This window comes from Arachis duranensis, chromosome 1 (assembly GCF_000817695.3).
Source record: "Arachis duranensis cultivar V14167 chromosome 1, aradu.V14167.gnm2.J7QH, whole genome shotgun sequence".
NCBI lineage: Eukaryota > Viridiplantae > Streptophyta > Magnoliopsida > Fabales > Fabaceae > Arachis > Arachis duranensis.
In genome coordinates, this window is record NC_029772.3 from 100,019,401 (window position 1) to 100,081,872 (window position 62,472).

Below are 62,472 nucleotides of genomic sequence, written 5' to 3' on the forward strand. Positions count from 1 at the left end.
ACATATTTATGCTTTGATCAGACAATGGAAACATTCTCTCTCTCTCTCTCTCTATAAAGATCAATTGCACAATCTGTTGCATCAGTTACTCTGTTGATTTGTTGCTATTTATTTGAAAGCCTATTGGCTGAGCAGTGTTATAAGTGAAATACTGAAACATATGCTGATTGCTGAAATACTGCCTTTTTTTTCTTTTTCTTTTTTGCTTAAATCCTTTATTTTTCCTCCCGTAACACCCCTTTCCGTACTTGATGTCATGTTATTAAAATGCTTTGTTCATGTACGTATTTAACTTTAATCAGTATTTTGTTTTATTAATAGTTCTATACTTCTATACTCTCCTATTACTATTGTACTTATTGTTACATCGTCAACTTTGGCAGTTACTTTGGTGTTCTGATGGCATATGGTGGCCTACAAGATGTGAGCACATTTCACCTATTGTCTCAACCAGCCATCTGCATGTGAAGTTTGATTTACATTTTTTTCCCCCAAATCATTTTATTTCTTATGCAGTTTCTGAGGGAGCAAGAACCTGGATATGTAACAGCTCTGCTTCGCACAAGGATTTTGCCACTGTATGCAATAGCTGCCTTGGTGCCATACCTGGTTGCAAGTGCAAACTGGGTACTAGGAGAACTAGGCTCCTGTCTACCTGAAGTAAGACAGCATATCAATTATGCTATCTAAACCTGAGAAAATTCGTTTTCAAATACTGCTCCAAAATGCATTTTGGTGAATGTTGAGGACACATTTAGCCTATCTTGTTTCTAACTTTCTGTTTCATCTTAGGAGATGAGCGCTGCTGTATATTCTCAATTGCTTATGGCATTGGTCATGCCAGATAAGCAGGATATGTCTTGCTACCCTGTCCGGATTTCTTCTGCTGGGGCAATTACGACACTACTTGATGTGAGCTCTTAATTTCTACATCTACCAGGGATGTCCAATCTTTTTTTTTTTTTTTCTGATTTACCACTCAGCTTCTGTTTTTCCTTTTTCCAGAATGAATACATGCCCCCTGATTTTCTACCCATAGTTCAAGTAATCATTGGCAACATTGGAAATGATGAGAGTGAGAGCTCCATCTTATTACAACTTCTCAGTTCTGTCATGGAAGCTGGAGATGAGGAATTAGCTATCCATATCCCACATATTGTCTCATCATTAGTTGGTCCCATCTCAAAGTGGTTAACACCTAATCCGGAGCCTTGGCCTCAAGTATGCGCTGATCTCTCTTGTTTATTTGCTGTTTAGCAATGATTGCTACCAGTTGTTTTGCTAACAACTCTAATAGATAATACCATTGAATTTGGTTTGATGAATAAATATAACTTTGCCGTCAGTAATGTGTGATAAATAAATATAACTTTGCATTCAGTTGCTTTGTTTGATGGAGCAAATAACATGCATGTCTAGTTAGTTATTTTGGACCATGCTGGATTTTTCATTGGCCCATAGTATTGCACCAACGCAATACTAATTTTGATCTGACTATGTATCTGCAATAGGTGGTTGAGCGTGCAATTGCTGCTCTAGCAGTTATTGGTCAGACTTGGGAGGACTGCAGACGTGAAGAATCTGAGTCAATTGATTCTCTTGAGATGTGGGATGCTGGACAAGCCTCTATTGGTAGAAGTTTTGCTGCACTGTTGCAGCAGGCTTGGCTTACTCCGCTGTCCACACTGGTTAGTTTGAGTGCCTTTTTTAATTGTGCTTATGTTCCACAGGCAGGCTTCCTTCTTTTATTTTTTTTGTTTTTTTTGTTTTAATTCATCAATGATTTGATAGATATGCAGATATAATCTGTGTTTACTCGATTCATTTTTTCTAATTTTGTTTATACCATTATACTTCTTTGATTATCTTTATGTGCATATAAACTATTGTGCTTCTTATTGTCCTTTCGGTGGTTTGGCTATCAGATAACGATTGTCTTCAATAATTCAATCTTGCAAATTAAAAATATTCCCACATTATACTTTTTATGCGAGAATTATTTTAAAATAATTATCTTGAACTGAGGATCAACAGGATCAGCATTCTCCCCCTTCATCATGCATAGAAGATTCCTCAACTATGCTAAAGTCTGTCATGCTGTCTATTAATGGAAATGACATGATTGAAGAGCTTAAAGTGTCAGAGCTGCTGTTGGTTTGGGCTGAAATGATTGCAGAGTGGCATGCATGGGAAGAATCAGAGGATTTGTCCATTTTTGATGTGATTAAGGAAGCTGTGTATTTAGCTCGTAAGTATAGGCTGAAAAACTTCATTGTGAAAGATATGCCATCTCCTCCAGCACCCCCTGTGCCTGAACGTTCAATCATAGAAGGCATTGGCACTTTCATCAGCGAGGCCATTAAGCAATATCCATCTGCAACATTGAGAGCTTGTTCATGTGTGCATATATTACTACATTGTCCAACCTACTCACTTGAAACTGAAGGTGTAAAGCAGTCATTGGCTATTTCTTTTAGTCGAGCAGCCTTCTCTCGCTTTAGAGAAGTTAAGGGCAATCCTGGCTCACTTTGGAAGCCTCTATTGCTTGCTATATCTTCATGCTATTTGTGTTATCCCGATATTGTTGAAGGTGTTCTGGAGAAGAGTGAAGAGGGAGGCCTCAAAATTTGGGCATCTTCTTTGTGTCATCTATCCAATAGCTCCTTTGAGGCAGGTCTGACAGCCGAGTCCGAGATGAAGTTGATTGGTAAGTAGCTTGCCTTCAGCTATAACGAAACTTCAGAATATTGTATTTTTCTTTTCCTTGAAGAATGGGCTTCACAACTATTGATTGTCTTCGTTATACACTTACAAAGTTTTTTCCTTGATCATACCAACTTTACCCTCCTCTAAAACTATCTCTTTGAATCAATTTAGCCGTCTTTTCTTTTGTTTTCTGTTTTTGTTTTTTGGTTTGGGGTTGTTGTTCGTGCTGAAGGCAGACATTGAAGGCCATACTTATTAATACTTCATTCTGTACAGAATCTTGCTAATAATTTTAAGTATAAATTGTTTGAAGGTTGCTGTTTCTCACATCATCATTATGTCTTTATAAATAGAACATTGGAATAGTTGAAACTGGAATCTATTTTTCCACAGTTGCTAACAATTTCTTTTATTTTATTTATTTGTTTGTTTTTACTTTTTACATGCATTTTAGTGATGACGCTGGCCCAATTGATTGAGCAACTACTGAGAAAAGGGAAGTCAGGTGTTGATTCAATTCAAAGCTGCTTTACTTTTCTGTTGGAAGTATTTATACGACTGAAAGAGGTGCGTGACGGGAAAGAAGATGACCCAGAGGAAGAAGTGGCTGAAAATGATGAGGAAAACAATGAGGATGAGGCCAGTGATGATGATGACTCTGAAGATTATGATGAGGTATATTTTTGCAATTTCTTGACTTATATTGTTTTTCAGCGTTGTTCTAAATCAACTTCTATCTTTGTTGTAGCAGTGATTGGCTTTCATTACTCAATTTGTCTTTTACTTTCTTGGTTCACATTAGGACTCTGATGTTGAGGAATACGAAGAAACAGAAGAAGAATTTCTTGATAGGTATGCTAAAGCTGCTGAGGCATTAGAAAATGGTTCAACTATTGAAGAGGGGGATGATGAAGATCAAGAAGTGGAGATGGAATTAGGTAAGCCATTTATGTGTATGCATGATATGAATATTTGCATATATACTGTTTGATCTTTTGTACTTGAATCATTTATGCAAAGATATCAGTATATGCAGCACTGCAGTTAATCTGCAAGTGGTCACACCCCCAGCAAAATTAAATTAAAATGAAAGAAAATTTGGATTTCTTAGTTCCAGTTATTACTTTTTTAATTTTATGGTTGCTTATCCACAAGTTCATCATAGATGAAAAATTTGCACCTTTTTTAATCCATCTGCTGTCATGGTGGGAATACAGGTCCATTAGGTGATGTTGATGAGCACGACATTGTGTTATCCTTGATAGACAAATATCGGCATATACTCATAGATGGACAAAGTTTGCCCTCGAATGTGATCGTGAATTTTCTGAATGCCTTCCCTGAATTTAGTTTGTATTTCCAGCAATATAGATAACTGAGATAAGTATGGTTTGTATCATGTGTTGCTGTTGTGTGTAAATGAATTTCTTCTTAAGAAAAGTCAGGGTTTTGAACTGTGTTGTATAAAATACGTTACAATTTTATTTATATTATTATTCGTATAATTATTCCTTTAACTGGGGAAAAGGGCAGCGGGCTATTTACCATGTCCAGATTTGAGAGTCGAAGCATCCAGCAATTGGAAAACGTATATTATTGAAGAAAATTTCCTCTTTTGTGTAGCCCCTATTGTGTTATAATTGATCTGTTCTTTGTTAATGCTTAATTGCTTATCATCGCTTTAGCGACTTAAACTCTTAAGGGTTATCCCCAGCTTCTGCACGTAAAATTTTACATTTGTTACAAGTTTATCCCTTTAATTCTAACTAGACAAGTCAGTAACCCAAAATCTACTATGGAGGAAAAGATAAGGAAATTGCATTTTCTCTGGATGTGAGGATGCCTGATAAATCACCTAACTGATAAATCACCTAACGTATGTATAATTGTATATGCGTTAACAAACAGAAAAAAGGATAGGCCAGAAGATACTACTCTCATTTTCAAATTATTTGTTTCTTTTACCCTTATTTTAGTTGCAAGTTAAAAGTCTTTTTTATTATAAAAACTTATTTTCAGAACCTTAATATTATCTAATGAGTAACCAAATTAAGATAACATTATGATTTTTATTATTTATTGTAATTTTTCTCAAAATCTGTTATTTATAGACCCATTTATATTCTAAGCATAACACTATAAAATTTAGATTCTAGCCACTACCTATTTTTATTTATATAACAAATTATACCCATATTTAATATAATGATATAATATGTTTATTTTGAATTAAATATATATTAAAAATTAAAATATATAAAATATATTTAAAAAAACTTAGCAGAATAAAAAATTAAGAATGGAACTTATTACAAATTAAAGAAATAAAAAGAAACAAGCAAAAACATGAATAAAGACACAAACTAAATTACTCAAACACAATATCCTACATACTATCATGTACTCTAAAGTCTAAAATACATTTAAAATGAAAACGATAAATTAACAAATTAAAATAAAATTATACTAATAATTTTTCGTCTGTTTATTTTTTATTATTTTACAATCTAAATACAATTAAACTAATAATTTTTTTCGTAACTTATATTATATTTACATAGCCTTATAAAACTTTATTTGTTTTTTTTATTTTAATTTATGTGTTTTTAAATTTTTTTGTATATTTATTTATTATTTTTATATATTATTATAATATAATTCAATTATTTCAATTGAACCTCTAAATTAATAAATCAATAATTAAATTAGTTCAATGACTTATTTAACTTTCAAAATTTTGATATTATACAATGAATAATTAAATTAAAATAATATTATAATAGAAAATATAGATCCATTTATATACTGAAAATAACATTATAAAGACCTAAAGACCAAAACACCCCTAAGAACCCATCCTTCTCAGTTCTCTCCTCGTTCTCTCGCTCATGTTGCCCTTCCTACCCACCGCTTTATATAATTCTTTTTTGATATTTCAGTCGAAAAAATATAAATACAAACATTTCTTACTTCTCTTTTTGAAGCTCCAATTTTTCTCCATAAAGCAGACGAAAGCGAATCTCATTCTTTCTCTTCATTATCGAATTCTTTTCTTTTTATTCATTCTTCTGCTGTATTGGGTTTTCTTTGAATTACGATGTCAATGGCGAGGCCTAATCAGGAGGCAATTGAGACATTTATGAGCATCACTGGCAATTGATCTAATCAGCGTTCGTTCATAAACAGCACCAAAAAGATTCACAACCAGCGATTTCAATGTACTTGGCTTCTTTTTTTCTTTTCTTTTTTACTTTTATTCAATTTTCATGGCCAAGAATTATGCACTGCTGATTTTCATGTTGTCAGTCTTTTCAATGATAAGTCATCTAACATTCAAGAAACGCCATTGTTGTCGATGTTCTTGAAGGTTTTTGGTGGTCTTCTTTCAAATTCCATAATAACTGAAATCTTTTTCTCCTTCTAAAATATTGGATGTCTCAGAATCACTGGTTCTTGTTTAATTTTGTATTCTTTTTCCCCCCATTTTTCTGAGGATCTGATGAAATTGTTCAAACTAGGGAAGTTACATTTGTTTCGGGTTTAAGAGCTTTAACTTTTGTGGTTTTTTTTTTCTCCTTTGCAAGATGTGTACAAAAAGAAAGTGGCTGAGAAACTGAGTTTGCATTCAGAAGTAAATCTGTTGAAGATGCTGGTTTTTAGGGCAGCGCTTCAAAACATTTGCAATCACCAAATGTGTTCGGTAAATTGCCAAAGGTTTCTGTTCACTCTTTTTCACTACATTTTTGCATCAATCTGTCCATAACATATTCCGATTGATTGGCTTATTCATTATTGTTTTCAATATAAAAGAAAGCCCTGCAATAAGTCAAGTCATAAATGAATAAATATGATAGGAAGAAACACAATTATTCTTGAATTATTTGTTCTCACTTACCAGAAGCTACAAAAGTCTCAGATGCATAGAACCCTGTTCCATTGATTCCACTAGCTTGTTCACATACTTTAAACCAACTCCAATCTGAAATTTTGTAACGAACTATTATAAACCTTTGATTTGACCAATTTTATTATGTTTGTGGCTAAGTTTCTGCGGTGAGTAGTATGTTACTTACAACTAAAGAGCGTATATTTTCTTTGGAACAAATCCAATAGATTAGCCTTAGGAAGGCTTTGAACAGTTTCAATTAATCCTGTTATCCAAAACATATGTCAGTTTAAACACCAAACTTGTTTGATTCAATATATTCAATTTGTATGCATATCTATTGACTTGATGTACTTTAAGTTTTGGTAAAAATTCTTCCTCTTTTTTGTTAGATCTATCTACTACACAATAATAAAAAGTTGTTTAGATTGTTGACCTTGATGCCATATTTCTTGCAGTTGTGGCATGAGAAAATCCAAAACAAAACAAAATGGTGTGTTACCAAGTGGATATGCACGGAGAATTGGGTCCTAAATACAGAAAAATTGGCTGAATCACGGAAGGTAGTTACCATTATTTAATTGTTCTTGTCTTAATCCTGAATCCTTTTCTTTACAAAATTGAAGAGGGACTCGCATTTGTTTAATATTTGAATCTTTATTTTCTTATCATGAATGCTGTGTTTTTGCTGCTCCATAAATGACACATTGGTTATCAAATCATTGTGGTGGTGAAAAGATCTAGAAGGCTCAACATAAAAATTGTCTAAGTAGTAACCAAGTTGAGTGTCTCTTGTTGAAGCAATCATCGGCCAAACTTCTTACCAGTGAAGCAATCAAGTCCTTGAGGTATGCATTTAAGGTTAGTTTGAATTCGATCTCCATTGCGATACCTTCACTTTGATCAATTCGGATTTCATTTATGTTGTCTACTACTATTACTAGTTTCTTTATGATACTCTTGAGCACGTATCACTCTTGTTTAGAATTGACTGTAGCACATTCTGATTTCATTTATGTTGTCTACTACTACTACTAGTTTCTCTATGATACTCTTGAGCACGTATCACTCTTGTTTAGAATTGACTGCAGCACAACATGAATTTAGGTTTCCTCTTGCTTAGAGTTGCAACACTACTACTACTACTATTACTTGTAGCACAACTTAAAACTACTACTTGTAGCACAATTTGAATTTAGGTTTTCTCTTACTTAGAGTTGACAAGTTGACAATGAAACTACTACTTGTAACACTACTTGAATTTAGATTTCCTCTTGCTTAGAGTTGGCAACACCACAACCACCACTACCACTACACAACTTGAGACTACTACTTGTAGTACCACTTGAAACTACAACTTGGAGCACAACTTGAATTTAGGTTTCCTCTTCCTTAGAGTTGACAATAACACAACTACTACTTCGTCTTTCTTATAGTTGACAACAACACAACTACTACTACTACTTGTAGCACAACTTGAATTTAGGTTTTCTCTTACTTAGAGTTGCAACACAACTACTACTACTACTACTACTTGTAGCACAACTTGAATTTAGGTTTCCTCTTGTTTAGAGTTGACAACACAACTACTACTACTACTACTTGTAGCACAACTAGTTTATGTTTCCTCTTGTTTAGAGTTGACAACAACATAACTACTACTACTACTACTACTTGTAGCACAACTTGAATTTATGTTTTCTCTACCACACAACTTGGGACTACTACTTGTAGCACAACTTGAAACTACTACTTGTAGCACAACTTGAATTTAGGTTTCTTCTTGCTTAGAGTTGACAACAACATAACTACCACTACTATTACTACTTTGTCTTGCTTAGAGTTGACAACAACACAAGTATACAACTACTACTACTACTTGTAGCACAATTTGAATTTAGGTTTTCTCATGCTTAGAGTTGACAACAACACAACTGCTACTAATACTCAACTTGAGGTTTTCTCATGCTTAGAGTTGACAACAACACAACTACTACTAATACTCAACTTGAGACTACTACTTGTAGCACAACTTGAAACTACTACTTGTAGCACAACTTGAATTTAGGTTTTCTCTTGCTTAGAGTTGACAATAACACAACTATTATTAGAACTACTACTTCGTCTTGCTTATAGCTGACAACAACTACTACTATTTGTAGCACAACTTGAATTTAGGTTTTCTATTACTTAGAGTTGCAACACTACTACTAGTACTACTTGTAGCACAACTTGAAACTACTACTTGTAGCACAATTTGAATTTAGGTTTCCTCTTGCTTAGAGTTGACAAGTTGACAATGAAACTACTACTTGTAACACTACTTGAATTTAGATTTCCTCTTACTTAGAGTTGACAACACCACAACCACTACTACAACTTGAATTTAGGTTTTCTCTTCCTTAGAGTTGAATTTAGGTTTCTTCTTGCTTAGAGTTGACAAAAACACTACTACTACTACTACTAGTACTACACAACTTGAGACTACTACTTGTAGTACCAATTGAAACTACAACTTGGAGCACAACTGGAATTTAGGTTTCCTCTTCCTTAGAGTTGACAATAACACAGCTACTACTTCGTCTTTCTTATAGTTGACAACAACACAACTACAACTACTACTACTAATACTATTATTACTACTTGTAGCACAACTTAGAATTTAGGTTTTCTCTTGCTTAGAGTTGCAACACTACTACTAACACTACTGCTGCTACTACTACTACTACTTGTAGCACAATTTGAATTTAGGTTTCCTCTTTTTTAAAGTTGACAACAACACAACAACAACTACTACTACTACTACTACTACTACTACTATTACTTGTAGCACAACTTGAAACAGCTACTTGTAGCACAATTTGAATATAGGTTTCCTTTTGTTTGGAGTTGACAACAACAAAACTATTACTACTACTACTACTTGTAGCACAACTCAACTTGAATTTAGGTTTCCTCTTGTTTAGTGTTGACAACAACACTGCGATTAATACTACTATTACTTATAGCACAACTTGAAACTACTACTTGCACAACTTAACTTGAATTTAGGTTTCCTCTTGTTTAGAGTTGACAACAACACTGCTATTAATACTACTATTACTACTTGTAGCACAACTTGAAACTACTACTTGTAGCACAACTTGAATTTAGGTTTTCTCTTGTTTAAAGTTGACAACAACACAACTACTACTACTACTATTTGTAGCACAACTTGAATATAGGTTTCTTCTTGTTTAGAGTTGACATCAACAAAACTATTACTGCTACTACTACTTGTAGTACAACTCAACTTGAATTTAGGTTTCCTCTTATTTAGAGTTGACAACAACGCTGCTATTAATATTACTACTACTTGTAGCACAACTTGAATTTAGGTTTCCTCTTGTTTAGAGTTGACAACAACACTGCTATTAATACTACTACTACTGCTATTAATACTACTACTACTTGTAGCACAACTTGAATTTAGGTTTCCTCTTGCTTAGAGTTGACAATAACACAACTATTATTAGAACTACTACTTCGTCTTGCTTATAGCTGACAACAACTACTATTTGTAGCACAACTTGAATTTAGGTTTTCTATTACTTAGAGTTGCAACACTACTACTAGTACTACTTGTAGCACAACTTGAAACTACTACTTGTAGCACAATTTGAATTTAAGTTTCCTCTTGTTTAGAGTTGACAAGTTGACAATGAAACTACTACTTGTAACACTACTTGAATTTAGATTTCCTCTTATTTAGAGTTGACAACACCACAACCACTACTACAACATGAATTTAGGTTTTCTCTTCCTTAGTGTTGAATTTAGGTTTCTTCTTGTTTAGAGTTGACAAAAACACTACTACTACTACTACTACACAACTTGAAACTACTACTTGTAGTACCACTTGAAACTACAACTTGGAGCACAACTGGAATTTAGGTTTCCTCTTTCTTAGAGTTGACAATAACACAACACAACTACAACTACTACTACTACTACTACTACTACTACTACTACTACTACTACTACTACTACTACTACTACTACTACTACTACTACTACTACTACTACTACTACTACTACTACTACTACTACTACTACTACTACTACTTGTAGCACAACTTAGAATTTAGGTTTTCTCTTGCTTAGAGTTGCAACACTACTACTAACACTACTGCTGCTACTACTACTACTACTTGTAGCACAAGTTGAATTTAGGTTTCCTCTTGTTTAAAGTTGACAACAACACAACAACTACTACTACTACCATTACTACTACTACTACTACTATATTACTTATAGCACAACTTGAAACTGCTACTTGTAGCACAATTCAAATATAGGTTTCCTCTTGTTTGGAGTTGACAACAACAAAACTATTACTACTACTACTACTTGTAGCACAACTCAACTTGAATTTATGTTTCCTCTTGTTTAGTGTTGACAACAACACTGCTATTAATACTACTACTACTTGTAACACAACTTGAAACTACTACTAACACAACTCAACTTGAATTTAGGTTTCCTCTTGTTTAGAGTTCACAACAACACTGCTATTAATACTACTACTACTACTTGTAGTACAACTTGAAACTACTACTTGTAGCACAACTTGAATTTAGGTTTTCTCTTATTTAAAGTTGACAACAACACAACTACTACTACTACTACTTGTAGCACAACTTGAATATAGGTTTCTTCTTGTTTAGAGTTGACATCAACAAAACTATTACTGCTACTACTACTTGTAGCATAACTCAACTTGAATTTAGGTTTCCTCTTGTTTAGAGTTGACAACAACGCTGCTATTAATACTACTACTACTTGTAGCACAACTTGAATTTAGGTTTCCTTTTATTTAGAGTTGACAACACAACTATTACTACTTTTACTTGTAGCACAACTTGAATTTAGGTTTTCACTACTACAAAACTTGAGACTACTACTTGTAGCACAACTAGTTTATGTTTCCTCTTACTTAGAGTTGACAACAACATAACTACTACTACTATTGCTACTTTGTCTTGCTTAGAGTTGACAACAACACAACTACTACTACTTGTAGCACAATTTGAATTTAGTTTTTCTCTTGCTTAGAGTTGACAACAACACAACTACTACTAATACTCAACTTAAAACTACTACTTGTAGCACAACTTGAATTTAGGTTTCCTTTTGCTTAGAGTTGACAATAACACAACTATTATTAGAACTACTAAGTCGTCTTGCTTATAGTTGACAACAACTACTACTACTTGTAGCACAACTTGAATTTAGGTTTTCTCTTGCTTAGAGTTACAACACTACTATGCACAACTTGAAACTAATACTTGTAGCACAACTTGAATTTAGGTTTCCTCTTGCTTAGAGTTGACAACAATTCAACTACTACTACTACTTGTAGCTCAACTAGAATTTCGGTTTCCTCTTGCTTAGAGTTGACAACAATACAACAACTACTACTATTACTACTTTGTCTTGCTTAGAGTTGACAATAATACAATAACTACTACTACATGTAGCACAACTTGAATTTAGGTTTTCTCTTGCTTAGATTTGACAACAACACAACTACTACTAATACTTAACTTGAGACTACTACTTGTAGCCCAACTTGAAACTACTACTTGTAGCACAACATGAATTCAGGTTTTCTCTTGCTTAGAGTTGACAATAACACAACTACTACTACAACTACTACTTCGTCTTGCTTATAGTTGACAACGACACAACCACTACTACTACTTGTAGCACAACTTGAATTTAGGTTTTCTCTTGCTTAGAGTTACAACACTACTAGTACTACTGTTTGTAGCACAACTTGAAACTACTACTTGTAGCACAATTTGAATTTAGGTTTTCTCTTGCTTAGAGCTGACAATTCAACTACTACTACTACTACTACTTGTAGCACTTGAATTTAAATTTTCTTTTGCTTAGAGTTGACAACAACATAACTATTACTAGTACACAACTTGAGTCTACTACTTGTAGCAAACTTGAACCTACTACTTGTAGCACAGCTTGAATTTTAAGTTTTCTCTTGCTTAGAGTTGACAATTACATAACTATTCCTCTTTCTTAGAGTTGACAATAGCACAACTGCTACTCTACTACTACTAGATCCTCTTGTTTAGAGTTGACAACAACACAACCTGAACAATTGTAGCACAACTTGAATTTAGGTTTTCTCTTGCTTAGAGTTGATTGCAGCAGAACAATTTGAATTCAGGTTTTCTCTTAGATTTGAATGCAGCACAACCTGAACAACTGTAGCACAATTTGAATTTAGATTTTCTCTTGCATAGAGTTGACTGCAGGGCAACTTGAATTTTGGTTTCTGTATTGGTTCCATCTTTTGAAACAAGGTGCTACTACTACTAGATTCTCTTGCTTAGAGTTAAATGCAGCACAACACAACTTGAACAACTATAGCATACTTGAATTTAGGTTTCTTCTTGCTTAGAATTGATTGCAACACAACTGAGTTCAGGTTTCAGTGTTGGTTCCTTCTTTTGAAACAAGGTACTATTACTACCACTCCTTGAACAACTCTAGCACAACTTGAATTTAGGTTTCCTCTTGTTTAGAGTTGATTGCAACACAACTTGAATTCAATTTTTAGTGTTGGTTCCTTCATTTGAAACTAATGTACTATTATTACTACTACTTGAACAACTATAACACACCTTGAATTCAGGTTTCTCTTACTTAGGGTTGATTGCAGCACAACTTGAATAACTACAGCATAACTTGAATTCAGGTTTTCTCTTGCTTAGAGTTGACTGCAACTATGCATACTAGAAAGAGAGAATGAGAATTTTCGTGCAGTGTTGTTTCCTTATTCTTGGAGCTTCGTTTGAGATTTCTTTGTTATGATTTTTTATATTTATCTTTCTGTAATTGAGAAAAAGGCTAAAGTGAGAGAATGAAAAAGTCAAAATAATTGTGTATTTAGTTTTTGTTGAATTAGGATTAGTTCTTCTTAGCCAAGTTGGGATAACACTTGGTGGTTGTTGAACCATATTAGAGTCTTCCATAGTCAAGTTGGGATAGTACTTGGTGGATACTAGGTTTAGGTTAGAAATTTAATGGGGGATACTAGATGAATTAGGTTGTAATTCATTGGTATTGGTGCATGTAATTAGTTTGATTATAGTTGAAATTTTACCATGGTTGTGGTGGAGACTGGACGTAGATTTTATTGCACTTAGAAACCAAACCAGGATACATGTTTGTGTGGTTCTTTTTCTCTATTATGTTTTGCTCTACTTTTGAGTCAACTCGCTTTCTCAAGTTCTAAGATCTTGACAATGGTTACAGGTTAAAAATTCACTATTATTATCACTAATTACAACATGATAATTATAAAGAGTAAACCTAATTCGTTAATCTCTACAAATTAAGGAATGTCGATTAAGCTTAATTAACCTAATTCATAAATGTTAACTAACTTACTAATTGAATTTAGTAAAAAGTTAGTGTTAACAAAAACAAGGTTAATTAATAGTTCTAATTATTAATCAATTTAGACATTAGTAACTCAAGATTACCATAGTTTTCAATTCAATCCAAGAATAAAAAAAATATATTTTATAACTAGTTCAAGCATTTTGTCAAATACTTAGAGTGCACAAGGATAAAACATTATAAATCGCAACAATTGGTAAAAACTACAACTATCTAATTCAAGAACACAACAATAACATCTCAAATAAGTAAGAATAACATAAAATATCAAATTCATTAATAAAAAAACATAAATCCAACAAGAGGTTATAAACTAAATGACAAGATAAAGAAAAATAACAAGAGAATCTAAGCAAAAGGCGAGGATGTATTTGGTTAGGTGGATTAAGAATTTAAACTTTGATTAACCTAAATCTCTATCTAACCTACAACAACTTTTTAAATCCTAATGTATAAATCTAATTACCCATAGTGTTTTATCCATATTTCACTTTTCACACACATCTATGCATCTTTAACTAATTCACATCATATATGCACCTATTTCTAAAAAGAGTAAACTAATAAAAATACATCTAAATAATTTTGTCCCTACCAAAAATGCACCCAAATTTTATTATCGAAAAAAATACTCTCAAATAATTTAAAAATACGACAAAAATGTCCAAAAAAATATTATCTTTTTGTAAGTGGCAAACGACTTTTGTATTTGACAAATTGCGTATGCATTTAATCCAAAATTTTATAGGAATATTTAGATAATTATTTTAAAAATACACAAAAAAAGAGGATAAAAATTTAATCTCTATGTTTTTATTTTATTTTTTAAAAGTATTATTGCCTATTGAAAAAAATATATATACTAAGCAAAAAATTACTAAATTTTAAGGATAAAAATATTTCATTTATCTAATTATGCTTATAAAAAATCACATCAAAATTGAATCTCTAAAGCATTTTTTTTAGAATACATATTTAGTGTTAGGCATTTTTAAATTATTTGAGAGTATTTTGTCGATAACAAAATTCGAGTGCATTTTTGGTAGTTAACCCTTCTAAAATTTTATTTGGAACATCTATTATTTACTGCTACTTTACCTATGACATTTTGGGAGGATTCATTCTCAACTGTTGTCTACTTATTAAGTAGGTTATCTACTTGCATTCTTAATCATTTATCACCCTGTTAAAAATTGTACAATAGACATTGCCTAGAATTTTTGGTTCTGCTTACTTCCCTTTTCTAAGACCATATAATAAACATAAATTACAACTTAGATATGAAAATTGCATTTTCCTAGGATACGACAATAATCATGATGGTTTTAAATGCATGACTAAATCAGGCAAAATATACCTATAAAAAAAGTGCAATTTGATAAAAACAGTTTTGGGTTATGCTATATGTATACCAAAATTAGTTACTAAAGTCAGCCATTAGCATAAAATACATGTTAGAATATAAATATACATTAAAAATAAATTAAACCACATATATATTTTTACATAAATATATTAGTGGTTGATTTTGGTGTACAAATAATATTTTTGAACAGTTTTTTATATGCTGAATTATTCTCACATAATACTACTTCTCTTACATCTACTATTGGCAATCAAAATTCTGTGACTACTTACCTTTCTTTTCCTCTGATGTCTATTAGTTCCATTCCTAATACTGCAATGATGTACACTCTTATTCTTACATTTACACATACTCAATCTCTATCCTTGGCTCATAGCAAAGAACAACTACACATTGCAGAGGACAATGTTAACACAACAACCACGCACTCAAATTGATTTATCATCAAAAATATCTTTGCACAACACCAACATCATCCCAATCAATTGAATTGAGGTTTGTTTTCCACCTATTATTGATAATACTAGCAACCAACATCCAATGGTAACAAAGTCAATCTGGTGTAAGGAAAATGAGACAATCATTGAAAGGCTGTTACGAATGCTAAGTACGAAGCACTGAGACAATGTGGAACATGGACATTAGTTGAACCACCCTTAGTGCCCCTATCATTGGCAATAAAAGGGTCTTTTCTATTAAAAGAAACAACAAGGTGATATTATGAGATATAAAGCCAAGCTTGTTGCCAAAGACTTTCTCCAAGTTGAAGGGACCGATTATGAACAAAATTTTCCCCTGTGATCAGACCATCCACATCGAATTGTCCTCAGCATTGCTAGGGGTGTACATAAAATAATTAAATTGTGTTAACCAATTAAAAAATTATACCACATTTTGGTTAACCAATTTAATAAAATAATTTTAAAAATTATATCCATATTATTAAAAAGTGGTTAACCAAAATCAAATTTTAAAAACTGATTCTTAACCGGTTAACCAAAATTAAAATAAAATTTTATACAATTTTTGTGATCAAATTGGTTAACCGATTTTTTTTATAAAAACCGGTTTTTAACCGGTTAAAATTGGTTTTTAATTGATTAAAAACCAGTTTTTAATTTTGGTTTTTGAAAAATCCAATTTTTTATGTAAAAATCGGTTATTTTTTAAAATTGATTTTTATTTTTATAACCAATTAAAAATTGGTTTTTGAATTTTGTAACTGGTTAATAACCAATTTTATCATATAAAACCAATTTGATTAATTAATCAAATTATATTTTTGGCTAACCCAAAAATAAGTTTGATTTTTTGGATTAACCAAATCATCTATTGCCCTAAGCATTGCTCTATCTCAAGGATGGGTTGTGAGGCAATTTGACTTCAATAATGCTTTCTTAAATGGCATTCTCACTAAACAATTCTATATGACACAGCCTTAGGGCTTTGAACTCTCAACTAGAAATCTAGAATACAAACTAAATATTCTTTATGGCCTTTAAAATGAACCAAGAGCATGGTTCTCGACTTCAAAATCTACTTTGCAACACTTTGGATTCAATAGCATTGTTTTTGATACTTCTCTTTTTATTAGACAAACCTCAACCTATATTGCTTATATGCTCATTTATGTAGATGATATTGTTGTCACAAGTAATAATGCTCAAGAAATTGAAGTTTTAATAGCCAAATTAAATACTATTTTTCCATTGAAAGACCTGAGAAGTTTCAACTTCTTCCTTTATCCTGAAGTCACTTATCAGAATGACGGCAACATCATGTAATCTCAAAAAAAATATGCTAGAGTTAGTAATAAAATTGGCATGATAAATGCCAATCCAATGCCAACCCTAATGCTTTCCAACCTCAAATCATTTGTCAATGATTCTGATCCCTTTGATAATCCAAAACTGTATAGGTTCATGGTAAGAATTTTATAATATTTAGCTATAACCAGACCTGACTTAGATTATTCTGTTAATCGTGTGTCTTAGCATTGAATGGGTTGCTTACTTCTCAATATGGAGATATAAACAAAGTGATATCAGTAACAGACTAACAATATTTAAAGATGCAAAAACGAAAACAACTGCTGAATTATTAGGAGACTACTATGGTTTTCACCATGATTTGTTAGGTGTAACTGGTGTACTTCTCGTTGTATTCCCTGTTATATTTGCTATTCTATTTGCATACTGCATTGGACACCTCAACTTCTTAAGGAGGTAAAATTGTTTTATAAATCATTTGATCAATAAAATCTTATTCTTGTGTTTCTGACTTTCTATACGATATTTGTTAAGTGTATCTTCTGACATGCTTTTCCTATTGTTTGCTCCGACCACAAAATAAACTGAGGAGCAAAAATTTTTGCTGTCAAAATAATCAGTTAATCAGTATCGATTCTTCTTTCTTTCTTTTTCGCTTTACTATTATATTATATTTACATAGGATTATAAAATTTTATTTGGTTTTTTATTTTAATTTATGTGTTTTTAAAATTTGTGTATTTATTTATAATTTTATATATTATTTTAATATAATTCGATTATTCCAGTTAAATTTTTAAACTGATAAAATAGTAAACAGAGCGATTCAATGACCCATTGATTTTTAGAACCTTAATATTATCTAATGAGTAACTAAATACTCATTAAAATAAGATTATGACTCTTAATTATTTATTGTAACTTTTGTCAAAGTCTATTATTTGTAGACCAATTTATATACTAAGGATAACATTATGAAATTTAGATTCTAGCCACTAATCATTTTTATTTTTGACCATGTGAGAAGAAAACTAACAAAACATGATGGATGAGATAGAAGATGGATAGGGATGAAAGGTAGAAGAAGATCTAGGAAAACCATCCATAAAGTGATCAAATGAGTTCTACATGTAAACGATTTTTCTGTGGTTATAATACATGATAGAACTCAATGATATCGTTTGATCCATGTAGCTGACCCCACCTAATAGGATAAGACTTTAGTATTGTTGTTGTAAAAGAAAACTTGGCACAATAAAAAATTAGATAAATAAAAAGAAACAAGCACAAATATAAATAAAGATACAAACTAAACTACTCAAACACAATATCCTACATTCCTACACACTATCATGTCCTCTAAGCTACGTTTGTTTACAGAGACAGAACACTGAGACATGGATACAGAGACACAAAATTGTGTTTGACAGAGGAGATATGGACAGAGACAATGTGTCCAGAGACACTAAATTAGTGTATTTTATATCCATTCTGACAGGAAAGACACAGAGACACTAACAAGGAACACAACTTATTTTTTACTTTTTATTTCATTATTTTTGTTAATTTTTCATAATTATATTTTTTAATATTATATTTTTCATCTCAAATTTTTTGAATGAAAAAAAATGAAAATAAATTGAATTTTCATAATTTGTTCTAGTTTATCACCAAACAGAATATAAGAATACAAAATTTTGTGTCTTTGTCCACTAGTGTCTTGTCCTGTCCTGTTCTCAAAAACAAACGCAGCCCTAAAGTCTAAAATATATAGAATACATTTGTTCTTAAATAAAAATGATAAATTAACAAATTAAAATACAATTAAACTAATAATTTTGTGTGTGTTTATTTTTTATTATTTTACAATATAAATACGATCAAACTAATATTTATTTATAATTTTTTATTACGCTAAGTTTTCTTTTTACTGTAAATTAATGTGTTCTCCAACTTTACCTATGGTCACAATTTTTTCTTTTCCATCATTACCGAAAATCACAAAATCTTCATCGTATTTGTCAAGTTTGATGAAAAATGTAAATTTTCTGGTCATGTGCTTAGAGCATCCATTATCCAAGTTTTACATATCATTCTTCTTCTTAGATGCCAGAAAAAAATGCACAATACTTTTAAGTGACCTTAGGTATTCAAATCATTTTGGATCTTTTAATATTAAATCTTCTTAGTTGCTCAAGAACATTGTATTTGACAATCACTTTATAAATTTTATCACCAATTTTTCTTTCAAAGATGAAATACTGAATAGATAAACCAACCCAATTGCATGTATGACAAAAGTTTTTGGTTGCTGATTTTTCAATGTGATTAGGTTTTGAAAGCTTAAGTTTTTGGACGTTAAGGCTTCATTTTCAATGCATGATTTTTTAAAAATAGATTCAGATTTTTTTTGATACCGCAACCCAGCCTTCATAATCAGAGGTCTTTGACTAGTTAAAAAATTGTTCAAATTTTTAGGACTTTGGGCGAGTTTAGCTATGTCTTGATTTAAACCCTTAATTACTTTATACAATCTTTCATTTTCTTCAATGCAATTCAAGTAGGCAACAATATAATGCTTTCCATCAAAACTTTTAATTTCATATCTAAGCATTTGTTTTCTTCGACATGATCAATATTATTTTCGACTTCTTTTAATTTTTCTTTGAGGTAAGCATTTTCAGTCTTTAAAATGTCATTTTCAAATTCAAGTTCATGGCATTGGTTCAAAAAATTTCTAATTTTCTCAGTGAGATCATCAATCATAAGATGGAGTTCTTCATTAGAGGGTTCAAGAAAGATTACCTTATTATGGTGACTGTGATCGACTATTAAGCATGCTTGAAAGTTGTGGTCTGATTCATCATCCTCTTCAGTGTCGTTTTTCAGATCTTTTCAAGAAATCATAAGTCTCTTCTTCTTGTCCTTCCGAGACTTGTCTTCTCTCTTCAACTTGGGACAATCATATTTGTAATGTCCAACTTCTTTGCAGTTGTGTCAAATGACCTTGCTTATGTCCTGTTTTGGTTCTTTTGAGCTACCTCCTCTATTCCTTTCTTTTTGTCTCATAAGTCTTCTAAAGTTTCTAGAAAAATGCACAATCTCGTCATCTGATAAACAATCATTGGATTCATCATCCAATGATTTAACAAAAGATTTAAGATCCACTCTTTTTTTTTGTGTCATTTTTTATATGAGTGATTTCATATGCTAATAACTTTTCTCTGAGTTTATCATATGTCATTTGGCTTACGTTATTGCTTTCAGATATAACAGTAGCCTGGTTTTTCATTCTTTTGTTAGGCTTCTCAAGACTTGTCTCACCAGCACTTGTTCAAAATGAGTAATCTTCATGGTATCCAAACTATTAATGATAATAGAGTACCTCTCAAATATTTCATCTATTGATTCTCCTTCCTTCATAGAAAATATTTCATACTCTTTACTCAACATGTCAATCCTTGTTTCTTTAACTTGTATAGTGCCCTCATGTGTAACTTGGAGCTTATCCTACATTTCTTTTGCTATTTTGCATCTTGAAACTTTTCAGTATTTCTCGAATTTGATGGCACAGTTCAAGATGTTGACAGCCTTGACATTGACTTTCACCCTTTTTTTGTCATCATCATTCCACTCTGCTTCAGCTTTAGGAGTAACAACACCTTCAGCACTTGTTTTGGTTGTAATCTGAGGACCATTAATGATTATCTTCCAGAAGTTGTAGTCTATTGATTGAACAAAGATCTTCATTCTTTCTTTCTAGTAATTGTGGTTTTTCTATTAAAAAATAGAGGTCTATTATTTGATTGCCCTTCAGTTAGTATGTAAGCCACTAAGTTGGATCCCATGTTGTTTACCATTTGGATCTTTCCTCCAAGTTGTAAAGTTTGGTCTTTTTGAGACCAAGCTCTGATATCAATTAGTGGGTAAGAGAATGGGTTGAATCTTGGCATCTTTTTACTTTGCTTTCAAATTGAGAATCTGTTGAGTCACTTTGAGTAGAAATTTGGGAGACACTTTGGTTTTGTCTTTCGTCGAGGGAGGAGTCAAAACATAATAACAAGCACGGTGTATTTCAGTGAAGTATAGCTGGATAGAATATTCAGGAGATAATTTTGTTTTGTCTCCTAAAGTGCAAAACCAAAAACAGAAAAGAGAAAGAGAGAACAGCCATATATCATAGTTCAGCTACTTAGTGCAATGTAGACTACGTCCAGTCTCCATCACAACAATTCATTATCTTTGAACAAGATTACAACCACCAATTTTTTCTAGGATTCTACCAAATCCTATTTGGGACAAATCCAGTTTCTAACCCAAACCAGATTTAACTAGGAATTCACCCTAACTTTTAACAGCAAAATGCTCGTCCAACTTATAAGAGAATTCCCTCAAGATCATGACAACAAAATAGAAAAACTTACAAAAGATTTCTGAAATAAATATAGGCTTTTTTCCAAGTCTAACTCTCTTGCCTTTTTTCACTCAATGACTTTTTTCATACAATTCGCGTAGTATTGCCTTTTACCATTGAAAACAAAGAAAGATTAGACTGAGAAAATAAGATATTCAATGAGAACCATGAATGAGAAGAAGATAATAGCTCTACAAGCTATAGGAACCCAAACTTGTACCTCATTCCTTGCTCTAATCCTTGGCCGTTCACCTCTTTAATAGAGGAGTGAAGTTTCCAAAACTTGAAACTTGCTTCAGCACTTGTTTGACTTCTTTTCCCAAAAATTAGAAGTAGCAATGGTGTTACAAAGGAGAGATAGAGTAGAGGCCGTGACTGAATCATACATCCATCCATATCTTCTATCTCCTTTTTCAACCCTTTTCATCTTGCTTATTGAATTTAAATCTTTCATTCTTGCTTTGGTTCCAAGTCATAGTTTTGAATGCTGATTCACAGTCGAACTTCATCATCTTCAACATTTTCAACTTTCTACTTCTGTGCATACAAAGAGATGATTTCTTCAACGACTTACAATGAAGCACAAATCTAGAAATATGTCTCTAATGATGCTTTGGAAGTGATTTTTACTTTTAGCCCTAACCTCTTTGACCTTTTTGTTTTCTTGATTTTGCTTAACTCAGAGTTTTTCTTTTTCTTGCTTTGCTCAAGAGAAATCACATGGAGTTGGACAAAGAGAAGAGAAAGATTGGTTTCGGTAGTGTGATATTTAGTTCAAATGAGAATGAAATTAAATTACTTAGTTAGCAACCAACTGAATAATTGGACTTGAATGTGGACCACTGATTTAGGCTTATTTATAGATATGGGCTCACTTCATCAATTTGATGCCTGAAACATTTCTTTGTTTTAGATAGGGATTTATTGTTGTAATCAACAATTCTTTGAGCTTGAATGTATGTGTGTGTGGGCTTGTTTTCTTGCTTCTTGGGCCAGTGTGACTAAATTAATTTTCTACACACTAAACGAACTAATCACACATATAATTAACTTTTAATCTAATAATATGTTTAATCATCATCTCTAAAATGTTATTAGTTCTTCAAAATCAATCGTTTTCTTCACCCCACTTGTCAAGCCTTCCTCCAAATCTCCTCAAGTTAGAATCTTCTAATTTTTTTCTTAGCTTTGTTCGGGTCACCTGATAAGTTAATGAGGATGGGGCAATAATATGATTTATACCTGTAAAGATGTTGCACAGTTGTCTTTGAGCTGGCCTTTCTCCATTCAAGATTTGCAAAGTTTCTGTCTAGACATTCTTATGTATTATTTTCTGCGGGTTGACCATTTGTCCAAGTGATGAAAGAATGACCAACATAGCCCGGTCCTAAAGACCAATGTCTAGAACATCTTAAAATCCCTTTATCTGTGAATGGATGACTCTGTTTCTTCCTAATTTCTCATGTTGGCTTAGGACCTGGTTAAAATTTCCAAACATCATCCATAGCATATTAGATACACTACAAAGAGCTTTAATTAAATCCCAGCTCACATGTTTATTCTGATTTTTCGGATAGCTATAAAACTCCGTTGCTCTCCACTTTTAGTTATCATCTTTCTGAACCACCTCTATATGGTTAATCGACATTGAGGTAATGTGAACCTCCAACAAGCTATCCCACAAACATGTCAAACCTCCATCCCTTTGTCTTTTTTCTCCTTGGCAATCTACACGAACAATATTCCCGAGTCCTACACTATATTTAGTATTGTTATCTCCTCTGATTTCTTCCTTGTTTCTATAAGGAAAACAAAGTTGGGATTTTTTTGTTTAATAAGCTTATGCAAACTCTCATTGTCCATAGGTTCTCAAGCCCACAACACTTCCAATTTATGATTTTCATGGCTCTCGGCAGAGCTGTCTCTGCCTTTCCAATCATTGAAGTGATTGTTATCTTCTTAATCTGTGGTTCTCCTCCCTCCCGTACCCCCTTTCCTCTCACTCCCATCAACTTAGTATATGAGATTCACATTTCAAATTGTACGTGCTTTCAATTGGAAAAGAACGAGAAATCTATTTTGATTCCCAAAACCATCGTAATGACATGAATTTATTTTTTCTTCCTACTACAGATGATTGATGATCAAGATTTGAGTTTCTTTGCCAATTTCCTTAGCATCTTCATTTTTGTACTGGTGATAGCTTACCAATTTGTTATGGATGATCCAAAGTATAAAGGAAACTAGGGTACTCTGAATTTCACTGCTGTTGTGCTCATTCTGCTCACTGCTAGTACTCTGAATTTGACTACATTGTTGTGTTTTTTGTGCTCATTGTTTTTAGGAAAAGTATAAGTAGATAATGAAAATATTAAACAATGTGAACAATGAATGTATCGAATGTTCATTTCACTAGGTATACAGATGGTTATTCTAATATTAAGATTTAGGTGGATACTTTGGTGGTTGTTCATGTTATTCAAAAAAGTCATTAGTTAATTCAATGAAATTTTTTTGTGACTATCTTAATGAGTTCAATTATGATATAATGACTAATGAATGATAAATTGTTAATAATTGAAGATCAAATATACTTTAAAGTATTTATTTATAATTTATTTATTATATTATTATAAAACGATTTTTCGATTAGACTAATGAACTAGTAATTAAAAGTGATCGATCCGGTTTTCAAAACCTTGTTTTGGTTTTGTTTTCTTATGCTCAAAGTTTTTTTCCCCAAAAAATGTTCAGCTTTTAGCCATGGACCCTACCGCTTGGATCCGTCCCTCCTGTCAATTGTATCCTGTCCCTACGTGTATCCCTTTTTTAAAAAGTGTTTCCACATTCATCTTGATCGTAGCCTTAATAAACCTGCATTGCTTTTTAACAGTCTCAAAGATGGAGCACTCCTTTACTTTTTCCATGCTTGTTGCAATTTATTTGCCCTAATTTGACAATTTTGCAGTATTTTGGAAGTCTCCAGATCTGCAGTTTGACTTCTATAATGTCGAATTCCTTCTCAAATGAATTTTCATTCCTCTCTCGAATTTTCACTATGACCTATGAGTTTCTAAAGAACCATGGGTTGTCTCTGAAGGCTTTGTCCAAATAAAAAAATATTATTTGGTTAGTTATATAAACTCGAATAAGACAAGTACGTTGCACAATATAATACGTAAAATTATTTGGTATATATAAAAAATAATATAATTTTTATCTCTTGAAAGAAAAAGAGAAAAAATGAGATATATAGTTGACAAATAATAATATTTATACATGTGTACTTGTGAAACTAATTAGAATGATTAGATCGAAATTGAAAAATAAAGAAGAATGAGAAAAAATGATAGGATATGAGAAGGAAAGAAGAGAGTGAGCGAAACGAAAGAGGCGTGAAATTTTAGGTGAAGAAAATAATATTGTATGACAAATGTGATTTTATATATTGAAAATAAATAGAAATATATTTTATATGAGAAAATAAAATAAGTTTTATAATTTAATTATATCTATTAAAAAAAATAACATATCGAGTAATTTAAAGAGTAGAGATATTAATTTGAGTCAAATCAACCTACCATGCTTCTAAAAGGGATGAGTTTTTTAATCATTGACTAGATTTTTTAATCTTCCTTTAAGCCTCCAAAATGCTCCCTTTCCGCGGTTTCAGAAGCACCCCATTTCGAATTGAGCACTCACAGCAACAAGAAGCCTTTTCCCGCAGAGGTTTCTAGAACCATCATGGAGCTTGCCACTATGGGAACCCTCTCTGCTTTGACCAATGAGGGTCATGAGGGTTCTAGAAGAAACCAACAAAGATCATCTTTTTCCACAGACCATATTTCATTTGCAAAATGTTAAATCATTGATGCAATCTAAATAGCCAAAGTTAGTAATCATTTTGAAATTAAAACACTTGATTGCCAATATCTTTTTGGGATGGAAGGAAGGCAGAACCTTGATGCTACAAGAAAGTGCTTGCTAGCTAGCTTGGAAACATCAAGTGCTATTGGTTCTGCATTAGATGAATCTGAATCAAGATTGGAGCTTCTTCGCCAGCGATGTCAATCCCTGCAAACTTCATTCAGACCAATCTCCATGCAGAAATGCTCGTTCATGGACGTTGGCTATGGTATAGATAGTGTTCTATGTTCTGCTGCTGCTGTCCTCAAGGTGTTTGAATTTGTGCAGCATTTGGAGAATTCTCCATTGACTGACCCTGGTTCCGATCTATGCTCTTACGTCTCAGATGCCAAGAAGCTTGAAGAAGCCTTGAAGCTTTTCACTGATAATTGCACGTTAGCAATTGGCTGGTTGCAGGGTGTTCTTGACTTCTTACAAGACAAAGCGATCACCAATGAGTTTTACCTCTTTCAGGTGAAGAAATCTTTGAGGATACTGCGAGAATTGCAAGCCGTGGAAGAGGGAGTTCGCATCAATGGAGGTTTTCCCAGTGCAGCCTTAGACAATCTAGAGACTGAGTTCCAAAGACTTCTGATGGCAAACTCAATGCCCATTCCTTTGGTTTCGTTAGGATCACACGTCGCAACACAAGCTTTGCCAGGTTCTGTTATGGGGAAGTTGCAGGCCATCATTGAGCGGTTAAATGCAAACAGCAGGCTAGCCAAGTGTAAGTCTATATATGTTGAAGTTCGAGGGACGAATGCTCAAAGAACTTTGAACACTTTAGGCTTGAGATTCCTACAGCTAAATTTGAGGATGTCAGGGAAATAGCGAGTTACATAGACCAATGGGGCATTGATTTGGAGTTGGTTGTCAAGAACGTTCTTGATACTGAGTACATGCTATCTTGCCGTGTCTTTGAGAAGATTGGCCGAGAGGCATCAACTGAATGTTTTGCCAGGATCGCCATCAGATCAGGAATTCTTTCTTTCATTCTATTTGGAAGGAATGTTTCAGAGAGTAGAAATGATCCCTACAAGTTGTTGAACATGCTAGACATATTCAGTGTGTTAGATGATCTTAGACTAAAATTCAACCAACTTTTTGGGGGGAAAGCCTGTGAAGAAATTAGAATCGCGACAAAGGATCTTGTAACCAAAGTTTTTAATGGTGCCTGTGAGATATTCTAGCAACTTCTGGCGCAAGTGAAGCTGCAAAGGCCAAGTTTTCCTCCTCGAGATGGCGGTGTCCCTAGGCTGGTAAGCTTTGTAACTGATTACTGCAAGCAGCTGCTTAATGATACATATCTACCACATTTGAAAAAGGTTCTAAAAATTCATCTTAGTTGGAGAAATGAAACATATGAAGAGGGTATTATTTTCACACAAATATATGACACAATCAAGGAAGTTGCAGTTAATCTTGATTCTTGGTCAAAGGCCTATGAGGATATCACATTGTCCTACATTTTCATGATAAATAATCATTGCCATTTCTACAATTTGAGGGGTACCATGCTTGGGGATATGATGGGAGATACTTGGTTAGGAGCACATGAACAATACAAGGACTATTATGCAGCACTTTATTTGAGGAATAGCTGGGGAAAGCTTCTATCAATTATTGTTCAAAAAGACTTACTTTCATCCTCATTGAGTAGCCAAGATTTGGGAAAGAGATTGCATGCTTTCAATGTAGCTTTTGATGAGAGGTACAAGAAGGAATCTAGTTGGACAATTTGTGATGAGGCCTTGAGGAAAAACATATGCAAGCATTTGGTGGAATGTATTGTACCAATCTATAAGGCCTATGTGAAGAATTACAACTTGTCAATCGAGAATGAAGGTATGGTTGTGAAGCATATCAAATATACAGCAGAGAGTTTGGAGTAAGATTTGGTCTCTGTTTTAGCCAAAGCTAAAGAAGAATGGGAGTGTCAAGCATGTAGATTGGACTAGCAAAATAAAACAAGTTAGCAAAAATTTTCGCTTCACTCTAGCTGCTAAGTAGTTTATGTATGTCATTTCCTTGTTATTTGGCAAAAATCAAGGTAAATGAATGTACTCTAAATCTACATATTATGTTTGAAAATAAACAGGTAGAAGCATTTGAAAACAGAATGAAGTATAATTGTATAGTATGTATATCATAGTTGCAATAGTCAAGTTTTATTTAAATTTGTCTATAATTTATTGCCAAGTAGTAAATCTATACTAAAAATATAATAATTTCATTGTTTTAATATATATATATGAAGTTTAAAATATAGTTTTGGTTCTTTTTTGCATGTTAGGTCTTATAAATGTACACTCTTAATAACTTGCGTTCTAGTACATTAACTGATTGTAGTGTTATAATGACTATTTTACTTATAACCAAGTGAAATATGGAAACAAAAATTAAAAATTAGTATCATGTATATAATTTTCCTTTTAAGAAAAATCGTATTATTAATCCTCTTATGTTACACTATTCTTATGCTCCTTATACATAATATATGCTACACGCATTGGATTATTTCTGATCATTCCACAAACCAAACCTCAAATACTGCTCCAATAGGCTTCATTAAACTCAAAACTAGGTCAAACTTAGAATCAATCCATTAGGATCTCAACCAGAATCCTCAATCATGAATTAAATAAAAAGAATTACATAGCTTCACCGATGATTCGTATTTGTTGACAAACCAGTAAGTGGTTGCACCAACTACAACTCAAGACTTTATGTGCTTCAATTGTTTAACCTTCTCAAAGTCTAGAGGCTGGAGATTTCTTTCAACCTCCTAAGCTAGTTGTGACATACAATTAAATGTTGACTTGGCACCCTTCATATCAAACCCCAAGCGATCAACCCATATCATCTTTGCTTCTAAGACCTTCAATGAGAAATCCAAGTCATTGCATAAGTTTTGAACTAATTTAGTTAATTCTATAGGAGCAAATTGCAGCACGAAAGTAAAACAAATGTAGTTTAGGTGCAAACCTGGAAATCCAAATCAACATACATAGTGCAAAAGCGAATAATGTCTTCCATATTGTTGGTGTTAATCTCACTGACTAACAGTTTCTGCAAACTCTCGTAGAGGATCAGGTTGAGCGTTTTTGTAATCTAAAGAGCTGATCCATTCCCCATCCTAGAACACATGGGAACATATTACTTCCAAGATTGATTTCAAATGTTAACTGTTGGAAAATGGAAACTAAGCCAGCAGCATTAACAAGAAAACATCACGCCTCTTGAAAGTCTTCCAACTGAAGAACCCTATCTACAGCAACAATGTACATAAGATCTTGATCAACTTCTTCTCCGAACCTCTTCCCCCACAATGAAACAAGGCGTTGTACAATGGCAGGGGATGCCAAACAATGAGGACTAAGATCTTCTCAAAACACAAGCACAGTAGAAACACTACATATTCCTGTAACCATGCCACCATAACCATACCGAAATACAAAAGCTTCCTTGTAGTAGAGTCATAGGCGAAATTGGTTATAAATGGTGAACTGAATCTAAATATGAGTTAATAAGTGAGAAGAAAGAAACAGACCTTGGTTGCACTCATATCTTGTGGTTTGGTGAGGGTGCCTTGAAGTGTACACTGAAGAGTGCGCAACCCAGATTGGTTCAACTGATGAACACAGAGTTCAAATCAATCTCTTCAATACAAATTCCTCCAACTAACATGTCCTCTAACTATGCTAACTAAAACATATGAAATGAAAAAAATGAGAAATTTATATTCATCAACTTAATTTTCAGTACATACTACATATACTTTGATCTCATCTAGAGTATAATATGTTTTAACAGAATAGAACTAGTAACTGAAAGTATAACTAACTTACAACTACCTTAACTAACTAACTGTCTATCTATCTATATGTCTTTTATTTTTTGGAATCATTCATACTAATTACAACTTAATTGGTTATAAGAAGATGAGAAGGAGGCAGAGAAGCTTTAGCATTAGCAATGGCACCTGAACATGAAGGGAAGAAGGGGTTTGAGGAGAGAAGGGAAAAGTGGGATTCAAGAAGAAGAAAGGGGTGCCTTCATGAGGGTCAACGGCAAACCTGACGCCAATGGCCAAAGGGGAAGAAGAACCCTCATGACCCTCATTGGTCAAAGCAGAGAGGGTTCCCACAGTGGCAAGCTCCATGATGGTTCTAGAAACCTTTGCGGGGAAGGGCTTCTTGTTGCTGTGAGTGCTCAATTCGAAATGGGGTGCTTCTGAAACCGCGGAAAGGGAGCATTTTGGAGGCTTAAAGGAAGAGAAGTTGCTGAAATGGAAGTGGGTTCTGTTGGTCTTCGAATTTGGTGTGAAGGGAACAGAGCTATGAAAAAGCATTGGATTTGAGGTTTGAATGAGATCACAGTGCAGATGCAAAGGAAGAAGATGAACGAGAGAGAAGGAGAAGGAGGAGGATGATAAAGTTGATGCGTTTATTTGAGGTGTTTTAGTAAAAGTGGTGATATACTATATATTTAAAAAAGAAAAAATTAAATGTTGATGTGAAAAATAAATTTCACATGACTTGTTATTACTTGTTTATATTTTAAACGTATCGGTACGTATGAATTTATCATCGTACCGTAGCAAACACCTAAAAATAATAGTTTTTTTTAGCATATAGTACACTGGCGAGGACCATGCATGTCCCGCGAATCCATCTCATTCAAGTAGCGGGTTGACTTTGCTCTTTCTTTGGTCGCGCGCCTCAATGTTCAATTGAGGATCACTTTAGCTCTTTCATATCTATCCCACGTAGATGGGTCATCCATTCGAACAAACTTGTCTCTATACATCTTGCAAATTTCAGATATTTTGTACACATTATGCATATATACTTGCCAATCAAGACGTTGGTTAGTGCAACAAATAAGAACGTGGAGACATGGGAGTCGCTTGACCTGGAAATGGCCACAATCGCAGTGTCGTTGCGCAAAGTTGACAATGTAAATAGAACCATCTTGCATTTCGCGAACCTCAAACATCTCTTGCACCTATCAAACCGATTAACGACAATGTTTCCTGCACGTCGAAAGCTTTCTTCAACACTTTTGGTAGCAAATTCTGAATACGTGAATCTGTTGCGGACACGCTCATGAGCCTCGGCCTATTCTGGGTAAACAATTTGTTTAGCCCATAGAAAGTAGACCTAACAATGGCAGTCACAGGAAGGTTGCGTGCACCCTTCAGGACAGAATTTATGCACTCTACCAAGTTTGTCGTCATATGTCCCCAACAATGACCCCCGTTGAATGCCAACACCCATCTCTAAACATCGATCTCATCGCACCATTGAGTATATGCCTCACCCTGTTCTTTAAGCTGTTGGTAGTTTTTGTTGTACTCCTGTTCCGTCCTAGAATATCCTGTTGGACAAACCATTTAATCATAAGCAAATGCCACAAAATTACTATGAATAGGATCATAAGAGCGAAATCAAATACATGTGTTAACCACGAGTTTATGCAAATACGGAGCCTTGAACATCCTTAAGAAGTCGGACTCGATGTGCCTGATGCAGAACATGTGTCACGCTATTGATGGTGACCATGCACTGTTACTGCAAGCTATTGCTGCGTCAATGGAGTTATGGCGGTTAGAAATAATGCCAACGCCATCAATGGTAACAACATATTTCCGCAAGTTAGTTAGAAAAAACTCCCACGCATCTGCCATCTCACCCTCGACTATCCCAAATGAAATAGGCACAATGTTTTGGTTCTTATCTTGTGCAACGGCAACTAAAAGTGCACCTTTATATTTTTCATACAAGTGTGTGCCATCAACCAGCACCAGTGGCTTGCAGTGTCTGAAACTCTGAATGCTACTATACGCGGATAGAAGCTCCAAAAACGCGATGGAGAACTCTTACATCTTGAACCTCCTCACTCTCACGGTAAATGGGGAGCGTCTTTATTTGAACACGAGACCTTGACATCTTCGCAGTCATTGCTTTCAACCATACTGGCAGAGTCTGGTAAGAAACTTTTCAATCACCGAAAACTTTTGCAACAGATTTCTTCTTTGCCAACCAAGCCTTACGGTAACTAACAGTGTAGTTGAACCTGGATTGAACTTCTGCAATAATAGACTTTACCTTTATCGACGGGTTTGCTTTGACCAACGGCCTAATGGCATCTGCAATTGTGTCTGAGTCCAACTTGGTATGATTTTGTGAAATTGTGCCCATGGTGCACGTGTGTTTGCCATTGTATCTTCTAATCCCCCAATAAGCTTTCTTTCAAATCAAGCTAGCTCGGATAAGCCAATCGCACCTGGCACATTAACTCTTGCATTTCGTATAGAATGTCTACGGTTCAGACTCATACACAGTGTAATCAATTTTTTTAGAGATAGTGCAACTTTTGATTACAGATATCACCGACTCTCTAGAGCCAAATTCTATTCTGACACTAAACTCACTATCTTCCAATGCAACGTTGCCTTCACCTACGATATGCGCACCACCATCATTTAGACAAGGCAAATAAAATACACACTAGTTGTAACTTGAATTAATAATCATAAATACACATACTCGCATACTTAGAAAATTCCGGGGCATGCATGGCTTCGAGATCCAAAGTCCGCATAAAAGACGAAACACCAAAGGGGTGCCGGCTTACAATCGCCTATGCTTCATTTTGCACCCCCAGATTGCTTGCCAAGTCTCCGTCATTGTTTTCATCATCGACTTCATAATTGGCTTCGAATTCCTCTTCACTATCGTTGTCATCTTCTTCCCAATCTATATCTCCACACTCATCAACATTGGCCTCCTCGTCAACTGCATCCAGCCCCAAATGCTGTTCGAACTCAACGTACATCTCTATCATCGGCACGTGAAAAATCGGGTTTGTTGATAAATACAGAACATCTGTTGCATACTGGCGTCGTCAGTGATGGGCATTATTTGAAACTGCATCAGCCCACCAAATACTTGTACAAGATTCCTGTATAAAATGTTGCTCACCCTTTTCGAAATGTGATTTTGTATGTTATCACAAAGACCATTTTGCAACTCTACAAAATCCATGGTGCATGGAATAGCAAATGACAATGGAGATTCAAAAACAAAAAGTTACTCCTCCGTGTGTATTTGGTATAATCTCACCGTTATAATACACTCGCAAATTTGCAGTATCTTCCATAACTTCAACCTCACCTAACTCGACTTTTTTGACATAACTAACTACCAAAAAAATAGGAGGAGTAGAAGTGGAGTGAAGCATTTTGAATGAATCCCGCTTCGTATTTATAGGCACGACTCTTGATTAAAATATTTTTTTTAAACAAAACGCAACCTACATTTTAGACTTTTAAAAAAAATCTGAGACCCTAAAAACGTAACCTACTTTTTGTGTATTAAAAAAAAAAAGACTGACACAAAGTTAAAAACACAAGTTACGTTTTGTTATTTAAAAATAAAATTGGCCCTTACTAAATAAAGAATGCCATGCGTTTGGCCTCAAACAAAATAAAAAATTAAAAATTTTTCAAAATCTAAAACGCAGCCTATGTTTGTTTAATTTGATGAACAAAAAAAAATACAAGAAAAAGGAAAAGAGTAAAACCCATGTTGCATTTTGGGCTGACACAATTTTTTGGATATGTCCATTTTATTATACTACACCAACATCTTTTTTCATAACAGAAAAAAATGAGCCCATAAATGAATGCGTGAGATAGATTATTAGATTTAATTAATTTAGTTGGAGAAATTTAAACTTCTTTGACATCACTTAGAATTTAATCGATTTATAATTTGATGACTAATTATATTTAAAACTTATATGATCTTTTTAGTATTTTGTATTTTATTTTGATAAGTCATAGGTTATAATTCTGTCGATATGATTTCAGACAATAAATAAAATACTTGCAGATAACGAGACAAGTAATTAATATTTGGGATAAAATATAAGTATTAAAATATCTATTTTGTCTTTTACCCTATCTCATAAATCATTATCATTTCTATCAAAGAAAAATAACATCAAGAAAAATTTAAAATAAAAGGAGAATATTGAGATAATATAAAAGATAGAAAACTATGAAAAAAATATTATGACATAATATAAAATTAAAAGGTTAATTGTGTTATTTTAATATTTTTTGCTCTGATAAAAATAAAATTTAATTAATATATGTCTTAAAAGTTTGTATTAAATCATTATTAGTATAAGTTTTTAAAATTGTTTAATTTATTAAATACACCACAAATGCATCGAAACTTAAATTTATTATATTTTAAAAAAAATGATTTGTTCTTTTCTTTTAGTCAGAAAATTTGTAGATAAAAAATAATTCATTTTTCTTTTTTTTTTGGCAGATTTTTTTTTTTGATAAATCATATCAAAATGTTACCAGAAGAGAAAAACATATTTATAATTTTGATTGGATCAGCCAGTCAAAGGAATGCGTAAGGCCCAATAAGCATGTAGCCATAATATGAGGCCCACTTGGCCCGTTCCTATGATAGAAAGTACCTAGTCACCTTGCTAGTGGCGTCTATGGCCTCCGAACCATATATTATAGAGTTACCTTCCTCCTCTTTTCGGAGGTTTCGTTGTTTGAACCCTAATACCGTACCATTCTCACTTCCATTCCTCCACCCTCCAACTAACCTTCCCTTCCCTTCAATTTCTTCTCTATATTGTAATCACTGACACACCGCAAATCTGCACCGACATGCACCCTGATTAATTATTCTAGATTTCAAAGAGGATAAATATTAAAATCACAAATCAAAAGCTTACATTGTCACCCAGGTTCGCTCTCTCTTGCTTTCTTTCTTCTTCGATTGTTCAGATGATTATTCTTTCTTTCCTAATAATTTTCTTAATAAGCAAGAATTATGATATTTCTCTTATTTATTTTATTTGTACACTTACTTATGGTAAAATTATGGATGTTCTTTTTTTGTTTTGTTTTTCTTTTGCTTTGAGTTGTACTGGATAATTGGTAGATTCTGAATGGATTTTTGGTCTATGATGGTATTTAAAGTAGCTTTTTTTTTGGGGGCTGTAGAGATACATATAAGACATGGCTGCAGCAGAGGCAGCTCAAGCTGCCGCTGGTCCACGGTATGCACCTGATGATCCCACCCTTCCTACGCCATGGAAGGGGCTAATTGATGGAAGCACTGGTCTTTTGTACTACTGGAACCCTGAAACTAATGTCACCCAGTATGAGAAACCTCCCCCTTTGCCGTCGGGCCCTGCTCCGGCTGCTTCTACACCCAACATGGCGCCCATACCCGTGGCTCATGCGATGCAATCCGGTGGGATGATGGGGCAGCATGGGCAGCAAATGCTTCAGTCCTCTCAACAGCAAGGGAGTAACCTTGCTCAGCAACATGGGCAAATGATGCCACAACAGCAGAGTTCGCATGTGGCATCTCAGCAGAAGCCATCTCCGGTTGCACAAGGGGTGCAACAGCAGAATTTGCAGTTGGCACAGTCCATGCCACAACCAGGGTTTAATCAGGCTGGACAGCATTCATTGCCACATCAGGGACAGCATTCAATGCAGCCTCAGGGACAGTATCCCATGCAACCCCAAGGGCAACAAATGGTCCAGCCTAAAGGGCAGCAGATGACACAACAACCACATCAGATGCATTATCAGATGCAGCCCCAAGGTATCAATGCCCAACATTTTGGTCAAGGAGCATCTCAGGCTCAGGGCTCACATTCTGTGCAACCACAAGCACATCAATTCGCCCCCCAGAGCATGCATTATATGCCATATCAGCCAAACATGCCTCAACCTGTGCAGCCAAGTTCCCAGCATAACATGCATGGTCATTCTTATGAAAACCAACAAGACTTCAAATCAGCATTCCCAAAGAGTTAGATCCGGACCATCTGGGCAAGTGCCAGATGGAGGTGCAAATGCTGGTCACTCAAAACAGTTTGGTGGCGCACCAGGAAGCATACAACAGTCTCCCTCTGCAGTGCCATTACAACAGGGTAGTTCTTATCCAGTTTACCAACATGGTCCTAGCTTTCAAAACCAGATGGGGCCTGGTATGATGCATGGTCATCCACCCAATGTCCATCCTGGAAGCCAAAAGATGGGACATGCAGATAATTTTCATGGTAGAGCTGGGAATGAATATTACTATAACTCTAGCAAAGAGATGCCAGCTATGGGTCCTCAGCAGCCAAATATTGCACCAATACCCATTTCAACAAAGCAGCAGGTATTTTCTTTTTAGTGTGAATTTTAAATCAGAAATGTCTTTTTCTCAATATGATTGGACCAATCACTGGTGGATTCATGTTATCTAAGTTTTACACACTAAGACATTGAATATTTATAACAATTGAATATACATGACATAGGAATCCAATTCTCAAGAATAGAACCAAGCTCGTCCCTGAAAATTGAAAATCCCAAACCCCAAACGACTTTTCAGCTGTTTCACATCCTATTCTCCCTTGTTTGAGATTGTGTTGCTCTAACTGTTGCAGTTGCATGGGACATCATCAAGGTGCTGCCTTGCATCTATCTGTATTGATCACATATTGGTCCAAGAATCCAAGCACCCTAAGGCTTTAGCTGTGTTTTGTGGTGTTTTTGTTCTGTCCTTTAGTCATATATTATTATATGTTGGTGATTTAGTTAATATAGTTTTGTCAGTCATGGCTCTAGAATCTGTGTCATGATTGCTCTTTTCTGTTTATATGCTCCCCTTTAAATCATCAACAATCTCTTGATAATCTTGCATGTCTGAGCAAAAGTTTGCTTTTGTTTTAATATATCTGATTAAATGCTTTTGTTTCGTGAAAATGCTTCATCATTCGTATCATTTGTATGTAATCAATTATTGAATTTTAAGTTGCTCCTTCATTGTCTTTCTTTCCCTGTAATTCATGTCAATGTCTGATTAAATGTTGTTGCCCTTGATATATTTGTTCCACATATTTGCAGGATATGAGAATGGGCAGCGGCCCTTTTCAAAATGTAATGCCTAGTGGAAATGGAAGTGGTATCCCAGGTCATCCAATGCACATGTTTCCACCAGTAGGAGGGCATCCGCCTCTCTCAAGTAACTCCTTGAAAGGACCTCCTTATATGGGATCTTCAGATGTTACTGATATGACACCTGCTGAAATTTATTGTCAGCAACATGAAGTTACAGCAACGGTCTGTATTTTCTTTAGGCTGCCTGTTATGTATGGTATTTGTTTTAATATCCTGATCAATAGCTTGTGGAGTTGTTGAAATGACCTAGATTTTAAAAGTCCATGTCATGATTGATAATTTTGATCTTGTGAACACAATCCCATTGTTGTTCATATATATTACATCATATATAGGGTATGGCCTGCGCCATTTGGACTGGAAAAAAAAATTTTTTTCCCACATAAAAGTGGTGTTGGCTACAGTTTATATAGATGGTTTTATTACATAGTCAAATTGCTACCCATGTTTTAAGTTTGATGGACTGTTTCTTACATCATATATATTGGATCTTAATGGACAGGGTGACAACATTCCACCTCCTTTTATGACATTTGATGCTACTGGATTTCCTCCAGAGATTTTGAGAGAGGTAAGTGTATTATTCATGTTCTATTAAATTGCATGCTTTGGTACTTCTTAATAAAGGGATGGTTTTACATAAATTTTACTTTTGAACTCATTCTTGCTTGTCGCAGGTGCGATATCTGCTCCAGAGCAGGAGCATATGTCGTACGCTGCACTGCTAATCTGCTATTGGCACACTTATACTTGCAACTACTATTCTGATTTTTGGAGCCTGCAAAATGGATGGTTGGAGCCTTTCATGGGCATCTTCTAAAAGGGTGGTTGGCCCTTCATTCAAATTTCACCTTATGTGATATGGGATTTGTTGCATATTGGCTCCGTCACTCATGTCTTTATTGCTCCTTTTTAATTGCCTCAAGTTGCTTCAGTAAGCAACCATAACCTATGGGTCCTTTTGTTTCATTGTTTGCTAATTATGTACATTTTTAAAATGCAACAACATATTCTAAAAACCAAAAGACATCTGTTTTGCACTGCTCATGGAGATGATTTTCCTGCATTTGTTTCATTTCAGATATATTCTGCTGGCTTCTCAAACCCAACACCAATTCAGGCTCAAACTTGGCCAGTAGCACTGCAAGGTAGGGACATAGTGGCAATTGCAAAAACAGGCTCTGGCAAAACATTGGGCTACTTAATGCCTGCATTCATCCTTCTTAGGCAGAGAAGGAATAATCCTTTGAATGGCCCCACTGTCTTGGTTTTAGCTCCAACACGTGAACTTGCTACACAGATCCAAGATGAGGCTGTCAAATTTGGAAGATCTTCACGTTTCTCTTGCACGGTATGTCTTGGGTTTTCTATTTAATCCAAATTACAGTTTTTCTCCCTATTAATGTGCTGTAATCTGTTGATACATTCTGATTTTGCCTCCATTATAGTGTTTGTATGGTGGAGCACCCAAAGCCCAACAGCTAAAAGAGTTAGATCGGGGAGCAGACATTGTTGTTGCCACACCTGGCCGACTCAATGACATCCTTGAAATGAAGAAAATTGACTTTGGGCAAGTTTCACTGCTTGTGCTCGATGAGGCTGACCGTATGCTTGACATGGGTTTTGAACCTCAAATCCGGAAAATTGTTAATGAGATTCCACCACGTAGGCAAACTCTCATGTATACGGCAACATGGCCAAAAGAAGTAAGAAAAATTGCCAGTGACCTGCTCGTTAATCCTGTTCAGGTTAACATTGGAAGTGTTGATGAGCTTGCCGCAAATAAAGCTATCACACAGGTAATAAATTAGCATTGTACTTCAATTAATGACATCGCATATATGTTTTTGTTGCACTTTTGATGTTGTCTCTCATGTACACCATGCAAAATATTGCATATCTTATATATTGTAATTGGCAGTATGTTGAATTTGTCCCTCAAATGGAGAAGCAGAGGCGATTAGAGCAGATCCTCAGATCCCAAGAGCGGGGCTCTAAGGTTATTATATTTTGTTCCACAAAGAGGTTATGTGATCAGCTTGCCCGTAGTATTGGTCGCAATTATGGGGCTGCTGCAATTCATGGTGACAAGTCTCAAAGTGAGAGGGATTGGGTTTTAAATCAGTTCCGGAGTGGGAAGTCACCAGTTTTAGTTGCCACTGATGTTGCTGCTCGTGGGCTTGACATCAAGGATATAAGGTTAGCCTCTTTGTATCCGTGTTACTTTTCTTCAAGCTGAGATATAGAGTCGTAAACTTATTTCGCATATTATGTGATGTGCTAGAAAAAAGGTGATCTTGTCAGTTAGTACGTTGTGGTTTTCAAGAACTTATCTGAATTTTAATAGGTTGTATAGATCTTTATTGAATATTCGTGAATATTCCACGTGACAGGGTGGTTATAAACTATGATTTCCCTACTGGAGTTGAGGATTATGTACACCGAATTGGAAGAACTGGACGGGCAGGTGCTACTGGAGTATCGTACACCTTTTTCTCGGAGCAGGACTGGAAACATGCATCTGATTTAATCAAAGTCTTGGAGGGTGCAAACCAGCATGTGCCTCCAGAGCTAAGACAGATGACCTTGCGCGGACCACCAAACTTTGGAAAAGAGCGGGGTGGGATGAGTCGTTTCGACTCTGGTGGTGGTGGGCGTTGGGATAATGGTGGTCGTGGTGGCATGAGGGATGGGGGCTTTGGTGGTCGTGGTGGCATGAGAGATGGTGGCTTTAGTGGTCGGGGCGGCATGAGGGATGGTAACTTTGGTGGCCGAGGTGGCATGAGGGAGAGTGGATTCAGCAATGATGGTGGCATGAGAGATGGTGGCTTTGGTGCTCATGGTGCTAGCGGTCAAGGTGGGAGAGGTGATATGTTTGGTGGTAGGGGAAATAGAGGTCGAGGATTTGGTGGCCCTCGTGGTGGTCATGCTGGGTGGGGTAGAGGGGATCGTGGTCCAAATGACCGATTCAACATGGATGGAAGAGGAAGAGGGCGAGGACGTGGGCGATTAGACAACAGAAGAGATGTTGGATACAGGAGTAGAGGCAGAAGCCGTAGCCGTAGCCCAGAGAGAGTACGAACATGGGACTATAGTAGCAGAAGTCGTAGTAGGAGTCGCAGCAGTAGGAGCTGGAGCCGGAGCCGGAGCCGAAGCCGAAGCAGAAGCCGCAGTTGGTCGCGTGGTCGCAGTCGGAGTCGCAGCTATAGCCCTAGCCCTCGTCGGAGTCGAAGCCGCAGTCGTAGTGGTCGCAGTTACAGCCGCAGCCGCAGCCGAAGTCCCCGTAGAAGTCCCAGCTATGATAGGCGTGATAGGACAGATCAACACCATTCTGATCAAAAGGATTATAGAGAACCAGAGGTCCAAGCTCCCAATCCGGGAGTGTCTCCAAGCTCCCAAGGGCAGCAGAATTCAATTTTGGGAACTGATCAAGTGGATCAGGCGCCACTGGTTGCTGGGAGCGGTGACCCAGAAGATCCCAATGCTCTGGCATAGCCTTTCATTTTAAGCTGTTGTTATGATCTTATTATTTTTAGAGGGCTCTCGAAACTTGTAATCTTATTGATTGGCGGCTATGTTTAACCTCCCACTTTTTTTTGTTTATGATTGGATTTGCATGGTGATTACCACCTGATGGCAAGCTGAGGTTGAATCATGTGATGGTAGTTTTGTAACTAATTTTAAATGCAGTTTCATGCAATGCTGCATTGTTGAGTCACAAATATTCGGTTTGGTGAAATATGATATCCATAATTTATTTTGGTGTAGTCAAAATTATTGTAACTACTCATTAATTCGTTGGTATTATAGTTCTCTTTGGTCTTTATTTTTTCCGTTCATTTTGGAAAATAATCTTCACTAGTTTGGATAATATAGTGGTTAGTTTACTAATTTGTTTAAGCAAGTATGGGGGTTCAAGTTTAGTCTTATGCATGTAGTAATTTATTAGCTAACAGCAAATTTTCAATAGAGCTTTGATTTGCAATATATTAATCCTTGGCCGGTTGAGTTGGAGTACTTTAGAAAAAAAAATGGTTCTCAGCCAAGATATTCAATTGAGTAATAAAACTATTTTTGTGCCTTTTTACGAGTTATCCGCTCATCAACAGATTATTGTCAACTAATGCTAGTCTTAAGAAAAAGGAATTTGTGATTAATCTTCTCCATCTATTCTCCAACTAGTTTAAGTGTCCTTGCGTTTATGAATTTTTTTGGTTGACTTATTTTTCTAAAAACTTAGAATATTGTAGATGTTCCACAAATATCACGTATTATAGTACTTATTTGAAGATGGTAATTATTTTTAAGTCTTTAGTCTTAACTATGTAGTAAAAGATGGTACTTAGGTGAAACAGATTTGAAAAGTGGTACGTACAGGATTCAGAGCACTTATTAATATTTTCCTTCTAAATAACTCGATACTAAAGATGACTAAGGAGGTGAAAAAATTGACTAGAATTGCAAACTACAGATCTCGTTTAAACCTTCTGCTCAAGATCACCTGATCAATCTATGGTAGCTTGATAATTCCTATTTTACCCAGCTAAAGGGGTTTGGTTTTCATTCTGCAGCTCCAACCTATATTTATCAATGCAATGGAAATTTGCAATTTAGACCATTATGACCGAAAACATAGGATTGACGGTGAGCTTCATGCACCATTACATACTTGAACACCAAAACATTCTGTGAAAGGAAAAACATACTATAAAGGGTTTCCTTTTGTTTGAGTGTAGTACATCAGATATGACTTAGAACAAAAATGAAATTAAGGAGACAAGTTCATCAAATACAAAGGAGTGAGCGCGCAAGCCAGAGGCCTTAATCCAGTATTGTTGATCATCAATCAGTTCATGTTTATTCCTCCTAATACTTGGATTCAAAATTACTAGTTATCTTTAACTACTTCTTAGACATAATAGAGGCCAGGCCTAGCCTCCATCCATACAACATAGCCAAGCTGTGCCTTTGTGGAATCAGAGAGGCCAGTCCTGTTCGCAAACTGTGAGTAGACCTAACAATCTCTTGCTTGTGGCTGCTTATCTCTGATGAACTGCATTTATTTTAGCAATCTAGTTACCCAAAATCCAATAGGAATTATGGAAGTACATGAATCAGAAATGAAGACAGCAGCAAAATCAAATGGATACTTGAAAGTAAATGTTGTAGCACACCGTGAAATGGAAATAGACAAAGCAGAAAAATTAAAAAAATCATGCTCATCGAGTATATAGCATTACCCTTGTTTTGAATTGAAAAGCATGACCATCAAAATACAATTTATCCATGCCACAGGCAGATACTACAGTTTAAAACATGGAAGGGTAACATAAAAAAAGAAAAGAACACATACACTGGATGAGATGGTGCTTCATTTGCGAATGTTGACATGCCTTGTCTTTGCTTGTGCTTAGGGTTAGCTGTGCAGAGCACATAGACCCGTCCCCGGCGTTTAACCGTCCGACAAAACTCACACATCTTCTTCACAGATGATCTCACCTTCATGATTTCTGAGGAAGAAACCCAACAAAAAACCATCATACATAATCCCTCCTCTAAGAGAATAAACAATAAACAAAAATAACAAACAATCACTTGAAACTCACAAGTTTGCTTCACACTACAATAGACCTTGCAAGGTTAAAGAAACATAGCACTCCAGCAAAGAACGCGTAGCAACTGAATTACATAGCAATTCAGGTAGGAATAAATCTTAGCTATGTTGTTCCACACACAAATCAATAGCTAAAATGATGAATTATCTTTGTAAATATTCAATTTTTATGTAAAGAGGAAAACAGAGTGGAAGCAAGCAGAAACCATGTGTAATTCAAACGAAAACCCCAAATTGCAGCAAACAGAATGCAACATTGGAAATCAAAATAGATATATCGAGACATAAATAGATTCAGCTAGTACTAACCACTAATCTTCAAATCGCGCCCAAAAAAACTGAGAAAATGGATCATAAATGAAGAAGAAATGAAAGATACATACCTGAATTCGACAGAGAGATGAATAGTGTGCTGTAGAGGTTCACTGAAACCAAACTAGCGGCGTCGCCGTTTGAGGTAACAACTAACAAGCGCTAGCAGAAGCAGATTGAGAAGAAGAAGCAAGGTGTTCAGGAACAATGCAAACTGGGCCTTTATTGGGCTATATTGGGCCATTTTGGTTTTATTAGAACTGGGCCTTTATCTGCCACAACTGACCCACGCAAAAAGGATCAGAGTACTAAAATCCTTGCTGATTGACAAAAAATGTCCCACACCATGATTTTTTTTTTCAAATATAATGTATGATATCAATATGATTTTTTTATATAAAAAGATAAATAATTATGAACGCTTATTATTGTAATATTGTTGTCTTTTTTTCCCTCATTAATCAGCAACCAAGACAAAAAAGAACCATTACGAAATGGGAGACAATAAGTATAATAAGTAGGAATGTAGGATAATTATTTTTCACATAAACTCATTAGTCATGAGTCATGACTCACTTGCTGGAAGAAGCAACTTCACCTACCAGTTGCAAAAGTATGCTTTGCTTTTACGGTCTGTTTTTAGTTTTGAAAATTTTGGAATTAGAATACAAAATATGCAAATAGGTGTGACGAATTACGAAACTATTGGTACAATAAAGTTGATGGTGGGGTTTTGCATTTCCTTCTGTGGACCATGTTTGGGAGCAAAATAACTTCAGCATGCTTAATGCTTGCCTATGATTTTGGAACACCTCAATTACCTATGCATTTAAGGTGGTCCTGCTTCTAGGCTAATGCCATGCATAAGCATGGTGACCTTTTTCATTTTTATAAACAAGATGTATTTTTATACTCATGACTAATTTAGTAGTTGAATTTTAATATATATGTAATATAGTTGATATTTTTTAAATATGAAAATAATTATTTAATTAATTTTTTATTGATACCTAATTATTCTAATAAATTTTGATTTGATAATAATTAATTTAATGAAAATAATTAAAATTTAACTGTTGGATTGATAACTCTATTAACATTATTATGATATTTTTTGTTTGTGTGAAAGTGAAAAAAGAACTTGTGTCTAACTAGCTAGCTCTCTCCATTAGAATATTTGTGATGTGATAAAAAGACCCAAATTCATCCAATAAGACCAGGAACCAAAAGATGATTTTGAATTTACATTTTTTCTCACCTTTTTATTTTTTCTGTATGCGATTTTACCCACCTTAGTTTTACTATATGGGCAATTAGAAATTTTATAATTTATATATCTAGTGACAAAAGGAATCCAGGTAAAAAAAAAGTAACTGAAACTGCCCACGGGAAATTAGAAGCGTGTTGGTCATCCCATCTTTTTTTTTATTGTTATTTAAAAAAATATTCCTGGTTTATGGTTGGCTGCTTTTGGTTAATCTTACGTCAGGTTGAGGTTAAACAATTTGATTATATTGAAACATTACCTCGTATACTGAATTGCAGACACTATTATTCCAATAAGTTAATAACGACCATTATGTATGTGTTAGGCAAATAGAATTTACATTTAAATTTGAATTTGAGATGTTAAATTAAAAATAATATTTTATAATTATAAATTTTTTAAATTTAGTATAATATTATTATTGTCAATATATAATAGGTGAATGCTATGGTGCTTAAAAGATGTTGTCTATTTACTAAAAAGATTAAAAAATAATATTTAATTTAAAAGATATAACAATAAATAATTTTTAAAAAATCAAAACTTACTACAAAAGGTAAGTTAGGCAAAATTTAGGCATCAATTCATAGGCACTATAGAATTGGCCTATATAATAAACATACAGTCACCAAAACAAATATATAATAAACATACTGGATATGTTATTTTATTTTTATTCAAAGTACAGTATAAATGGAACAGTTTGAAGTTTATAATATTTTTGAACCGTAAGAAAGAAGACATAAAAAAATAAGAACATATATAACTGTAATAATAACATGTCAATTTTACACTAAATTTTATATCAAAAGGCTAATAAAAATTTATCGACAATCTAATATCTTACTAACTTTATTAGAAAAGCAATTGGCATATGATGTTGTGCTCCCTATTACATATTTCATCTCAAGTCTGAAAGCAAAGTTATAGATAAATTTGTTATATTTACAGTAAATATTTGTACAAAAGTGTAAATTATAACATGCTATTAAAATGAAAATAATATTTTTTTACCTAAATATTATTAAAAACTTTTTTGAACACGACATTTGTTGTTGATGACTTTGCATTGCCGTCTTCGTCCAGAGTTAGAGATCTGAGACCACTGCGACTCTTAACTCTTGACAAAGCAACATAAAGTTGTCGTGGGTGAACACTGATTTTAGCAAGTAAAATCCTGCATGTGATAATTGATTGATCCGGACTGTTGTTAATAGTCATTGCAAAGTATACTGTTAATAAAAATTATTTCCGTTGGAACTTAAATGACAATCCTAAAACTGAAGGGATCAAGTTCATTTTTAAAATGTACACTTTGTCTCCAATATTTTGTACCAATTACTACCGTCACTCCAATTACGTTGTTGCCAAGTTCGTTAAGGATAAATATTATCATTATATAACTTCACTCTAACAAATTGTAAGACGACAACAACTCCATCCTTATTGTCAAACTCCAAAAAATTATTTAACTCGTGTGTATAATTGACAAAAAATGTACACTCTATTATTTTCTATGTCAAATAGAATGTTTAATGTTAATTTTATAACAAAATAAACAAAAACTAATTACAACAAACTAACCACCAATAAAATAATATCAAATTATATATATTTTTTTATATTTTTAAAGTTTAAAAATTAACAATTAAGTTAAAATTTCAAACACAATTTAAAAAATTAATAATTAGTTAATTAATTATTTTAAATTCATAAAAAATAAAAAGACGTAAAGAAATTAAAATCCTTCCAGTGAAAAAAAAGGTTTAATAGTATAAAAATATTTATAACAAAATAAGTTGAAATAACAATTTTAAAAGATGAGAATAAATTTTTGAAATAAATTTCTGAAATAAATTTACAATGAAGTCAATATCAAAATTTTTAGATTTATAAAAATAAATATATGATTACTCATTATCAATCTCTAATTCAATAACATTATACTTAGTAAATTTGTCATTCTTTTCAAGATTCATCTCATTCTCAATTCCAGCAAGATATCCAATAACATCTAGAATGGATTAAAATAAAAAAAATTTGTTGTCAATAAGTTTATTAAAAAAAATACAACCGAAATTATCAATAAAATAAATAAATTATACCTTTTCTAAAACAATAAACTTATCAACCAAATAGGTGTAATTGTACCCAGGAGTATTAAGACTGTCAAAACTCACAAAATTAAATACATATCATGGGATATTTGACAATTTTGCAAGTATGTACACATTGGTACGTTGGTTTAAATTAACCACATATTCATGATGTACCCACATTGAGTCCAACACTAAAATATCTTATTTAGTAAGATATTCTTTCTCTTAACAAATTCATGAATCGAGACACAAGAGCCCTTTTAACTTAGGCGTGTATTTTTTCTCCCTAGAATAACAAAAATCAAAGAACAATTAAATAGAAATAAATACATAAATTAAAATATAAATAATATAAATTTGAAATAATATAAAAAGATTGGTAGGAAACTCATGTCTTCATCGAACCAAACCATCTCAATTGAGTATAGCAACGGAGAATTTCTATAACTTAGTAGTGTCCGATCCATAACCATATCACTCGTATACATACACACAAATTACTAATTGTATGATTGATTTATGCAATTTTGTGAATACCAATCATTGGAATAAGTAGAAAAATTTTAGATTTTGGATATATGTAAAAGAAAGTATTAATGTACTTTGAATCGTGGTGTTATACATGTCTCATAACTTATATTTCTATAGTAGACTTATAACTAATTTTTTTTAAATTTGATAGACTTTAATTTAAATTAAAAATAAATTTACAAATAAAATAAATAAATATATAAATATATTTAAAAGGTTTCAAGTATACAGATTATTAATTATCAATTAATCAAGTACACATATTATTAATTATCAATTAATGTAGCTATAAAGAGTAAAATTCTGAATTAGTGTAGCTACAATATTAACGTAGCTGTAATTTTTAAAAAGAATCAACAAATTTTTAAAAATAATGCTAAAAAGGATCAACAAATTTTTAAAAAATAATGCTAAAATTTAAAAAAGAATCAACAAATTTTTAAAAAATAGTGCTAAAATTTAAAAAATAACAACTTAAATAAAACAACCTAAAATTTAAAAAACAATAACCTAAGTAAAATAATTTAAATTTTAAAAAATAACAACTTAAGTAAAATAATTTACACAATTTTAACTTAAAATTTAAAAATGACAACCTAAGCAAATTAATAATTTATAATTTATAAATATAATTTTAAAAATTTCTAGTGATGACACCTAAATAAATAAACTCCCAAACTCAACATATGAGCGTTACGTCAGCATAAGAGCTCTCTATTCATTAGATAAAGATAAAGATATAAAACTAACGCAAGAAATTTGTTAGATTAGGAATGATTTTATTTAAAAAGTATAAATAAATTTATGCAAGATATCACTTTTTAAATTAAGGTAAAAATATTGTTTAGGAATGATTTTATTTAATATTGTTAGATTAGGAATCATTTTATTTAAAAAAGTATTTAAAAATTTTAAATTATAACAACCTAAGCAAATCACTTATAATTTATAAAAGGAGATTTTTTAAATTAGTTTAACAATATTAAAAATTAAATACCTAACAATCTAAGAAAATGTATTTAAAATTTAAAAAGTAGTAACCTAAACAAATAATAAGTTATAATTTATAAATAAAATTTTAAAATTTTCTAATGACGACACTTAAGCAAATAAATTTCCAGATTCAACGTATGAGTGCCAAGTTAAGATAAGAGCTCTCCATTTATATTACTATAAAAATACTATGATATTTATAGACATGGCAATTTTCCATGGCAGGACGGGTATCCGCGGGAAATTACCCGACGGGGGACGGATTTGGGGGAGGTTTTTTTACCCGTGGAGGGCGGAGACAGGGACCCGTGAAATAAACAGGGCGGGAACGGGGAGCAAGGTCCCCGCCCCGTGGAGACCCGTGTAATACCTACATATAAGAAATAACAAAAATACCCCTATATATATATATATAAGAAATCCTAAGCCATACCCTTTCTTTTCTCTCAGCCGCCACTACTCACTCTCCTTCTCAGAACTCAAATCCTCTCCCTCTCGGCCTCTCCTTCTTGGTCCCTCTCAGATCCTCTTCTTCTCTTTACCACCCTCCTCCACTCTCCTTCTCTTCGCCACCCTCCTCCACTCTCACCGCCGTCTGCGTCGTCGCGAGCCTTGTCCCCTCTCACGGCTTCCACTTCTCCCTCTCAAGGTCATCGGGAGGAGCTTGAAACGTCTGCGTCATCACGAGCCTTATCTCCTTCTCTTCGGTAGAGGCACAATCGTTCTTCGTCGTCGCCATCTTCGTCTACGACAGGGGCATTATTCTCTGTCGTCGTCTTTGTCTTCAACAGAGGCAGTCTGGTCTCCATCTCAGCGTTTAGCAATATCTTTTTTTCCGTTCGCCGATCTTTTTTCCGGTAAGTCAACTTTAGATTTCATTTACTTTGAAGTATTTTTCATTAATTATCTTGTGGTTTCTGTGATTTTCTTTGAATTTTATAGAAGTATCTTGTGATTGTACCTCATATATGGGCCTCTGTTTGTTTTTTAATAATGTAGTAGCTAGAAGAAACTGGAATTGAATTTTTAAAATTATGTAATCTTCGATTTTTTTATGCAGATTCAAATAACTCAAAAGCTACTGTCGCTGCCATTATGTGATGAAAGAAAGGCTTAAGATTCATGTTTTTGGAATGTGATGAATAAGTTTAGTATTTAGATTTATTTTGGTTATTTTATTAATATATTTGATGATTGAATTGAGACAACATTAGTTGTTGCTGTTTAAGTCTGTGAAGGCTATAAAGAGTATGCTTGTAATGATAATTTGTAGATTATCTTTATCTTTCTTTTTTTTAATTTTTCTTTTTTCCTGAATTTTTTTATTTTTTTTAAATCCGTGGAGACCCGCAGAGACTCTGATCCTCGGCGGATATAGGGTCCCCGTTACCCGTTGCGGAAATGGGACGGGGACGGGGACGAATTCTAGGTGGCGGGGGCGGGGGCGGGGGCATGTCCCCACCCCTATGGGGACCCGTTGTCATCCCTAGATATTTATTTTTAATTAGATATTTGGTAGTTCTATTATTTTTGAAATTTCAAGTTGATAATAGATAAAGAGTGCGAAAATGATTACAAATACAATTTAAAATTATCGAAGGTGATGCATCGAAATATAACTGTTGGTTGACATAAAAAAATATATAAATAGGATCTTATGCTAACATGGTAGGTCAGTTTCTTTTAAAAAACACTTAAAAACTCAAAATGCTCTTAGCCCCTTGACATCACAGAGTAAAAATTGAAAATCTTAAGTAATTTCTCTGAACTCAAACACTTGTAATTTGTTTTTTTCTATTTTAACTGTATTGATGGTTCATGGCATAATGGTAGTGTCGGTATAGAAATTTTAATTATTTTCTCAAATTGTGAGCCGAGAAAATTCTTCTTTAAATTGAATTATTCATGTTCCAATAATGAGACAGAATATGAAGCATTAATAATGGGATTGAAATTATTATTAGAAAGAGGAGTAAAAAATATAAAAAATTTTGGAGATCCATAGTTTGTAGTTGGTCAAGTATCACTTGAATATAGGTGTGTTAGTGAAATTTTGATAAAGTATTTCAACCTAGCTACAAATTTGTTGAGTGAGTTTGAAAATGTCACTGTGAGGCATGTTCCAAGGGAATTAAATCAAGAAGCAAATGAATTGGCCCAAATTGCTTCAAGATATAAGATCAAGTCTACAACACTAAAAAAATTGGTAAAGATAAAAGGAATATTTATCCCTTTGAGAGAAAGAGAAGTGTTTTGCTTACAAAAGTTAGACCCAGAAGATTGGAGAGTTTCAATTGTAGAATATTTGAAAAGTCCAAACCTCGGCATTGATAACAAGCTTAAATACAGAGCTCAAAGTTATGTTCTAATGAATAATGTGTTGTTTAAAAAATCTATTGACAGAAATCTCTTGACATGTTTGGGAGAAAAAGAGGCGTATTTGGCACTTGCCAAAGTGCACAAAGAAATTTGTGGTGCTCATCAATCAGGGAAAAAAGGAAATGGGTTATAAATAGGGAAGATTGTATTGGCCAACTTTTCAGAGAGATTGTATAAATTAGAAAAAATAGACAAAAGTACATACGAATTCTTATACAGTGAACATATGTGCACCCCAATTTTTTAATGAGTCATTTGTACATACCAATACAAAACTCCGTTGTCATTTCTAACCTTCCGTCGCCTGAATAATTTTTCTGGCAGTGATAGAGGCCAGATGGCATGTTATTGTTAAAATAAAATTATTCTCACTGCCACACCTCCATTTCATTCCTCATCTCCATCACCGCAACCACCACCCTCACACCTCCATCTCCAACTCCACGACCTTAATTTCATACCATCTTTCTCCCTATCCCTGTCTCTGGATGGATTTGATAAATTGGGGATGCGAGACGGTAGGTGGCAACAGTGAGAGGTTGGAAGTTTGGGAGGGTGACATGGCTGGGGTGACAGTGAAAGAGTTGGGGTTGAGTTTTGAGATGGTAGCCGTGAAAAGTGGTGTTGATGCCATGTCGTTGGGTGTTTGTTCGAGAATGATGCCGTGATGGTGGCAGTGGTAGCGGCGGCGAAAAGGTGAGGATGAGACTGAAAATGGAGGAGTGGTAGTGAAAATAATTTTATTTTCTACTGTGTCATCCAAAATGACCACATCACACAATAATGTATCACTTGGCCTCCACCATCGTCGGAAAAATTACTTAGGCGACGGAAGGTTAGAAATGACAATGGAATTTCATATTGGTGTATACAAATGACTCATTAAAAAATTGGAGTGTATATCTGTCCACCGTATAAAAATTTGTGTGTACTTTTCTCTGTTTTTTCTATAAATTATACTAGATCTTGTGAGGAGTGTCAAAAACATGAAAATCTTCAACATATTCCAACGTCAGAATTGCATGTTATAATTAAACCATGGCCGTTTAGAGGTTGGACTTTAGATTTGATTGGCCAAATCCACTACCCTCTTCTAAATGTCATAAGTTTATTTTAGTTGGAATTGATTATTTTTCTAAATAAGTAGAGTCTATTTTTTTGAGAGAGGTAACTCATAATAAAATAATTGATTTAATTGACGAGGATATTGTGCATAGATTTGGAATTTCTTAATCTATTACCATTGATCAAAGAACCATGTTTATTGAAGAAAAAAGGTCATAGAATATGCAAGTCTAGGGATATAAAAATGCTTTCTTCTACACCTTATTATGCCCAAGCTAATGGACAGGTGGAGGCAGCGAATAAAATTTTTGATTGCATTAATTAAAAAATACATTAGAAAGCATCCGAGAAATTGCACCAAACTCTCAGTCAAGTTCTTTGGACTTACAGAAATTCTTGAAGAGGTTCTACAAGAACTACTCCGTATAAGCTAGTCTACGGTCATGATGCAGTGTTGCCGATTGATATCAATTTGTAAAGTATAAGGATGGCTAGACAAGATGAGATACAAGTCGTAGATTATTATAATTCTTTATATGACAAGCTCAATGAACTAGATGATAAAAGGTTGAGAGCTTTAGACCGGGTAATTTAACAAAAAAAGAGGTTATGTCAAAATCATACAACCACTGAGTTAAAGTAAAGACATATGCAGTTGGAGATTTAGTGTGGAAGACAATTTTACCTATGAAAAAGAAGTAAAAAACTTATGGTAAGTGGTCTCCAACTTAGAAAAGACCTTATGTAGTTGACAAAGCTTATTCTAAAAATGTTTATAAGATTATTGAAGTTAGATTAGGAAAAAAAATTCCTTCGATAAATGGCAAGTATTTAAAAGTGTATAGGTCAGGCATATATGAGGTAAAAATCCCACATGCTTAGGGATAAGAAAATGTCTAATTAAAATGTCAAAGCCTAAAATAAAAGGCTAACTAATGTTTTCAGTTAGTTTTGTCAAATTTAGGATGAGTACGAGCTGACATATCTATGTGCTTTCTATAAACTACAAGTTTCATTGATAGTATAAAGCATTAAGTCTATAAAACATATAGGTGTACAAGATATTAATTTAAAATAAGAGTCAATGTAAAGAAATAACTTATCACTTTCTAAGTACAATCCAGCACATGCCAATATATATAAAAATAAAAGGATTAGTGGATAAACCTGTGTAAAGCTAGAAGTATGTCAACAAAGTCACACTTGATTTACTTTGATAGTATTTGAGACAAATACACATGAGATGACATGCACCAATACAACCTGATATAGGCAAATATAGAGATCATCTCAAATAAAATATAAAAGAGGTCATTGTGATATCAATAATTGGCTTAATATGAAGTAATGTAATAACTTTTTAAATATAGCAAGTGTCAAATAGTTTACAAAGTAAAGATAAGGTGCATACAAAAGCAAATAAAAAGCAAACACACTTCTAACTCGCTTAGTATGTAAAACCTAATAAAAAGAAAATGAGGATTGCATGGACATATTAAAAGAAATGGTTCATATGAGAAATGTAAGACTAAACCTCAAAGATCTCTTTCAAACGGGAACTTCAGTATGGAGAGCAGTTTGGAAATTCGTGGCTTCCTTTGCGATTTGATGCGAGGAAAGCATTTTTCTTTTTAAGGGATTACAGTAATGCATTGCTACTATCAAGCTTGTTGCTTGTTTTAACAAATTGGCCTTCATTCTTCATCAAATCAGCCTCCAGCTTGTTTTGTATCTCTTTCTTGATAGCCATTTGTTGTTCCAAATCTTGAATCTCCTTATATAATTTATGAGCTCGATATTTAGCTTTTGCAATATGGGTAGCTAGGATAGTTTTAGAAATTTCAAAAGACGAGGTGTCGTATTTCAACTTAGAAAAAGTTACAGTTGATTGCTGGTGTGATGAGATAGCTGTTTGAGAGTCTGAATATTTAACCTAAAGGTCCTCATAAACTTTTTGCAAGCGGGCCGATAAAGGGTCAATAGTATCTGGATGCGGAGTAATTGAAAAGGTCTGAAGAATATTAGAAAGCTGAGCCTTAAGGTTCGGATTAGTAGCAAGCATCAAGAGCGGCTTAGATAGGATGGCACCAAGTTGTTTGTCCAAAGGAAGTAGAATGGATTTGTCAACAGCCTTGATTGTGGGAGGTGTAACATAGAGTTGTTCTGTTGAAAAGTGACTTTGGATAGTAGATCAAGATTCAATTGTGGCTTTCTTCGCATCCATACTACATACATATGCTTCATTCAAACTTTCTAAGTCAGACAATAAGTCCTTCACCACAATATTGGGGGTATGAGCATGGATAGAAATGACTGGTATTTGTTTTTTTGGCAGTTCACTTAGAGGAATTTCATATTTTTGAATCTAAAATAAGAATGCAAAAGAAGGTATCAACAAAAAAAATTTGACTATTTAGCATTGAATGATAAGATAAATATAGTCTTTTTGTTAGTTTTACCATCGAGAGAATTATTAGTTTCACTTTTTTTTTATTCTTTCTAATATAAGAGTGTATAATGAAGAGTACATGATGAGAGTGCAGAATAACAAGTGTGAATGTGCAAATAGAACTTTAGTAATTTTAACCAATACAAGTGGATATATAGTTTGATTACTAAGGACATAATTTATGAGTGTTATAAAGATTCTCATCATCTTATCTCCAATCAACTAATATGTTGTTTCAATAGTTCAAAGTTTAAAAGGATATGGACAACAATTTGAATGAGCATTCAATTAGAGAGACAGGATCCAATGTAAAAATTTGATAACAATGTCTTCATTTGCAATCATTGAAATATGATGCCAAATGTTCTTACTTATCAGTATATAAAAAAATATTGAAAAGACTTTGAACCAGCTAAATTTAAATCAGCCCCAATTCTTCAAAACTAATAACAAATAAAGAGAATAATAGAGAAGAAGATCTTAATCAAGGGGTTTTAAACAAACATTGAGATGATTAGCAAACCATTGAGTTCATACCAAGTTGAAGAAATCTTCGAAGACAGCAAGGATAGTGGTTCAAAAATCAAACTCTGGTTTGAACCTAAAAATTGAAACTGTTAGTCCCTCGAAATACCTTGCGGTTTGCGAAATAATGTTCTAGTACTCTGACTCAAAAGACATTTTTCGTACTACCCTGGTATAGGTAGTGTTCTTCTGGAATGAAAAGGGAAAAAAGAGAAAAAAATGAAAGATGTAGTTAACAATTGAAGTTTACCTAGAGTCTCTAAAGAACTAGGAATAGTCAGGTCTTTGAGTGCGAAAAAATCACCATTGTGAATGGCTGTTGGAAGGACGCTAGGTTAAAGGAGAAGGAATTCTTCAGTGTCAACTCTTTCAATTAGTAAAATGTCATTTTCTTTTTCTTAAATGTTTTTGTCTATAACTTTTTTCAATATATCCTTTATGCTGTAATCCATGTTGGATTTTTCTTTGTTTAGTCAATAAATAAATAATAAAATAATAAATAAATATATAATAAAATAATAAAGAAGTAGTGATAATAGTGCATATGTAGTATTTTTGGTACTATAAACAACAATATTTTTTCACTTTTAATTATGGTATTTAAGTGAAAAATTTTGGGGGTTTTATGTTAGGAAAAAATATTATTATTTAAAAAAATTATATAAAGAAATAATTGTAGATTTGTTCCTATAAATTTTACAATGATATTTATTTTTAATTAAGTATTTGGCAGTCCTATTATTTTTGAAGTCTCTAGTTGACAGTGGGTAAGGAGTGCGAGAACAGTTACAAATGCAATTTGAAATTGTCAAAGGTGGTGCATCGAAATGTAACCGTCAATTGACATAGAAAAATCTATAAATATGGTCTTAGGCTAATCATGTAGGGAGTTCAGTTTCTTTTGAAAAACACTTAAAAATCCAAAAAACTCTTAGCACTTTGACATCACAAAGTAAAAATTGGAAATCTTAAATAATTTCTCTAAACTCAAACACTTGTAATTTATTTTTTCCAGTTTTTATTAATAAAATTTTTCTATTTTCACGTGTTCTTCTATCTTTTCTTCTCACTACAAGAGAAGCTGGAAATTTTAGCAAAAAATTGCCGGCGTTTTCTTGAACCGCTGCAAATTGATTGAGTAACTGCGATTGTTGTAGCGTTATTTGTCTCTGTCAAAGACTGGTTAAGATAGCGGCAGTTTTGTGTATCAACTGCCGCAAATAACATGTTGCTCAATTTGATTTAATAATCGAAATTTGGTGATGCCAGGGCAATTAATCCTCGTTTTTGCGCGAACCTAAAAGGGGGCAAAGGCGCCAATCACCAGTTTCAAGACTCCTTGCTGCCGTATACCTTCCCTCCATCAGCTGCAGCCGCTACATCCTTCCTCATCACGGATCTACTTAAGCTGCCGCATAGCTCCCGCACGCGAAAGGAAGGTGGAGAGGCACGTCCGTTGTTCGTCCCTCTACTGTGCACGTCCCGGTGTCGTCGCGTGGCTTCCCAATCGTCCTGGTGTCATCGTCCTCAACCTTCCCCCCATGCCATGTTGTGTGCCGCGTGAACGCACCTTCTCCCCGCTTACTGGTTCACTTTTTCTCCCTTTTTCTGTTGTTCCAATTTCATATTTTGTCTTTGTACTTTTGTTTCACTTTAATCATTTTGCTTGTTGATCGAATATCTTTGCACCGATTTAGTTTAATTTTGCTTGTTTCCAATTTGTTTGCTATTTTGGTTCGAACCCTTGTGATCATCTGATGGAAACTCAATGGCCTTTCCTTCATGTTTTTTAGCTCAATTCCTATGTGATTGTCATTCCTATTGTTGAAAGAAGTTTCAGGTCTGCACTCCACCCTGGCTCTGATTTCCACATCATGATTTGTGCAGAGAGTGGCTCCATACAAGTGAAAGCTTCGAGTTTTAATTTAATTGCTTATGTTCATTTGTCTGGGAATCCATACAACTTATTTAGAGAGGCTTATAGTGCTCTGAGAGTTAATCTCAACACCTTTAAGCTCTTGGAAGAGAAGAATATCCCTAGCATTATTGACAAGTTTGGTTGGTGCACTTGGGATGCATTCTACTTATTCGTGGAGCCTGTTGGAGTTTTTCATGGCTTGAAGGATTTCGCTGAGATTGGTGGTGTGTCTCCAAGGTTTGTGATCATTGATGATGGATGGAAAAGCATCAATTATGATGATGGTGATGACCCATATGAAGATGCCAAAATCTTATATTGGGTGGACCACAAATGACAGCAAGGCTTCACAGATTTGAAGAATGTGACAAGTTCAAGAGTTACAAAGGAGGACTTATCTTAGGTCCTAATGCTCCTCCTTTTGATCCAAACAAGGCCAAGGCATTGATATCAAAGGGGATTGAACTTGAATGTTTGGTGAAGGATCGAGACAAAGCAGTTGAATCCAGAAGCTCTGATTTGGCAGAGATTGAAGCAAGGATTGGAGAAAAGGCAGAGGAGTGTGGATTGAAGGCTTTTACAAGGGATTTGAGGACACAGTTTAAAGGGTTGGATGATATATATGTATGCCAATGACTTTTATGAATATATGCACTCTTATCTTGCAAAATCTGGTGATTTTTAAGGGATGATTTTTGGTTCCGAGATCCATATGGTGACCCCATGGGAGTGTTTTGGCTACAAGGGATACACATGATTCATTGCTCATACACCGGCTTGTGTTCTCTGATGGCACTGTCCCTAGATGCAGCAAAAAAAAATCCCATAAGTTTGAAAAGCACACTCATCATTCTTAGGAGGTGTATCATATACTAAAACACATATAAATTACGATTTTTGATGAAAACGAGAGGTAAATATATTTTTTTCGTGTTTTCCTGACCCTGATTAAACCATGTTTAGCTCCAGAGTCCATGCAAACACTTCCCACTTCCAACAAGAGATTGTCTCTTCAATAACCCTCTATTTGACCACAAAACTCTCCTCAAAATTTGGAATTTAAATAAGGTATCTATCTTACTTTATCATACCATGTTAAGTCATATCGTGTTATGATATTATTTCTCACCGAAACTTAAGCTGACAGGAGGAGGAGACGAACGAAACAAAGTCTCTTTTTGAATTTGCATGTTTTTTTCATAAGATTTCTTGCTTATACTAAAATTCTTTCAAAATATTTTTTGAATTTTTTAAATAAATATGCACATAATAATTTTTGTTATAAAAATTTTATAAAATTAATTAAATGTAAAATTTACAATTTTTAATATTGAAAATAATAGAATCGATGAGTAATAATTTTACTTATTTTTAAAATATAATAGTAATTAAAAATGTTATTTGTATATCAAAATTGCAATCTCACATCAATTATATTGTATTTTTTTTACTAAAGATAGGAACCCGTGATTTCTTAGGTAAGTATGAAAAGACTATGCCATTTGAGTTATAACTCATTGGCCAATTATAATATTTTGTTAATAGTAATTAAAAACATTATTGTATTTTTTATATCAAAATTAGATACCTTTGAGTTATGACGGACCTTGTTTGGACTTGTTTCCCACATCAGTTAATTATTGTCATCATTATTAGTATAATTATAATTATAATAATAATAATAATAATAATAACAAAAAAAGGAGTGGTTATTATAGAACAAAACGAGCCCAGCGAAGTTATTTTATCCTGCTGCTTTGATTTATTATTATTATTATTATTATTATTATTATTATTATTATTATTATTTGCAGCTAACATTACTCAAATCGTTCATTATTTGAATCACAGAACTCACCGCCACTACCATAATCCTTATTACTCTCACCACTAAACCATTCATAGTTCAACCCCTCTATCCGTTGCTGTTGGCCCTAGTCTTCTTCTCCACGTTGTACTCAGAGCGGTGGCGTTGTAGTACCCGTCGTCGTCCTTAAGCCGGTATCCGTTGTCGTCGTCGTTGGCCGCAAGAAGACGTCTCTGTCCCCGCGGCGAGCCCTTGTCTTCGAGCCCTTCTCTCTCTATCTGAGGCCCCGTCCTTCCTCTCTCACCGTCAATACCATTTCTTCCGCTGCCGGTAGCCCGGTAAGCACCATTAGTTCATCCTGTGTGGTTGCTGATTTGCTTAGAGAAAGTGAGGCCATTAATGGTTGATAGTTGATATGCATGATTCTTTTGATATTGTTAGCTGAGTTAATTTGTTGAAAGGAGTTTTGAAATAGGGTTTATGGTATTTTTGAATGTGTTTTTAAGTAAGTTAATGTCGAGTAAGATTTGTTAAGTACGCTAATGTTGCTGATTATTGTTTAACAATTTTCTTAATCCTAAATTTTGTTGCTGATTATGGTTGCTTCTCAATGAGATTAATGAGAAAGTTGTACTCAGTAAGACTAATCTTTTAGCTTCAGCATTCTATTGCTCCCTCCTTCAATTTATTACTCTTTTAGTTGTCATTACTGCATATACACTTCATAATTGTTGTTGACTATATATTCTTTATATTGGTGCTGCTAATTGCTTTTAATTTGAGTTTGTTACTTAACAGGAGTTATTGCTTCCCATATTGTTAATTGTTATTCTTAAATTCTGCTTTCGTATGTAAATAATAAAAAATTGAGAATTATGTAAAGCCAATACAATTTGGGTAGTGACAATATTGTTGCTGATAATTGCTTTTACTTTTCTTATTGTTACCTAATTTATTTGTATTTTTTTTGTCGTTGGTTCTCTTTATTTTCTAACACTGTAATTCTAGAAATGCAATATATTTAAAGGAGAAATAAGTGTTGAAGAAAAGACTCTCTCATTATTCGTTCTTTATTCCTTTGCCACACACACTCAATTCAAGTGAAAAGACAAAAGTATTATGTTATATTCCTTTTGAAAAATTAATTTTGAATATTTTAGACCAAAATAAACTTTAACATATTTTTCAATTTAAGCATTATTTTATGGTTCAATAGAAGAATATATATAATTAACTAATTAATTAATTTAGTTTTCTTTTCATGTCACCCCTTCAATTTTTCTCCATTCCTCCAATGGTGCAGTTTTTTAGGTTGAATTATCACATCATTATGTTTGTAGAGATTAGTTAAAAAAGGCTTAATGTTTTGAGTGGGTGGAAAGGGATTAAAATCTGATTTCTATGTCTTTTTATTTTTTTTGTCTAGCAGATTATGAATTTCTATTTTTCAAATTTTGAGAACTATTTAAAGCATGATGATTTTGAGTATTCTTAATATTGTTGCTGCTATTTGCTCTTAATTTGACTTTGTTACCTATTAATTGTTATTGGTGGTGGTGTGTTGAGGTTGAACAAGTCTACTGACATTATGATCTTGAAGGCTGCTACTATTTTTTTTGTCTTGAACTTGTTATTGATTCAAAGATTTCATGTTTCTCTATATTTTGGTTTGGATTTACTGTTGTGCTGATAAATAGAAAAATTTTTATGCATATAATTTACACTTACATATTAAATTTTGCTGTTGTGCTGATATTTTTTGGCAGTCAAGATTTTCTACTTTATGTATGAATGCATTTCTATATATTAAAAAAAAACTCAAATGCTTGTTTCTATGGGGTTATGATCCGAATGCAGTATATTAAGATGCCCATGATAAGTTGTTGCACTACAAGAAAAAAGGCCTGTCGGCACACTTTTTTTCTTTTCACGCTTTTAAAGCGTGCCCAAAAGTGGTCTATGGCCACGCTTTTGCGAGGATGGCCACTGATTTGTAATTTAGCCATACTTTTTTGCCACACTTGAAAAGCGTGGCCATAGAAAAAAATCAACACGCTTTTACGAGGGTGCCCACTTACTTGAAATTTGGCGATAGAGGGAAATCGGCACGCTTTTATGAAAATATCCAAGTTGGACACAGCATGTCAGCAACCTCAAGTAAGATCTACTACGGCTTCATCCTCCAATCAAGGGGACTTCCCAATTCCCCCGTCCAGTGGTGGTGGTGCCCTCGCAGCCTCATCTTTACGCCTCTTTCATCCGCCTCATAGCGAACCATTGCTTGCTCCACAGACTTGTATGAATGGTGTTCAAAACTCATAGCTGGGCGATGAAAACTTAGACCCAGAGGCAGGTGAGGTAGAGTCTTTTGAGCAACACATTGACAACCTATTTGCTACATCTGAGACTCAAAAGCACAAGGGACGCAAGACTATTGAATTTTAGGATGTTAAAACAATTAGTATACAAGATTTTAACAGTTAAAATTTTTTATGCTCTATTTTTCTATGATTTCATCGCATCTTGGCCACAATGGTTATTCACACAGACTAACTATGATTTACAGAATCCAATGGAACAATCAAACAACTTCGTTTGAATGTGAAGGAAGCTATGAACCACCTAACGGTAGAAAGATCGTACTCAGGTTCAACTGAAACCTGCAACAAGTTAGAGATGAAGTTAGTATACTGAGCGACGTTTTCGGATTGCTAAGATCTGACTACACCAAATTTTCAATCTGCGATGTCTAATTCAAAGGCACGGCGGGGAGCTTCCACCAAACGTCACTGCATAGATGAATTCATTGGAGGGACAGAGTGGAAAGTAGATCTTAGGATTGGAAATTGATTTTTTTAAATATACATTTTTTTGTTGACTATGCAACTCTTAGTAATGAATATACTTTATTGATATTTGGATAAATATATGAATTTGCTTTATAGTTTTGCTAATGTCTTTTACCCATCAATTTATTTTGTAAGATACAAAAGAATTAAAATTTGTAGTATTAAGAAAACCTCAAAAAAAAAAGAAAGAAAGAAAGAAAAAGAAAACAACAAAAATAATACCTAATACATTCAAACTAAAGAAAGCGTTGATTGCCGATGCAAAATACAATATTTTGCGGCCATTTAGCCGAAAAAATAGTAGCGATTACAAAATGGCTAAAAATAAGTTTAAAAATATTGAATATCAGATAGCGACAGTTTCTAACCGCCGCCAAATATATTTGAAAAATACAACGGTACTTAAATAGCAGCGGTTCATTACCATCGGTAAAGTGTTGTCGAGTTTAAAGTTGGTCAAATAGCAGTGGTTTTAAACCGATGCTATTTGTTGATTTTGCTGCGTCATTAGAACCACTGTAAAATCAAATATCTACCTCTTAAACTCCAACGTTTTTAGAAACGTTGGTATGTTGTTTTGCGGTAATTTAAAACTGTCGCAAATTTATTAAAAAACTGTTATAAATTTCCGTTTTTCTTGCTTCATTCTTTTTTTAATTTTCTATTTGTTTTAATTGTTATAATTTATTTTGTCTTCGACATCTCATATTTCTTTGTTTATTTATTAATTTTATTTTTTTAATTTTTATTAATATTACAATTACGACATTAAAATATACAATTTCTTTTAAATATATAACAAAATTTGAGTTAAAAAAGCATGTAGTTGAAGAACAAGTGGTGATGCGTTTATAATATTATTATGTGACGTATGGTCATAGATTTCAACTCCCCATTTTCATATAGTAACATATAATTAAGATGATGTCATATATTATTAGTTGTTATTAAAGTTAAGGACAAGCATAGAATCAAATAATTATTTTATAATAAGGTACGTTATCTCATGCCGCCCTTGTGTACCAATTATACGGTAAAGAAAATTTTCAACTTACCAAGTATAGTAGGGGAATGACGGTATCATCCACCCACCTAATAGAGGTCGTTTTAACATGTAATATTTATTTAATTGGTAACTCTTAATCATCAAGCGAATTAAACCAAGTTATGTTTAATATATATAATACAATCTTAATCATAGATAAGAATGAGGTAAGATGCAAGAACATGATTGGCGAGGTTTTTTTATTATATAAAATGGTTAGTTGAGACTTAAGAGAGAGTGAGGGTGTAAATAAATTACGATTATTATTTTAGAATTAGGCAAAAAGCATTGCCTCTTTTTAATTTTAATTTGCACAGGTGGATTGGCACGTACGTTGTATACATGGTCCACATGGTTAGAACCCTATGTTTCCCAGAAGCTTCCTCTTCATTTTTCTACATAAAGAAATCCATAAAGTTGATGAAGTCACAGGCATAGTTAACCCAATTAATTTAGATTTGCAAATGTCATCTTGCTTTATGGGTAAAGTTGTATTATGGGTAGATAATAATATAAAAAAAAACACTCTATTATACAGATTAAAGTTGTATAGAGAGAAAATATAATCTTTTTCATCCCATAAAAAAAAAGATCTATAAACTTACATCTTTACCTTATAATTTACCAAAAAATATTTAGACGATAATAGAAAAAAAAGTCTAAAATAGGATAAATGATTTTATTTTATATTTTTAATTATTATTTATTTTATTTTATATTTATTGATTAATGTTAAAATACTTGAATAGTGTTAAATATAATAAATATATAATTAGATATATATTAAATAAAAAAATAATTTAAGATTAGAGGTAAATACCAAATTGATACTCGAAAGATTCTGACGCTGACAAAATGGTACCTGACTTTTATTATTGATAAAATAGTCCCTAAAAGATTTTAAAATTTGACAAGTGTCCCTGAACTCGCCGAAGCAAATCTCCGACAAGCACAATGCTGACATGGCCACCGTATTTTGGTGACCTGGCAAACCACTCCCAAACCCTAATCCCTCCCTCCCCAATGCAGCTCCATCTCCATCCCCATCGCAGTCCACCCCCTACTCAACGCAATCCTCTCCCCCTCCCTCCCCATCCCAG

General features: G+C 33.6%; 5 protein-coding genes, 2 long non-coding RNA genes and 1 pseudogene across 19 annotated transcripts in view; 5 read left to right on the top strand and 3 right to left on the bottom strand.

The window, feature by feature from the left end:
* LOC107470098 (importin beta-like SAD2 homolog) overlaps positions 1 to 4,328 on the top strand; it is a 7,857-nt gene extending 3,529 nt beyond the window's left edge. The window contains exons 13-21 of the mRNA XM_016089475.3: positions 384 to 423; positions 517 to 660; positions 793 to 912; positions 1,006 to 1,221; positions 1,512 to 1,688; positions 2,035 to 2,707; positions 3,161 to 3,381; positions 3,509 to 3,644; positions 3,924 to 4,328. Of these exons, the coding sequence (XP_015944961.1) occupies positions 384 to 423; positions 517 to 660; positions 793 to 912; positions 1,006 to 1,221; positions 1,512 to 1,688; positions 2,035 to 2,707; positions 3,161 to 3,381; positions 3,509 to 3,644; positions 3,924 to 4,081 (1,885 nt within the window). The 3' untranslated portion in view covers positions 4,082 to 4,328. The remainder of the gene's footprint in view (positions 1 to 383; positions 424 to 516; positions 661 to 792; positions 913 to 1,005; positions 1,222 to 1,511; positions 1,689 to 2,034; positions 2,708 to 3,160; positions 3,382 to 3,508; positions 3,645 to 3,923) is intronic.
* Positions 4,329 to 5,670: 1,342 nt separating this feature from the next.
* LOC107471556 (dolichyl-diphosphooligosaccharide--protein glycosyltransferase subunit 4A-like) lies at positions 5,671 to 26,708 on the top strand. Of its 8 annotated transcripts, none has more exons than XR_008006958.1 (5): positions 5,671 to 5,924; positions 6,291 to 6,420; positions 7,051 to 7,155; positions 7,331 to 7,453; positions 13,290 to 14,747. XR_008006958.1 is itself a non-coding variant. In XM_052258802.1 (5 exons), the coding sequence occupies exon 5, from the start codon at positions 25,551 to 25,553 to the stop codon at positions 26,343 to 26,345; it is 795 nt and encodes a 264-aa protein (XP_052114762.1). In that variant the 5' UTR covers positions 5,671 to 5,924; positions 6,291 to 6,420; positions 7,051 to 7,155; positions 7,331 to 7,453; positions 25,251 to 25,550; the 3' UTR covers positions 26,346 to 26,708. The 8 variants fall into 8 exon arrangements, 6 of the variants coding, with proteins under 6 accessions (XP_052114762.1, XP_052114766.1, XP_052114767.1 ...); XR_008006957.1 differs by lacking the exon at positions 13,290 to 14,747 and adding an exon at positions 8,550 to 8,916 and having other exon boundaries at positions 7,331 to 8,493; XM_052258802.1 differs by lacking the exon at positions 13,290 to 14,747 and adding an exon at positions 25,251 to 26,708.
* LOC107471547 (exocyst complex component EXO70A1-like) lies at positions 26,414 to 27,406 on the top strand. Its single transcript, XM_052251865.1, has 2 exons — positions 26,414 to 26,581; positions 26,705 to 27,406. Exons 1-2 carry the CDS (start codon positions 26,414 to 26,416, stop codon positions 27,404 to 27,406), a joined length of 870 nt encoding a protein of 289 aa, XP_052107825.1.
* Positions 27,407 to 27,948: 542 nt separating this feature from the next.
* Positions 27,949 to 29,959, bottom strand: LOC107471536 (glutamyl-tRNA reductase-binding protein, chloroplastic-like; annotated as a pseudogene).
* Positions 29,960 to 34,051: 4,092 nt separating this feature from the next.
* Positions 34,052 to 40,276, top strand: LOC107470091 (DEAD-box ATP-dependent RNA helicase 46-like). Its single transcript, XM_016089465.3, is given in 9 exon segments — positions 34,052 to 34,298; positions 34,558 to 35,381; positions 35,383 to 35,734; positions 36,466 to 36,681; positions 37,022 to 37,090; positions 37,601 to 37,870; positions 37,968 to 38,318; positions 38,441 to 38,718; positions 38,913 to 40,276. Coding segments are annotated over 8 exon segments (3,447 nt in total). The 5' UTR covers positions 34,052 to 34,298; positions 34,558 to 34,572; the 3' UTR covers positions 40,015 to 40,276.
* An 861-nt stretch (positions 40,277 to 41,137) lies between these two features.
* On the bottom strand, positions 41,138 to 42,607 carry LOC107470086 (uncharacterized). The gene is made up of 3 exons (XM_052257472.1): positions 42,517 to 42,607; positions 41,873 to 42,029; positions 41,138 to 41,572 (listed from the first exon to the last, which is right to left on the bottom strand). The coding sequence occupies exons 2-3, from the start codon at positions 42,022 to 42,024 to the stop codon at positions 41,422 to 41,424; spliced, it is 303 nt and encodes a 100-aa protein (XP_052113432.1). The 5' UTR covers positions 42,025 to 42,029; positions 42,517 to 42,607; the 3' UTR covers positions 41,138 to 41,421.
* A 1,974-nt stretch (positions 42,608 to 44,581) lies between these two features.
* Positions 44,582 to 54,133, bottom strand: LOC127744828 (uncharacterized). Of its 2 annotated transcripts, XR_008005963.1 has the most exons (5): positions 54,004 to 54,133; positions 53,766 to 53,829; positions 51,947 to 52,042; positions 44,727 to 44,889; positions 44,582 to 44,624 (listed from the first exon to the last, which is right to left on the bottom strand). It is a non-coding gene; the product is annotated as an uncharacterized LOC127744828 (long non-coding RNA). The 2 variants fall into 2 exon arrangements; XR_008005964.1 differs by lacking the exon at positions 44,582 to 44,624 and having other exon boundaries at positions 44,695 to 44,889.
* Positions 54,134 to 54,899: 766 nt separating this feature from the next.
* Positions 54,900 to 60,420, top strand: LOC107471526 (uncharacterized). Of its 5 annotated transcripts, none has more exons than XR_008005767.1 (5): positions 54,906 to 55,340; positions 55,594 to 56,739; positions 57,523 to 57,816; positions 59,336 to 59,831; positions 60,045 to 60,420. It is a non-coding gene; the product is annotated as an uncharacterized LOC107471526 (long non-coding RNA). The 5 variants fall into 5 exon arrangements; XR_008005766.1 differs by having other exon boundaries at positions 55,641 to 56,739; XR_008005768.1 differs by having other exon boundaries at positions 54,900 to 56,739; positions 59,336 to 59,836.
* The last annotated feature ends 2,052 nt before the right edge of the window (positions 60,421 to 62,472 follow it).

Bases quoted from the DNA above. Each gene is read 5' to 3' on its own strand.
- LOC107471556 (XM_052258802.1), top strand. From the start codon at position 25,551: ATGGAAGGAAGGCAGAACCTTGATGCTACAAGAAAGTGCTTGCTAGCT.
- LOC107471547 (XM_052251865.1), top strand. From the start codon at position 26,414: ATGCTATCTTGCCGTGTCTTTGAGAAGATTGGCCGAGAGGCATCAACT. The intron at 26,582-26,704 runs GTGTTAGATGAT...GAGATATTCTAG, and splicing joins ACATGCTAGACATATTCAGT to CAACTTCTGGCGCAAGTGAA.
- LOC107470086 (XM_052257472.1), bottom strand. From the start codon at position 42,024: ATGAAGGTGAGATCATCTGTGAAGAAGATGTGTGAGTTTTGTCGGACG. The intron at 41,573-41,872 runs GTATGTGTTCTT...AAATAAATGCAG, and splicing joins GAAGCACCATCTCATCCAGT to TTCATCAGAGATAAGCAGCC.